The sequence below is a fragment of the Seriola dumerili genome, unplaced genomic scaffold (assembly GCF_002260705.1).
Source record: "Seriola dumerili isolate Sdu_G_001 unplaced genomic scaffold, Sdu_1.0 BDQW01000226.1, whole genome shotgun sequence".
In the NCBI taxonomy this organism is placed as follows: domain Eukaryota; kingdom Metazoa; phylum Chordata; class Actinopteri; order Carangiformes; family Carangidae; genus Seriola; species Seriola dumerili.
The window spans coordinates 3,831,813-3,903,901 of NW_019174481.1; the positions used below are offsets into that span (position 1 = coordinate 3,831,813).

Consider the following 72,089-nt stretch of genomic DNA (forward strand, 5'->3'; position numbering starts at 1 on the left):
AGGGAGCTGAGTTTGTGGGTTTGTGTTCTACATGCAAATTAAACTGTAAATTAGTAGCAGAAAAATAATTAGATGAAGCAGAAGATACACCGTATACCCGGAACTTCAACATGTCTTAAAAGCTGATCCTTTGCTGATCAGTGCAGCGTCGCCTGGTCACCTCCTTTAGTCATATTACAAATCCAGACTCATATAATCCTCTTCTTCTTCTTGGGAGGAACAACATTTAATTGGCCTTGGTGGAAGAACTGATGGATTTCTGCAGCAAGCAGGATTACAAAATAAAAGTGATTGGATTACAGCAATTAAACTAGTGTAAACAACCCAGAATTTAAACTTATTTCATGCGCACACAACTGCCTGAAATTAGAAATAAGAAATAAGGCATCTCTTTTTGAGTAAATCCTTCATTCAAAGGGAAAATCATCAGTGAAATATTTTCCCAAACCATAAAACCTGAATTTAGCCTCACAGCAGCATGACTTTCGTGGAAACGGAGCCTCAGATTCTTTGCCAGAGTTCATACCCCTCCCTCCTCCCTACCTGTGTGTATTATGTTAAGCCTACAGTGACTGCTTACATTCAAAACCGTTGACCTGCAGCGGCTGCTGTCTAGAATAATGAGTCATGTTATGTGTCTAACCCATACGTCTGCCTCAGGTGATCCATAGCTGCCAGTGTGTGTTTGTACAGATCTGCACATTTCCCCTTTTCCAGCTCTTAGTCTGAATGAGGCCAATTGACCGGCTTGGACGTGTACACACTTTGTGTGTATGTGAACGTTTTTGCTGACTTGCCTGTTTTACTTAACTAAGCAAGTTGCACAGTGCACAAATAAATTTCAGTTTGAAGTAAAAGTTCAACATTTTTGGAAACACGCCTGTTTTCTTTCGTGCACTGAGCTCAATGAGAAAATCTAAGCCAAATTTCTTTTATTTCAAATTTTAATTTGAGGATAAACCCCTTGAGATGTATCCTCTCATTTTCAGTTTCCTCTTATGTCTGTTCATTGAATATAAGGCTACAGCCAGTAGACTGTTAGCTTAGCTTAGCACAAAGACTGTAAACAGCTAGCCTGGCTCTTTCAAATAACCAAATCCACTTACCTTGCCATCTAACATATCAATATATCTTGTCTGTTAAATTCATACAAAAACCGGCGCATAAAAACGTCAGTTTGCTGTTTTATTGGGTGTAATGTGTCGGGCTGTTTCTTGGCTTTGAGCAGTTGCCAAATTAAGCAGTCAGCCAGATAGCTAAGCTAAGCTAAGCATGTACATTTTTTAGCTTCATATTTAACGGCAAGATATCCTTACTGTGTGTGTGTGTGTGTGTGTGTGTGTGTGTGTGTGTTAGATGGGCGAGACAGCGTGTCCTCTGACTGCACCCTAAATGCATCCTCTTTGTTAATTGTAGACGTCTGAGAATGATAACGTACTGATAACGTGGGAGGGGAGGGGTGTTGTAGAGAGTTTGGTTCCCTGGTTGTTGCAGCAGTCCTGGGAAAAGGAAGTCCATACAGGAAGTGAGCTGGCTGAGCCTCAGTCCTGTGTGAATGCAAACACTTACGTCTGCCACTGTACGTGTATGTGTCTGTATGGTATTGTATGGCTGTAGTGACTGTAGTGAAAGAGAGAAAGAAAGCATGTGTTATTCCAAATGCTGTCCTCACTTCCCCTTACTTTGTGAATGATGTAGCTGCAGGAAAAGGCTGATAAATGAACTTAGTCATCACATCACCTCAGAGCCAAGTTATGCAGTAATGTGCAGATGTGGGCAGATATACTATATGACGACAGGAATGAACAGAGAGCAGCACAAAACAGTGCAGGTCATCGCCCAGACAGTGGTGGATGTCATGTGTTAATTGCAGAAATACAAAGTGGGGTAAAAGGGACGCTTTGTTCTCTGCGACAATAATCTAACATTGTGGAAAGAGCCATTTCTCACATCAGTATTTCATCTTTTGAGAGTTTCTACGTTTTACTGCAAAATCATGTAGCTTCTGACTTTTGACAGACTGTTATTCTTCTGTGATGTTTCTATTTTTCAACTTTAACCTTACAAACACCCCTGGCACACAAAGGACATGAGAGGCCTTTCTCACCTTGATGCCACATGCTCCACTCGTGCAGCATAAGCGGCACGTGTAGGTGTGTGTGTGTGTGTGTGTGTGTGTGTGTGTCTGTGTGTGTGTGTCTCTTATCCCCTCTCTGAGGGGGGAGCTTGGTTTGGTTGGCTCGGTGTGAGCTCTTTGTAAGTAAGAGGGAGTCAGGAACCGGGTGTTTCTCTCAGCTGCCTGCCGGTCTGGTTGCTGTTGGTAACTTTGCTTGATGAGATCAGAGGGGATCGGCTTTCAGCCCTTCATGTCTCTTTCTCTTTCTCTTCCCCTCTCTCCCTCTCTCTCTCTCCCCTCTCTGTTCGCCCTCGCTCTCTCGGAAAGACTGAAGGGGAACTGAAACGGGAGTGGAGCTGAAAGTCTGTTCGGAGCTGTAGTTGTCAGCGGCTGTGACGACACTGTCTTGGAAACACACATTAGAGTTGGAGTGTGTTGGGGGAAGGTGGGGAAGCGTGGAGGGGGGGGCGAGGAAGAAGTGATAGCCTCAGGACAGATAAGCTCCAGGGAGGGAAAAGAGGGAGGGAACAAGGGAGGAGTAAAGAGGAGGGAGAGGTGGGTAGCCCTCTGAGGAAAGAGGGAGTCTCTCTCTTTCTGTCTCAGACTGACTTGCGGGCTGCTGGTTTTCTCTTCCTCTTGTCCTCCTGTCCCTTTCCTCGGGCTCTCTCGCTGCCGGCGGCTGGTTGGAGGAGTTCAGCTGTGTTTTGGCTGCCGTCTGGATTTGAACATGGACTCAGGCTGATCAGCTTCACGCAGCGAGACAAGACAAGAGTCACTGGAGATTCACTGTAAGCAGCTTGATCTGTTGTGTAGTCTACAAGGTGTAGTGTGTCATTGCCGAAATATGTCTCATCTGAAAGGGATTGCTGCTATTTCAGGAGTGTGTGTGTGTGTGTGTTTGTGTGTGTACTTGTGGAAGAAACTGAGCTGTATGTGATACAGTGTGCTTTCTGACAGTTTATACAGTCCTATACAAAACATGTCTGAGGGTTAAAGTAGCTTTGAGTATGATTAGTTTTTCATTCTGTTTACATTAGACAAGATCAGCCCAAACACTGCTGCTGCTGTTAACCTTTTGACGACACACAGTCCTCTCCTGTGGATGCTACTGTGCACTCGGCCTCTCCTCTTCCCTCCCTCTCTCCCTCCTCTTGCCCATCTTCTGTCACCTTTAATTTTCCTAATGGTCTCGAAGCCCCAGCTGGCCAGCTGGGATACCCCTGTGTGTGTTTGTGTGTGTTTGTGTGTGTTTGTGTGTGTTTGTGTGTGTTTGTGTGTGTTTGTGTGTGTGTGTGTGTGTGTGTGTGTGTCTGCTTTTGTTCGGTAGATATAGAGAGAGAGAGTTCTGGGATAAGCTACCCTAGGATTTCCCCCGCTCACATACAATAATAGGATAGATCCTGCTTTCTATTTTTAAACACACTGTTTGTCTATATGTTACAAACACCCCTAAGCTGCCGTCTCGCGCCGCGCTGCCGGCAGTAGCTTTTCTCACTGTGTTGTGTTTAGTCTATGGATTGGGGTGGGGAGGGTGTGTTTGTGTGGTCCATCCTGGGATAGAGAGATAGCAGCTCTCCTTTCTGACTTTATCCTTTTGTTTTGTCAGCTGCTGACCTCTGTTTCTCTCTCTCTCTCCATCTCTTCCATTGTTTGTGTTCCCTCTCGCTCTCTTTATTTCACTCAAATCCACACAGCCCTCCTCCACCACAGCCGCTGCCTTTTTATAGTTAGTCCCTTTATTTAAGTAATTGCTCTATTTAGGCGCTCTTTCTAATTTCCTTCCTTCCTTTTTCTTCATTTTCTCCCTTTCTTTGGTTGTAATTTGAGAACACAAGGGAGGTTTCTCGATATCATGCTGTTTGTGTGTGTGCATGATTGTGTGGATGTACTTTTCCCTGTCCAATGTCCTGGCACAGCACCCTATGTTCCACTTTGCACAGAGCAATTTTGGAGAATCCTGTGGTGAGAGAGACAAGTGCTCCAATCAAAAAACATAAGAGTGCGTGTGTGTGTGTGTGTGTGTGTGTGTGTGTGTGTTCATGCGTGCGTGCGTGCGTGCGTGTGTGTGTGTGTGTGTGTGTGTGTCTGTGTGTGTGTGTGTGTGTGTCATAGAGCTAAGCCTGCAAGTATTTCCATCATCTCTTGATTATTGCTTGACTAATTGATGAATTGCTTAGTCAATAAAATGTAAGACAATGGAGAAAAATGCGCTTCTCAAGTCACCAGACCCCAAAGTGATGTCTTCAAATTGCTTTTTTTTCCCCCCACACCCCAAATATGTTCAATTTACAATTATATAAAACAGAGAAAAGCAGCAAATGCTCTTTAAGGTTTAGCATTTCTGGCAGCGTCTGTCTGTTGGTTGGTCCTCCGCTTTCGCACCAGATGGAAATAGCTCAACAAATATTGAGTAGATTGGTGTTAAATTTTGCAATACATTTAGTCTCATTTCTTGATAAATAAACAATCAGTTAACTTACTGGCAAATTAAGAGACCAGTAGTTTCACATCTGTAAATTCCTTAACCGCCCACTCTTAAACCATCCTCAAAAATTTTGTTTGAATTTCAGACGTCCTTACATAAAGCAGGAGTTTTAAGAAAAAAAAAATCATGGGTTGCATTTGAATCGTGTGAAACGTTTCATCACACTCTTGTGAAAACGGGTTGGATGTTAAATGAATGATGCAGCAGTGCGTCATATTCGGGCAAGCTTCGATTCAGTTTCATTACTGCTGGGGTTGTGAATCTGCCACCTAAATCTACTGCAACTCCAGAGAGCTTTATGGATGGCACTGCCAAGGCCTTCTATATATATGTGTGTGTGTGTGTGTGTGTGTGTGTGTGTGTATGTATCTATGTATGTGTGAGATTAATAGGTTTTCCGTTAGGCTGTGCTCAATCACTGCAGCACTAATGGTCTTCCCTTAGGGCACCATGGATTTTAAGGTGTCACAGCAGGCATGAGAGAAATATAAGAACTTAGGAGCAGACACCGTGCGAGTGTGCATGCGTATATCTTGTGATTTTCAATCTGTCTAAATATAGTGCATTTCATTTTTTAGGCAATTATCAAGTTTCTGTTCCTACAGATGACCAAGGAGTACAGTTCTGGGGAATTTTACACTGGAATTGAGGGGCAGACAGAAGATGTGGAGGAAGGAACATGATTCATTAGAGGGGGGGAGGGCCGGTGATGACTGGAGTTATTTTGTAAAGAGTTCAGACTGAGTACATGAAAGTGGTGCATCAGGGAAATCTCACCAAAGGCAACCATCAACCTGTGTATAAAGGTAATTTCTTCCACAAGTACACAGTCAATGTCATCTCTGTGAGCGCGAGGGAGGGGGGTTTGGGGACGTCAGTGAGCACGTATACTAGGATGCAGCTGCGTGTGAATTTGCTCGTGTTCCGTGTTTTGCAGACTTTGCTCTTCCTGCATGCTGAGCTCGCATTGATTGCCGCATGGTAGACGCTGGGGCATTTGGTGTGGCATTTGATGGCAGGCCTGAGAGACCAATTGATAGAATGTCAGCTCTGCTGTAGTCTCCATGGATTTACTGGTACTGTAAGGCAGAGAGACGTGCAGAGAGACGGGGACAGAGACAAATGGATAGGGGAATAGGAAAGAAAGTAGAGGAAAAATGAGGGAGAAGAAGGATAGAAAGCTGGTGAAGACGGAGGAGAAAGATGTATGAGGAAACAGTCAAACCTACAAAGAGAGACGGTGATGAAAGTGGTGATGTCTCCTTCCACAACTGCCTAATAAGTCCAGAGATGTCCATATGAGAGCACCACTCCTTCTCATCAGCTGCAAGATAAGTTTGGAGTCTCTGTCTGTATTTTGACATCCTCTTAGGAGCCAGACGGTACAGTTTATGTCTAACGCTGGCATCCTCAGCTACCCAGGGATTCCCTCAGTAGGAATGAATGTCAGCAATGTAGAGAGGATGGTAGTTTGTTTAATCTAGTGGCTACAGCTGCCTGCTATGAAGAGATATAACATAAATGTGTGTATGTGTGTTTGTTGGTGTGCGTGATTGTGATTGCATGTCAGCTCTGTTTTTTATACACTGTGGTGCCCAAATGCCCCCCACCCCACCCCACCCCAGCCCCCCGCTCCCCCCTGAAGTGGAAAGTGGAAGAAGTGGCCACTTTGTGATTCATTTTTTCGGATGTCATAGGAATGAGGCCAAGCTGCTGTAATTTATCATGACAGCTAAGGTTCAAATAAGGTCAGAGTTGTTTGAAATCAGTTATGCAATGGTGGGGATTTACTGGCGGTGCAAAAAGGCAAAAACCAAAACAAAACACAGATGAGCAAAACTTTAATCTGTCAGTTATAATGAGACACATGGAATTAGTTTGGCATTTGCCTGTTCTCAAACTTCAAATTTATTTCCTTGTTATTAGAGTTCTATGACTTTTCATGTTGAATTTCAAGCTTGACCAACATATCAGCCAGTGAGCAATTTTTAAATGAACACAAGTGCCTAACTCTGCACTTACATCAGAATTCAAAACGACTGGAATTATTCGAGTTCAGCGACCCTTGACAGGTGAGGCAAAAATTAAATTTTGCACACTGCTGACATATTTTAATGCAGACCCATAGTCATTCCCCAAGAAAAAGACAGATTGCTCAATATTTCAGGAGTAAGCTGCTGAATCTCTTATGTGATAGCCAAAACAGACACGTAAGATGTTTTAGTTGCAGCTTATTAAATATTTCATAGTTCATGGTGTCTTTGCAAATAACTGTTCCTTGTGTCTCAGATGTTTCGGGGGCAAATCATGAAGTGTGGCTGAAACTGAGATCAGCTTTGTTGCAGGTCATAAACTTTTTGTTCTCAGAGGAATTGAAATATTTTAAAGGAATACTTTGACATTTTGGTAAATATACTTATTAGCTTTCTTGAGTTAGATGAGAAGAACGACATCAGTCTTGCATAAAGACCAGACAATGAAGGAAACACATATAGCCTGGCAATACACAACTAAAGTTCACTAATTAACATGTTTTTTCTAATTTGTTTAACACGTACAAAAATGAAAGTGAAAAAAAGCTTTTCTTGCCAGGGCTTCCTGAGGGTCTCTGTTGGTTGTCTGGCAACCTTACAGTAACAAGAAAAAGCTAGTCTAGCCAAGAAATCGTCCACCTTAAAACCACATTTTGTACTTCAGTTCTTGTTTGGATTATACAAATGAGATATAACGTGTTAAATAGTAAGCTTTAGAGGTGCTGGTAGGCAAATTTTGTTTCCAGTCTTTATGCTAAGCTAAGGAACTGCTAGCTGGAACCTTTTTTAAAACAGACAGATATGAGCGTGCTATCGATCTTCTTATCTTACTCTTTGCCAGAAAGTGAATAATATGTCTTAACTATTCCTTTGAAATATCTTTGACAGCATTTAACTTTTACATCAACATTTGACTCACTAAACAAAGCCTATTGTCTCCACATACATTATTATTGGTGCAAGACAACAGCTGTTTCTGCTGCTGTCACTGTGTCTGCAGGTGGCTGGGATGATAACTTGCAGACCAGCTGATCTGGGATGAAAGATGAGCACGCACTCAGACCAGACCAGACATTCATGCATGAACACAGAAACAGGAAGGCTGAATGACTGTGTAGCTATTAGTCCTGACTCTCTGGGGCCTTGTGGGTCTCTGGTTGTCCTTGATCGACCCTCTCAGACACAAACAAGCAATCACACATATACAGTAAATACTACTGTATTCGACAATAGGTGGAAAACTTGACTAACTTCTGTTACTCAGAAGTTCATATTTAGACGTTTAGTGCTTTGGGTCCTTTGAGGAACTTGACTGGATTCTTGTGGAAAAGCCCACAGACATCTCTGGTCTGTTCTCTGAGGGTGGTGCAGTATGAGTGAGAGGTTCCTCTGCAGTTTCCTACCCCTGTGTTTGAGTCTGTGTTTGTGTGTGACTTCAAAGCCTGTCTGCCCAGTCAGAGCTCGTTGGAGAGTTTAAAATGAAACACAGTCTGAGGGCAGACACACACACGCACACGCACTGTGTCCTCCTCTTGTACAATGTTACACACACACACATGCACACAAGCCCTTACAAGCCTTTTAGTGACTGGAGCTTGTTAGTAGTTCAGCATGAGAAGCCAGATGAATCCAGCCCACACACCAGGTGCACGCTGCTGTCCGTCTGTCTTCTGTCTGCCTTCTTATCTCATCCTCTTCGACTTTTTGAAAAGGCTTCTAGAATAGTTTCTATTTTAATGTAACTCGTTGGAAATTCGCAGTACAGCTGAAACAATTATTCTTTTATGGTAACCGGATAATTACAAACATTCCCCCGTTTCAGCTTTTAAAAGTTGAGGAATTCCTGCTTTCCTTTATCTTGTGTGATACAAAGGCTGGTGGTTGCATAAATGAAGTGATCTGAAGAATGTGAAATGTCATTGGGAAAAATTGTGATTTTTTTTTTCTACTATTTTCTTACATTCTCTAAACCAAATGATTAATCAGTTAATCAAGAAAATAATGATCAGATTGATTACTAATGAAAATAAACATTAGTTGCAGCTCTAAATCATAGCAACGTCTGCATTTTGTATTTATGTAAGTGTGCGTCTTTGCACATGTGTCTCCATACCTGTCTAACCCCGCTGAAAGTGCAGATGAAGGGAGGGGGAACAAGTGCAGTCGGTCCTCACTGAGTTGGCTGCAGAAGAAGAGAGAGATGGAGGGAGGGGGAGGTGGAGGGAGGGAGAGTAAACAACAGATGGTGAAAGCATGTTGCCGCTATTCACAGAAGCAAACGCCGCGCCAGCCCACCACCAGCCTCCTGAGAGGTTACTACGCAACGGTGACCGTAGCGACACGGGGTCAGAGGTCAAGTGCCTCCTTGATGACAGCCTGTGTAATGCCAGATTGTCATCCTCATGCGGTGCTAGACTGTGCCAGCTGAGAGAGACACACATACACCCACACATACACACACACATACACACACACAAACACACTGAGTTTGTACAGTGTTAAATAGTGTTTTCTTTGGCTGAAGTTTGGCAGTGATGACTCTGGAATCTTCCATGCAGGGTCCACCCTTAACCCACCTGCCAGCCGTGATGACACACACTGAGACAGCTGTCTCTGTGTGTGTGTGTGTGTGTGTGTGTGTGTGTGTGTGTGTGTGTGTGTCCGAGCACTGAACCCTCTCATGCTGAGGAGTGAACTGAGTGGTGGCACACATTGGCTGCCAGCTGCCATGACCTCATTCACAGCAAAAGAAAAAGAGAGGGATAATGGAGAAAATGTGAACAGTCAAAATGAGACAGAGGTGTGTGTGTGTGTGTGTTTGTGTTTGTGTTGCAGGGCACAGAAATTTTACACAAAATTACACCATGACCTACTCTGTGGTGTGGTGGCTGACCGGTTTGGTGGGAATATTTGTGCTTGTGTCATCAGTATCTGGTTAAAAATAAAAACACTGTACATATTTTTATATTAACTTTACATTTTAGAGAAGGACAAACAGTGGCCTTTGTTTAAGATGCACTTTTTGAAGTGTCTTTTCAGCTCAATATTATTGGCTTTCCAGGCTTAAGTAACTAGTTCATGTGTAGATAGAGACAAGAGGTTTGAACAACCATCTGCTTGACTTTTTTACATGTAGGAAGTGCAGTGTTGACACATAAATAAGCTGTGCATCACTCTTATCGAGGTGTGAGACAGTCTTACCAGAAGAAGCGTCAGTTCAGTGAAGACGCATAAAAATAAAGTTTTGTGGCTTGCGGCAGAAGAGGCAGCAGATAAATGAGACATGTAGAGAGTTTCGTCATCCACTTCCCTATCTGCCCGCGGTGTGACTGACTCTTTTCCCGTGAACAGGAAGCACCAGCTGCTGTTCCTGGAAGAGATCACTACGTCATTTAAACCCTCTCAGAACTGTCTGTGTGAGATCATCTTTTTATATGATTATGTAGCTTCATATGGTGTTAACTAAAATAACAGTAAATATTAGATTATGAGAGCAAATTAAATGAAACTGTATTTTTGAACTTATGAAACTTAAAACAAAAATAGGCAAAATTAGTATTTTTGCCTATATAATTTTCGTTGTGTATGTGTAAACTAAAGGAGATAAAAGAAATATTAAAAGACATTTGTTTGAACATGAACTTACATTTTCATCTGTTGTTTTCAACACACTGCCCCCTAAAACTCAAGAAACCAAAACTGGAAACGAATCACACCACACAGAAACTGACCAAAAATGAAACTAAAACTTAGGTTCCTGAGTGAGTGTTTAAGGTGTTACACTGAAAATGACATAACAATGGAAATTACATTCTCAAAATTAAACCACAATATTAACCATGGTTGTTGCTTACTAGAAATCAGGTTCTTGCGAATCAACATGAGCAGTTTTGTAGGTGGCAGAACAAAAACTGTCTGCTACTGTTAGTCATACTAACACATGTTATCTGTTTATAAAGTCTGATGATAAGCTCAAGCTGACTTTTTCAACTCTGTCACACAAATGACTGGAGCTAAATAATTACCTGATGTTTTTGTTTTCCTCCTGTTGTGTTTATATTTGTGCAAACTCAGGCAACACTCATTAAAATTACATTAGCTAAATGAGGGAGCGCCAGCTTCAAATCTGGGCAACGTTGCACAACTGGGGAATGTTCTGAGGCTGCGTGCAAGTGTTGGTATAGGCGCATGAGCTTGTTGGGAGGATGCAGGATGAGTCAGAGGAAATGTGTGTGTGTGTCTGTGTGTCTATTTGTGCTAGTGTGTGTGTGTCTGTATCATCCTGTTAATTGTTTACTCCCATCAAAGCAAAGCCCCACAAAATCTGTGAAACAAGGAGTTTTGCCAACACTTGCCATCAGTCTCCTCTCTCGCTAACTTCTTTCTTTCTCTTTCAGTCATCATCTCGCCCTTGTTCTTTTTCAAGTTTATTCCTGAGACTGTATTTTGCTGAAAACAAACAATTAGAGGGGTTAATACTTATTTGTTCTTTTCTCTGGACCTTCTCTCTACAGGAGTGGCACCCACTCTGTCTTTCTGAGGACATTTGTGGCATGAAACCAGATCGCAGACATCTTCCATTCATCACCTCCTCCTTCATCTCCCACCACCACTCTCCAATTAGGAACTCTCTCTCAGCTCCACCGCATTGATGAGGTAACGTCAAGCTTCACGCAGCGCAGCACACACCTGCACTATCACCACCCTCCCCACTTCCTCCCCCTTTTCCTTCTGACAACCCTTCCATCGCAGCCATGGGCCAGAAGATTTCTGGCAGCATTAAATCGGTAGACGGTCGCGGGGAAAGCGGTGGCTCCCCGTCCTACCGGCCCTTGGCTCATCGCCGGCAGCACCCAGAGCTTAGGGGCCCAGATTTCTCCAAACCCCCCAGGCTGGATCTCCTACTGGACATGCCGTGCGCTGGACCCGAGACCCAGCTCCGTCACGCATGGAACCCTGACGACCGCTCACTCAACATCTTCATCAAAGAGGAAGATAAGTTGACATTTCACCGCCACCCGGTCGCTCAGAGCACGGACTGCATCCGGGGGCGGGTTGGATACACCAGAGGTCTCCATGTGTGGAAGATCCACTGGCCCGCCCGGCAACGAGGCACCCACGCTGTAGTTGGGGTGGCAACCTCAGAGGCTCCGTTACATTCTGTTGGGTACACGGCGTTGGTGGGGTCGGACTGTGAGTCCTGGGGCTGGGATCTGGGACGTAACCGGCTCTACCATGACAGTAAGAACCGGGCCCACAGCTCGCTGCCATCTTACCCTTGTTTCCTGGAGCCGGAGGAGTCATTCACACTGCCGGACTCTCTGCTAGTGATTCTGGACATGGACGAAGGAACTCTGAGCTTCATGGTGGACGGACAGTATCTTGGAGTGGCGTTTAGAGGGCTGAAAGGCAAGAAGCTGTATCCCATTGTCAGCGCTGTGTGGGGACATTGTGAGATATCCATGAAGTACATCAACGGCTTGGATCGTAAGTAACATTTACTACACTAAGAAGATACAGGCATGGTTAAGCACAGAAGGAGAGTACTCAATACTGATATTTCTTTAATTTTATGTTGAGGAAAAGCCAATATTTTCTTAGTAAAAGAAAAAATTAAACGTATCTGCTGAATGATTTCCAACATGTCAGAGCCACAGTTAGGTGGAGGAGTTAATACCAGACCAGGAAACCAACTGTGGAAGTCCAGTCTTATTGTGACATGTCACCACACGTCCAAAGTTGTGGTAAGATTAGAAATTTATTACGCAATTCTGTAAACTCAGAGATTGTATATTTGACGCCCTCTCTTTGGTAGCAGGATGAGTGAAAGTTAGTGTGACAACAGAACATCCTCATGTTTTCCGATATCGAAGGTAGTGATCAAAATAGGATGAACGGCAAAGTTGATGTGGGAGTTAAACTGCTCACCGGGTGTCGACATCTTTTAGCGTGTGGCCAGTTATTTATGGAAATATTCTCTTTGCCGTTGTGTTCTTTCAAGCCGACCAGCAAAGATGTGGAAAAAAGTCCTTCGTCATTGTGAAGCCATTGAGACTTTTCTTCTTAGTTCATTTGTAAAGGGAAGTTGATTATAACACTAATACTTTGGAGCTACAGGACTCATTACTGAGTCTGATTTTACTGTTATTACTGGGGAGTTCTTGAGCTAGGCACCTGAGGTAATTATTTTCTCATATGGCCCTTACAGGTATCAACACTGTAATTTGAGCTGTTTCAATTACAGGCTTTCTGTTCTGTTGAGTTTGTTCGGCACTACATAGTCAGAGATTGAACTGTCTCGCTGTGGAACTGTATCCAGAGGTTGTTGTGTCTACGTAAACCAGCTGTGCATTACAGTGGATATGAGAGGGAGAGGAGTTCAGAGAGAGCAGTTTGGATATTATTCTGCATGCTTTGGGTTTAGGTATTTGAATATGGCTTGCCTTGTTCTCAGGAGACTCTGGATTATGTTCCGATACTCCCACTGTCTGGTTACGTGAGTGCGTTGTGAGAGAAGAGACAGGCTTCTCCTCCCCTCTCAGTCTAAACAGTGACTCTTTGAAGAGCTTGTTAGAAGATATCTTAGACACACATCACGGACACCTACACACATGGACACACACCTGCCAGGAAGGGAAAGTGTGTGTTATGAAAACATGGCTTATGATCTGACTCGGGCCATCTCCCTCCCCCTCTGTTTGCAGAACCCCATGGGTGTTATTTGATATCACAACAGGGTGTGTTTTTGTCTGTTATCCGGCAGAAAGCTGCGAGGAAACCCATCTCTCTCTGTGTGTTGCGTCTGATTTCTCCCTTTACCAAATCGCCTCAAACTTATCTTTTGTTTCTTAAAATTTCTTAAAAAGTTCTCAGCTCTCATGAGTCAGCGTGACATTAAGAGCCTGTTTTTTTTAACCATAAGAGGAGGTCATGTGCCTCATCCCAGGTCAGCTACAAAATTAATCAGACTGAAAACCAAAAAAACACTTGGCTGCATTTTAAAACTTGAATTTCTTAACCTCTGGTTAAGTCCTGCCTGCCTGCATGTGAGATGTTTGGTGATCTCCACACTCAGGCTTAGTTCAAAGTACATACTTGGGCTGTTGAAAGCACCTCACTTCAGCCATTTTCCATTTATAGAGCCATGCGCTGGATTTCACGGTGAGTGATGGGCCACCTTGGAGAATATGGAGAATATTGAGTCTCCTCAATGCCCCCGTTTCTACAAGCATATAGACTTCATGCTGTGAAATGAGGTTTGACGGTTGAAAATGTGCAAAGCTTAATGCAGGGGGGAGAGTGAAGGTTGAAAGGCTCATCCTAATAGGTGTATCTGAAGGGGAAACGATGGAGTGTGTGGAGAAAAGGAAGCAACCAGGGATATCTGTGTATGTATGAGAAACAGACAGACACAGAGGCAGCAAGAAAAATAAAAAAATGATCAAAATACCAAACCTGGTCACACAAGAAAGTGGCACAGTGACATTAATCTGCGTGTCTATTTGGTCCTTGGAGTTTGATGTCATAGGAATTAATTGCAAGGCTGCTAGGTGATTTCCTGTTGCTGCTGAGCTAACCGCTAACACATTTGCAAACCAGAAACTTTCCAGCACCTGCCAATCACAGTAACTTTACATAGTTTACTTAAAAACATATTTTTATCATCATTTCCTGTCTAACCTACTGCTCACAAACAGCTCTTCTGCTGTGGAACAGCTTATACTCTATATTACACTCTACTATAAATAAAAAGTGGATGGTGAAATGCAGCTAATAAGCCACGATAGCTTCCTCTCTTTTGGAATCCTCTGGCTTTCTGTTCCCCGTCAAAGGTCAACACTGTCGAGACCGGCTGCTGTTGGTCCACCAGAGTAAATTCACACTTTTTCACTTACTTCACCTGAATGAACTGATTTCACAGCGCAATGTTGCAGTCTTAAACAGTGATGTTACGAGACTTTAAAACTGTTGTCTCCTGTTAGAAATTACTGTCTAAGCACACTTTATTATGCAACTAAGCTTTCCAAAACTCATAAACAGAATAAATAAAATCATGTGTGTGTGCAAGCAGATGGAGACAAAGGCTTTATTTGGAGGCGGGCCTCTTGTAGGGGAAATCCACGTGGACCACCAAATCTAAAACAATGCTTTTGCTTTCTCGTTCCATTTACACATAAGCACATTCATAACTGAGAGGTCTTTTGGGGTTATTAGTGCTCCAGTCGTTGCTCTGAGTCTGACACAATGACTGCGGTGAGAGTAATTTCTCAAGATTTCATTCAGAGGTGAGGTAAACAGCCTGGAGCGTGTTCTCTTTGTTGCAGAGTAGGCAAACAGGGTATGATTACAGTCTGTGTGGCGGCTTCGTTCAATATCAGTTTTGAATTGAATCGGCTTGTCTGCCCCGCAGATGACTCGGATAGTGGGAATGAAGTCATAATTGCTGCCTGCCTGTGAGTGTGTGAATGGGTGTGAGTGGTAAATCAGATATATGTGGTCAGCTGGTTTACAGACGCTGTATCATATAGCTGTCTTTTGCTGCTTTTTTTTTCTCCCCCCACTGTAATTGCTTAGTGTATCATTTGTGAAATGTGTGTGAGCCTCAATAAGTATAATGTGTAAATCTGTTCTGTGTGTTTGTGAGCGTGTGCGTGTCTGGTCGGGAAAAATCCTCGGGGTAGTTCGGTAATGATTTTATCTAATATGCCTTCCTATGAGAAGCAACTATTGGATTGTTTGTGAATTATTGTTGTGAGGGGAAACAACACGACTGCGGGGTATTAAAAAGAGATTTATAGGCGCGGCTTCTCCTCGCCACAAACTGTTTGTTTTTCTCATCACTCCGGGCTCAGGCCTCGCTGCACCACGGGCAGTTGATCATCACTTTGCTCCACCTTAGATCATCGCTCCCATTCCTGCAGTTAACACAGCACACACCAGTGAGACATAAACCCAACCGCACTCCAGGCCCGTGGTAGTTTTGGGAAGATCACACAAAGCAATCAGGGTCAGATAAGTAGGTGTAATAAGCACTAATGCAAATAAATGCTGAGCGAGGTTCAGACTGCATTACACTGTAAATGTGATGTAAATTATTCATCCTTCCAGTGCTGTGACTTCAAAGAATTTCTCCTCTTCCATCTTGGAGTGAACAGATCCCTGTTCGCCAGATAGAGGATTGCTCACTTAGTTGTTGTTACACGTGTAACAAATTTATTTTGATATCTGGAAGCACGGTCTCATCTGCTTCTGTCTAATGTATATTCTCTCTCTCTCTCTCTCTCTCTCTCTCTCTCTCTCTCTCTCTCTCTCTCTTTCTCTGTCAAACACACACACACACACACACACACTCAGCTCTGTATTCTCTCTTGTCCTGTCTCTGTAATTGTACCAATTAGCGGTGCTTTGATTTGCTACAATGGGAGCTGTCCTAGCTTCAGCCCTGATGTGTGCCACTTCCTCTCTTTCTCTTTCTCTTGCTCTCTCGTCTCTTTGTACTTGAGCGCACATCACACCAAACTCCACTGCACAATCTGGCAGTTTAATGTTGCCTTCCTTATCAGCTACTATACAAGCCACCCAGAACTTAATTTCAGACCTTTTTCTGAATCATTACAACTCACTGTTGGCCACATATCACTGTTATCATGTGAAAACCTTATAAATCCAATTTAGGGGGCTGGTTTTAACTTGAGTTGAAGAATTACAAAGTAGTTTTTTTCTAAACTCTGGCGGTGAAGCAAATGTCAGCACTGTTTTTCCCAGTTGCTGAAAAGGTTACATTAAATGTTCTTTATCCAACAGCTGTGAAATGATTCACCAGTACAAATCAGTTTCAGCCCCCGACAGTTCAGCTGACCAGATGACAGGACCAATCAATGCTGTCTCAGAGACGGTTAAAGCAGCAAAGAGAGGAGAAAACAATGTGGAAGAGGGAAGTTGGGTTGAAAAGAGGGGGAAGACGAGTAAGAGGGATGACAGGGAGAGTGACAGAATGGAAGAAAAACAGGCAGAGAGAGTTGCAGCAGTGAGAATAAGTAGAAGCAGGGTAAGATCTAAAAGTGGCAGTGAACATACTGAAGTTTTATGAGGAGAGGGATGGAGCCAGAATACAAAGGCGGTAAGAGGGAGTGTTTGAACAATAAGGACAGAAAGTAGAGAGCTAGCAGAGTTTCACAGTTGTGTGGGACGATGTGAATGAGGCAGCGTGACACTGACACTCAGCTGATCAGCTTCCTGAGTTGACTTAGGGAGGGGAATTGTCATATTTTCAACAACAACAAAAAAAAAAAAAGTTTCAAAACTGCACTGCAGCACACCCACATCTCCGCACCATCACTTTATGGCTTTTATGTTTCAACTGCGCTGTGTGAAAAATGACAATCACACATAAAGTTGCCGGACTTCCAAGTGTGCCGACAGAAACGTGACATATGCAACGTGACATGCAGACACAAATACTAACAGAGTTTTCACAGGCAGGGATTAATTCATACTCCATAGTTAAAATCACAACTACCGGCTCGTTCGGGCGTCACATTCCAGCAGTTCTGTCAACGAGAAGTGACCCACTTTTTTGTTTTTTCTCCTGTAAGCCAGCCTCTGACCTCCCTCCCTCTTCCCTACTGTTTAGTCTGCATCACATGAGCTTACACACTCCAGGTCAGACCTAAACCAGCTGCTGCTGCTGCTGCTGCCGCCGCCGCTGCATGCACCCACCCATTCACCAAAACTACAGAACACTGACATCCATTCATGACCAGCTTGTTTACATGAAAGCCATGGCACCCGGAGGCACTTTGCTTTAGTTCACTTCAGTATAGAGTCTTTCCCTCTAGAACATATACAATTGTACCTGTACAGGTAAGGTCTGGTAACATGCTGTCACAACAAGTTATGTTGTTATCATTAAGATTTCAGTCCTGGTTTATTTAGTGGGTTAAGACAACAGAAAAGCAACTGGTATTTGTTTACAGCCAAACAGAAGTAGGGAGTTTGAACCCAGGGCAGGAATGGCACTATTGATGAAACCCATGAAACCTTCTAAATAGAAAGATAATGACAAAAGTAGATGCATTGAACGGATATTTCAGAGAATAATGACCATGAATAGTATCAAAAATAGGATGTTTGAGAATGCCCTGACCAGTGGTCCATTTTATTACTGCAGACCTTATTTTGAATTTAGCATATTTTTGTTCTTACAGACGTGTCAGAATAAAAGTTTGGTCAAGTTTATGTTGTTGGGTTGTTGGTTATTTGATATTGAAATATCTGAGGTTAGTTCTTTCTGGGTTTGTTGTTCTTGCTGACCCGATATATTAGCTTACCAATGCATTACAAATATTCATCTTTTCTACAATTTCTATAATGATTAGTGTAGTTTTTCTTCTCAATAGGAATTTGGGGATAAATCTCAAGCAAACATTTGCTCAGTTGCCCCATTGACATGTTAAGTCATGTAAATATTTTTGGTTTTATCTGTGGAGGCTTTGAGATATTCATCTCTCAGACCTCTGCCGCCGCTGTGCTACAACGAAGGTGAAAAAATTAAATTTGTGCTGCTCAAAGCACTGAAAAATGACATTAGGAAAACTCCACAGCAACATGTCCTTCCAGAAACAACTCTGTTACTGCTTTCTACAGAAGAAATAGTTCCAAATAAAACTGTCTACAGGGAAGTCAGTAAATTATCCTGTATTACTGTTTCTGGGAAAATGCTTTGCTGTTGAGATTTTCAAAGTAATTTTTCAGTTTATGAAATTCCTGTACCGCAGCGCATAATATCGAAAACATGTATGTTTAGGCGCCACTTGTGGTGAGAGAAAAGATGTTTTAATTTGGTCAAAATGATCCTTTAATAGCGGTTTTGTCCTCAAGGTTAGGTCCAGTTCAGCTCTGCTTGGTTTTTGCCATTGAGTTTCACTTTGTTCCATTACAGGCTGGTCAGTGTTTGAATTATAAATCTTCCTGCTGGACGCTGTGACTCAGCTTTCTAGTGGCAGCCTGGCAGTTAGCAAGCTAGAGTTTCACACTAACTGCTGGCTGTTTGATATGTGGGTCAGTGGGGTAGTCCTTTAGCTTAACTTAGCTGCTAGCCTCAGGCGTAATGGCTTGCACTCTGCTTTTTTATGCTCCTCTGATTTGTCTCCCTCTGCTTTTCACTGTCACATGTGCATGCTCGCCTCTCTTTGGGCTGCTTTTTTACTCTTTCATGTTCATTCCCTTGAAGTGTTGCGCATTTAGACAAGCGGCTCCTCATGAGAGCCCACGCACACAAAGAAAGATATGTACTGTGTGATTTTCTTACATTACCCAGCCCTGATCTTGAATGCCTTGAACACACACGTCTAATTCATTTGAGTTCAGGTTGCATTGATGATTTTGAAAAACACAAACTCACGCCAATTTCTTCCCCTAAATTGAGAGAGCACTTGATGTTTGCACCTGCACTATAAACCTCACCAAGCACTTTACAGATGCTAATTGTGCTAATGTTTATAGTGGCTATTTTACGGTGCCTCTGCAGTTATTTAACAGCTTCAGTAAAATGTCTGAGTGGAATCTACATCAACAAATATTCCCCTCAAATTTAATGCCCTTGTTGGATGGAAGCCTCTTTCTTTGCAACCGTTTTCTACAGCATTGCTCTTGACACAGTGTTAAAAAAAAAATGTCTGTGACTGGCTGTTCTGAACCTGCACTACAACATTATGTGTCACAGAAAAGACTCCTCAGATGTATGTTTCGAAAGTGCCGCATGTTTCCTTCATCATCCTCTGCTTTGAGATCTAAACACCCTCAGCTCCAGCCGGCAACAGTGGTGTCATGTCAGTGCACTCAAAATCAAATATTTAACAGCAGAGACGAACAGAGAAGAGGGGAAAAGAGGCAAAAAAGAGCTTAAGAAATAAAACAAGACAGAAAGGAAAGAGTAGGAGACGATTGGAAAGCTGGTGACACGCGAGAGGAGAAAGACAGAGTAGCATGTGAAACAGAAAGCCTGAAAAGTCAAGAGAGTGCTTTTCATACACTGTCTAGTGTAAGAGGTTTCAGAAAATCAGAGAGATGTCTACTGCAAAAAGTGGGGTTGAATAAAGGAACAAGAGTGAGCAAAGAAAAAAAGCGGCCACAATGGAGAGACTGTGAAAAGATGATTCAACCAAAATATACGGACAATGAGTCAGAGGTAGCAGTGAGATGTGAGATCGTGATCACAGAGTGGCAGCCAGGATGGAGAGTGACAGAGACGGGATGACAAAAGACAAATAAAAGAAAGACGAGGTGTAAAGAGTGAGCAAGGGACAAATTGAAAATCGTGTGAAGCGACTGGTGTCACTGCTGTGGGAGATCACCTGAAGTGATAGGTGATGGAGGACTGAAGGAGGAGGGGGCTGCTCAGAGAGGAGTGAGGCAGGGGAGAAACTGGGTGCTCATGAGGGGCTGCAGAGCAAAACATAGACTGATTGGTGAAGGTTAGAGTGCTGGAATATGATTTATTGTTTTAGATACACATTCACACACTAATAGAGTGTAATTCCTGCAACGCACTACTATGAGTACAATGTTAACAGTATGAATGGAGGTAGTGGATTATTGCTATCGTAATGTCAGAGGATTATTTTGACGCTGATATTTAATTCAAAGGCTTTGGAGAAAGTTTGGAGTACCCTCTCCTGAAAGTCCCCTTAAAATAGAAATAGCTGATGACCTTGCCAGAACAAGCAGTTCTTATTCTGCCAGACCTGCCGTTAAGTGGTGCCTCAGCCAGAGTTGACATTTCACTTTAATTGATCATCCTCAGCCCTGAGTGTGTATTACAGGTGCAACACTGACCTGCTTCAGCTCCCAAACCTCAGACTGATTCCCAGATTGTGATTAAGTGAAGTTTGAAGAGACATGGTTTGAGATTGATTTTGCTCTTGGATGAACTAAACCACTTTCCTAAAGGAAGGTTAGAAATACTTTGGGAATCTGCTGTTTATTGCCAGTGATTTCGTGGCTGGATGCTACTGCCTTTTTTTTTTTTTTTTTTCGGTTATCGCTCTTTTTTTCTTTTTTTTTTCTGCTTCTATTGTTTTATCTGTTCTCTACTCTTTGATTCCATCACTTTAATGGCCTTTTATTGATCCATGAGCACCCTGAGGCCAGAGCTGCATGTGCACCTGCTCTCACTAATGAGCACTAACACAGGTGTCTGGCATTAATCTTCTTTAATTTACTGCAGGACATAATGCCAATAACAAATGAATGAAAAATTTTTTTAAATTAATCTCCGAAAACCACTTTTTAAACCACGATGATTTATTTCTTGATTCACTCCTGATTTAATTTACATCAGGCACAGGAAACCAGTGGCATTGTAACAATAGTGATTCGCTGTCTCTATAGCAACCTGACTGCCAACACCTTCACCTGAGCACCTCGCAGATATTAAAAGCTCGGTGCTGGAGGCTTTTGTACAACACAAAGACAATATATTTAGAAATGTGTTATTTGGTCCCTCTTCCCTCACTACTAATGAACTCGGCAACCTTTCTCCAATGTAAAGGGAGGGGTCAGTGATGAGTTATGGAATAAGCAGCCTCGAGTTTGATGAGCAGTTAACCAGGGTTCTTGTACCGACTTGCTCATTGCACACATTCTTAGGAAAGTGCTCAGTGATGTGTTCCACTAATATTCTCATGTAGTTGTTTTGTACATTACTTGGTGTAATGAAATATTTTTGTTTTAGTGTGTTTGTCTTTTACATACTTTTGATGCAGTTAGTTATAATAGCTATTTCACTCTCCATTGGAGTCACTCAAATCTCAGAACAAGTGCATATCATTATCTCTATTTTTGTGTTTGCGGTTCAGTAGTTCATCTTCAACTGAAAATGCTAAATTGTCTCTCAAACATTGCTGCTCTTTAAATTGAATGCAGACTAACCAGTGTGTCATTCTACTGCACACATAAGCACATATGCAAGATTCTGGTCTCTGTTATTCTTTCTGATGAAAATCAAGTTTTTTACCTTGTTAAAATGTTTGAATTATGTTTTTTTTTAAATAAAATATAGTCAATGCCATGACTGCTTATTTTCACTTTGGAAATGCAGTGACCAAAGACAGTCTCCTAAAAACGGATTCGGACAGCCAGGGATTCATACATCACATACCTAAGGAACCAATCCTGTCAACTTGTGGGTACTGGGGGGGCGGGCAGAATACACCCAAAACCTTGTCATTACAGAGGGCGAGAGTTTGCATTAGCACAACCACTAACATTGTGTCAGCCACAGCCAGTTGCGAGCTGACAAACATAATAAACAAATTAAAGATGCTAACAATACGCTAACCATTCCTATATGTCTGCTAGTCGCCGATTTCGGTCACAACAGACTCCTCATCTGAGCCTCGGTCTGACTTACACTCAAACTTGTGGATGAATCTCTTCCATGTTTCCTCTAATGCTAACCTTCTTGATGGTTCTGCTCTTTCAACTTTCAGCCTAACGCGAGCAGTGGTGGTGGGCGGGGCACAAGGCCTGATCCAGGTTTCTCCATGAGGAAATAAGCGTAGATGTGCTTCCGACCCCAGTTTTCCATTTCTTTTCACTTTTAATGTGGGAAAACTATGTTAAACAAAATATTAATCGTAGCATAGAGTATTTAGTTTTAGTTTAAAACATGTCTGGAGAGGAACTTTAAATAAGCACAGTAACGTAGGTTTGTAGAACAATAATTGTGTTCTGTTACAGCAGCTGTTTTTTAGGCTCATCTTTCTCCGACAATATTCAGTGTGAAATATGATGCAATAAACATTTTAACTTTAGACAACATTTATATATTCCTTTGCAACCACAGAGCTCATTAGATGGGCTTTTGTGTATAGTATATGCATTTGTTTCTCCATGCCAAACCTGCTATAACTCTCCGAGGAGTCCATGTGCAACACCAAATCTACTGTTTGCTTTCTTGCCAGGCTGTATAGTGCCAGGCCTGCTAGCTTAGTTACCAACTGTCAAGTGAATATTTTTACCCCAAATTATTTATTGTTGAGTAAAAAAAACATGAAAACTTGAGAGACAGGCCTTCAGGGCAAAATCTGAAGTATTTCTACACTGCATAATTTTTTCAGTTGATGTAAGCAGTAATTGCATAATTTCCATTTATCCTCTCTATTTATTATTCATATTAACATAATAGTATGAAAATATTGCTACAAAGACAGGAGAAAAGGAGGGATGGATGGAAATGGAGGATAGTGTGGGATAAACAAGTAGAGATTTAGAGGAAATGACTGATCAGCTCAGGTTAAGAGTATGAATGGATAAAAATGGACTAAAAGGCCTCTGTGGGAGACGAAGACAGAGAGAAAGCATAAAATCCTGAATTCTGGTGCTTTCTTGGGGGTAGTCACATACCTGAGAGACCTGACAGTTTAACAATTCCCTACCGTGCTGCCTGTACAGTATGAGTGTTAAAAGCTCTATTAGTTGTATTTTGTGTAAAGCAGTAATGGCCCTGTGCCTTGGGAGAGACAGAGAGAAAATGAGGGACAGAGTGAACTACCGCAGAAAGAAACCCAGAGTGATTTCACACCTGATTATCGTCCCATTTACCCCGCCTCTCTGTCAGGACCGATCCATTTCCTCTAATCTGTTCCACCCAGTGTGTGGATGTGTCTGTGTGTCATACATAGGTGCTGGTGGAGAAATATTGCATTTACTGTATTGGGACATTACCTCTGCCAGTCTGTTGGAGACTCATTTTAATGCAATTAATTTCCAAAAATACACTGAACACATCAGTAAAAACCTTTTTTGATGGATCCGTTTTGCTTCACAGTCTGTTACGCATCACAGCACCAGCCACTTTAGATTCAAAGAAATTTATGCGAGGAAGGAAAGCCGCGCAGCTGAAATCAGTTTTGAAAGCAGTCGCTTTTTACAAACCCATAAATCCCACGTTTAGCGCCGCCACAGACTAGACTATGAGTGTGAGCCATGCTTTTCCCAGACATAAGTACCCTCTTTGGATGAAGGTTGTTACAAACATAGAAGAGGGAAAAAAGCTATCACCTTTACCTGTTTTATATGCACTGAAAAAAAGAAACATGGTGGCGTGTGACGTTTTTTCACTGCGGAATAAATTAATTTGAAGAGGAAAATGTTTTTGATTCTGTGTTTGGGGAACACTGACTCAGAGCGCCATTGTTTTCATTTATTAAATCGGCCACCAGCGCACACAGGTCCAGTATTATGACCGGGGCGATCCAATCACTCTCCATCTCTGTAATGAATGAGAACAGTAATGAATGAAAGCAAGATAATCCTCCCCCGTCTTCTTCTCCTTCGCTCTTTGTTCAGGAAGCTGTAACATCGGCCTCTAATCAACACTTCAATTTGGCCTCCTGACATTACCAATTGGCTGACAGGCTGGATTCCTTTGTGTCCTCTGATAGATTCAGTTCTATTTAAAGGTCTCCCGGCTCTCTCTCTTTGTCTCTGTGGCCTTCTTCTCCCGAGTGAATGAAACTCACCCGATTTATTCAACTTCTACTTCATTCACTTCACTTATTTTTCTGGCTCTAGTGTGTGCTCTCACTGTGAACACTGAGTTATTTTCACTACAAGCCAGTAGTTCCGTTACCTGGCGGCACTGAGAGCCTGCCGTCCGTCACTATCTGTCTGTTTGAGTTAGCTGTTTTCTGACTGTTGCTTCTCTTGCGACACACGAAGGGGAACTAAAGTCTGTCTGTGAACCCGCTCTGAATTGCATCCATCTGTTCCCACTGAAGACACGTTGCACCGTTTCCATGACAACACTTCTTTTAACGTTTCCTGTTTGCACATCTTGTGAGGATGATGTCATGACTTCAGTCAGGTGAAGGGGTTTGCATTAGCGCTCAGGAATCCTGTCCCTCGAAACAGAGAGCAGACACATGATGTAATGGATTTTGTTTATGTCCTTGAAAACCCCCTAAATTCAACATTGCTAATCATGGAAAGTTGACAGATCAGGCTTAGTCTTTTCCAGAAACTCCCTTTTTCCCACCTTCACACATGGGCAGTGTGTGCCATCAAGCAGCTTTACTGGAGGGTGGAGTGTGTTGCTCAAAGTCGTGTCATCACTCTAATCTTTCTCTGCCTAATAAGTGGCATTACTCACTCACTTTTTCATATTTTCCCTGTCAGTCATTCAGTGTATTTACGTGCACACAAGACACCAGAGAAATCAGATTACACAGGTAATCAGATACATTCGCACTGTAATGACCTGGTTATTGTATATCTGCGTATACATGTCGTAGGTCAGTACCTGATCTTATTTTGAAAGCATTAGCTACTTATTTTTAATCTTATAGTGAAAAGAAGATGCTCTTCTTTCAACCTGCTGCACTGTGGTCAAAACAAGTTTTTAAGTTTTTACCATGGAAACATAAAAAAGCTGATTAGAAACCCGGTTATGTGTATACATGGCCAAGAAACTGGGGCTGGAAAAATCCATTTTCTCAGTTCCCTAAATCAGTTACATAAACTTTATGAAATCAGGTTTGCAGCAGAAATTTGACTGTCACCTGATTTCTTAAGTGCTTATAAACACACCCTGATCTGTAAACCAGTACCTGGCCACACAATACACACAACAGTTGTCAGACTGATGTTTTTCTTCTTTTTTATTCTCAGAAAGTAATGACCTGTGATGAATCATTGTAAACCTAATTAACCAGGCTGTGTGCATTGTGCACTGTTACCTTCACTATTCTGCTTGTAATATAAAGTTAATCAAGAAACGTGATTAAAAACAAACCGTCTGTGGCTCAGTGTGCAGCTGCCCAACATTTTCCACTTGTTTTTTTCTTTTTTGTCTTTGAAAGCTCAGTGAACAAGCATTGTGTACACAAGACTACTCTCTACTGATGTCTGCAATTAGTGTCGATTTTAGTGAGAAAACTCCGTCAACTGTTTTGCACATTGTAACTTTGGAGACCAGCGACCCAAAGTAGCTGTGCAGGGCTGAATCTGGCCTCTGTCACATTTCTCTTTTATGAGCAGAAGCGACAGCCTGTTCTCTCATGTCCATCCTCTTTCAAAACAAAATGAGGCAAGAAAACCGATGAAGACATTCTTTTCAAGGCAAGACGTGACCTACAGTTTTCCCAAAGCTTTCACAATATGTGATGTGTGATATTGTGTAATTGTGTTTTGAGGTGACAAACTTTCTAACTTCCTGACCTGTGATGAACTCCCTTATTACTCATTTAATCTTGTTACATGGAAATATGTGATAGATAAGATGTTAAAGTGAGTGTTGAACAGCAGAGGGCAACTTTTTTCTCGTTGACCTTAACCCTGGTCATCTCTTGCACACCTCTAAGACTGCTTTCTGTTGTGTCTGTTCCTGTGATGTGACTGTAGGATCATTTAGGGATTCATACCATGGCTGCCTAAATGGTGGATTTTACACTTACCGGGTTTGCCATTTTGTTTAATATCCCAGAAATCAAATTGCACTCACACATTTCAGTCTGAGTCTTTTTAATGTACATGTCCTGTCTGACCTAAGACTGAATAAAGCATCGCAGGAATCCACTGAAAGGGGAGCCTGCACCTTTTATTTGCTGCGTGACTTTTTCCTACTGTATCTTGCAGTGAAACAGTAGAGAGAACGCGTTGCCTCAGTGGCTTTGTGAAAATGTCATACCTACAGCAATAACCTCACAATGTGTTTTGTGCTTTGCCTGGGAGTGTTGTGGAAATCCTGCTGGGTCTTGAACAGGCAAATTGGCGGAGTGTCTCTTCCAGAAAAGTGACTCTGATTTCTATTCCTGCATGATGCTGACTCAGAAAAATGAAGGTGCATTTGGGGAAGTGGCTTTTGAGAGATGTTCATTTACCTCGCCTAAATATCAACTCATCTCTCATCTTTGACAGCAAGGACTGTACTCTTAAATATAGTCATGAACAAGTAATACTAGGGCCTTGTACCATAAATAAATAACCCTACATGTTCTCCTTATATCTTACTATAATAGTCAACACTGAATTTGTCCAAATTTATTCATCTCTGTTTTTATTTGTGCTTTCATGATCTCATAACCTCAAAACTTTACATTGGCCTAACACTTTTATTTGATACACGAGGCTCTCATCTCCCCGCACAGCTGAGTGTGCAGGGTGAAAGGGGATAATATAAGTAATGTGAATCATTTCTTTGAGGATATTGTTTTACTAGCCGGCGCCAGTCCCTTGAGTGGTCTATCTCCCTCTAGAATCCAACCCCGCCTGTGTTTCCTGTGTACAGCGTCCCTCTCATGTGTTGTTCACGGTTTCTCAGGCATCTAAACACGTCTTTTATCTGTTGTTATCTCTGACCACTGTGTCCTTTCGCTCCCTCCGCTGCCCTCCATGTCCCTCCCTGCCACTGTGCGTCCTCTGTTTTAACAGCCACTCACTGCCTCAAGTTAGCCGCCGCTTTATCTCAATCTCTCTGTTTAATTCACATCGCCCCTTTGTCCCCTCACTCTCCTCTGGGCTCTGTGCCCAGGCAACTGCTGTAGCTCGCTCTGTTGGTTGCTAGTGCGGCAGTGTAGTCCTACCCCACACTGCTGCCCCGTCCTCTGTTGTACACTCCGACTGCTGAAGTTACTCAGAACAAAAGAAACTTAAAAATCAAAAAGTTAAACTTGAGACTGTTGTCAGAGATTTGTATTCCAGGTTGAATCTTCATTACAGTGAATGAAGTCTTTTTTTACATAGATGTTTCGGCAGTAAAATAGACTAGATGGTTGCTATGATCGGTCTATAGCTCCGTCTCCTTCTGTGTTCTGCAACGCACACTGAAGAACCTAAAACTGATCTCACCGTCCAACACGATTTTCCTCCTTTCCCCCGCTGATATTGTGTAATCAGTAATTCTTTTAACTGTTGATGTTTTCATGTGAACTTTCATGTGAATAAGGGCGCGTCCTCGCACCTAGTTAAAGTTTAAGTTGGTGGGCCACAGATGTGGTTTACTAGGTCACTGGGTCATGCAGTCATGCAAAACTGAGTTTCACAATAACTGTGTTACGTGTCTTGTGACTACGCCTCATGCTCGGAAACAGGCCTGCAACATAAAAACAACCACATTTTCATATGTTCACCTGAAAAAAACTGTGAGACCCTGTGCTGGAAGAGTGTGAATGAACTAGAATTCAGTGTTTTCTGATCGTAACGTAATCATTGTGAGCTGAGCACCAGCCACTAGCTCACCTGAAGCGTGTGATTTTCCATTGACAGTTGATGTTGTACAGACATATGCAAACTTGTGGGTAAATGTGTTGCTAGGTTACCTAAAGTTTGGAAAGTCTTTATCTTGTGCTCTGAAAGGGAAAGACATGCTTATGTGCGTCCCGCTGCTGCTGCTATCTGAGCAGAGAGCATTTCTTGCACTCAGAAAACGCTCAGCGGTGAAAGTTAAAAATATTTCAGCTTTTAGCCAAAGAATACTGCAAATCAAATGGGTCGTCAGTTGTCTCATAGCAACAGCAGTAGCCATGACAAGTGCTTCCCCCAAGCAGCTGTTGCATTGCCAGATAGATAAAAGGTGCCGCTGAATCCAAGTTGATGTTTTTAGCTCCATGTCATACAGTGTTTGGTGAGCTCTCTATTACTATTAACTCGCTGTGTGAAGGGTAAAGCCATTGCAATGCAAGACGGGTATTCCCTCTGTTTAATAACATTATTTCTACTATCTCACAATACACATTTTACAGTGTGTAAAGTGTGTATGAGACAGATTACCCATAAAAATTTCACCCAACTAGCCCTCATATAACCCTGTGGATGACATCTACCCATACTGTGTAGTACATGAAACAGCTTGTACCCAGTGTGTGTCATAAGATCGGACAGGTGTTTAACTGCTGATATAAAACTGATAATAATAGAGACGCTACAGTATTACCTGACCATGTCCTAAGATTTCATCTTGCCCAATGAACCGCAATAAAAATGATAATAGGATATCAAGTTCCAGCAGATTCATAGTTATGTCAGATGTGTCAATACAAAGACCTTGAAGAAGAGGGAAGCATGTTTACTGCACTGCCGTCAGTTCTTGTCAGCTCTTTGAAATTTCATCTGTAGAGTCAAATCTATAGACAAAAGGTTGACTCATGATTAGCTGGTTAGCTCATAAAAGAAATCCAACTCTTTGAAATCACAGAAATGTTAAAGTCCCTGAAACATAGATATTTCTTTAAAACGTATTATTGATGACTAAATAGCAAAATCGGGTATTATCTATAAAGACTTCTTCACGGATTTAGCATTGCACTTGTATAACATTGTCAGACTCATGGACAGTTCTCTGAAGAAAAAAAAAGTCAAAAGTTATTGTAGCAAAATCAGATCCAGAGATATCATCTTTTTTTATTCCAAATATTCTCCTTTTTTGCCAAACCCTGATGCCTACATTACCCACAAGGCAACACAACTACCACCAAAGCGATATCACTTCAGGCAATTTATCCGATTTCAGGCAGCTCCCTGTGATATATAAAATCATGGAGTTTTTCTTTCACTGTCAAAACACTCAGTTAATCTGCTCCATCTCTTCAAACTGGTGAAAAATGTACACACAGAGCACTAATACAGAAATCTTTCATGTAAAATAACCAAAACTGTGCTGACACTGGCAGATAGCTGTGTGTTCATGTGGAACTCATCGCTCATAGAGAGAAGCAGACTGATAAAATTTGTTTTCAGAACCATTAACATTTTAGGGGTTTAAGGGTGTAGAATAATAAATGATTTCTTTTCATAACATTTTGCTACCAGTCTTAATCATGTGCCATCCGGAGACATGCATGTAGGCTTTGATCCCAACCAAACACATTTGCAAATAAATTCACTGATAGCTTGCACTGTCTAAACCCGAGAGGACCTGACAGCTGAAAGCATCTGTTGTAGTGTTTGGTTGCAATAAAGCCCTGTAAACACACTGTATCTCTCAGAGGCTCGTGTGTGGAGACGCACAGAAGACTACTCAAATCAAATTAGTGTCACAGCGGCTTTCCATATCTAATTACAAGTAGGTGTTGAGAAAAAAATGCTATATCTGCACACTTTCTTCACTCTGATGCCCTGCTGTACCTTGTAAATTAATAGCATTGGAAAACTTTGCATTGCTCCAAAAGAAACCGGACATTTTGGTAGCTATTTATAATTACTGCACAGTTAGAAAGAACTGGATCTATTCCAGTTTTATTTATTTATTTATTTTATCTGATTATTGTGCATTTGAAATCTGGCCTCTGCCTGATGTCCTGGGCTGATACTGACCTCTTTGGTTACAACACAACTGACCTTGCATGGCATCATAACTGTGAGCCAAAAATGAGGATTAACTGTCTGTGTCAGCCGAGGAGAGACGGCAGCTCCCAGAGGCCAACTGACAATTTGTTCAGATGTAATGAAATGGGTGGTGGACCACATGTCCCTCATCTCTGCCATAAAATCTTGCATGCAGTGTCAGTGATTGCCTCATTTATACAAAATGAAAACACAAAAAAATTATAAAAGAATTATAATGACATACTCAATGTGCACCATCCCTTTCTTCTTTATCACATTTTATTTTCTAACTTTTCTTGGATAATTACGGTATTCTCTTTTTCTTTTTTTTTTTTTTATACATCTGCCTTTTCCTAAGAAAGAAAATTTGATTTTAATTACTTGAGTATGAGAGAATATTATATTCTCACGTTCCACAAGCATCCCCAGTGTTTAGGAACATACTGTTCATAATTAGGAAGAGAGCTGAGGTCTGGGATAACACAGTGTTTCACATTCCTGATGATTTTAGTGGCAAAACCAATCCAATTTAAGCACTCCTGCATGGGAGCTGAACATGCGACCAACAATAGATTCACCACAGAGCAGAGTAATAGCAATTCAAACCAGGCATTTAACAGAAAAGGATTTCATTTACTATGCAGCGTACATATATTATTTATAATTAGATGTTGCTTAATAGTAGTTTTAAACAAGTTGGCAGCACAGGACATACATGAAACATGAAAAAAAAATTTTTTTCACATTTTGGGAGATACACGTATTCACTTTCCTGCCATCAGCATGAGGTTGCCATATATCTCCTTTAGAGAGAGCCATCCTTGGTGTTCTCAGGCTAAGCTAAGCTAACTGGCTGTAGCGTCATATTTACAGTGCAGACATGATGTCCCAAAAATGTGAAACTATCCCTTTAACTCTGGGTAAGTGCAGTGGTCTCTAAGGACCAGCAGACAGCTGTAACATCCACAAGAATATTGTAAGTTTGGCCTCTGAAGCTTCCACAGTATCCACAGTTGTTCTGAGGTTTATTGCTGGTGGGTAATCACATGACAAGTGTTTTCAGTGTTGCCGCATGAAAGGTTTAATGTGTCACTGGTGACTGCAGATGTTGCAGAACCTCTGGTTCAAAGTCAAGCCCTCCAGTTGGACTAAATGAGTGACTGAGTTCATTGTTACTTCAGGCAAGTCTTCTGACTGGACTGAAGGTTAACCTTTGACCTACATTTGGCCAACATGGGGCCCTCACTCCAGTTTTCACTTCAAGGCTCTCTTTCTTCTCCCGCTCCATTATCACTCTCCTCTCTTCCTCTTTCTCCCCTGCGCTGTCACAGCCTGCATCCTCCCCGTCCTCCTCACTGCTCTGTCTCTGAAGCTCCATCTTCACCCTCTGCTCTTTATCTTCCTCTCTATTTATCTTCCTCTCCACACAGTCCTCCTTGTTCTCTTGCTCTTTCCTCAGGCTACCTTCCTGCTCTTCTTCCTCTGTCTCTAACCCCTGCTCCTCCTCTGGTTCCCTGTTTATCTTCGTCTCTGTTGTCTTTTCTTTTCTCCTCTCTCTTCCCATATCGATCTCTGCCTCCAGACGAGCTCTCAGCTGCTGCTCTCTGTGGCTCCATTCCTCCTCCAGCCTTTGGTACATGTGAAGGGAAAAGTGCCATGCCCCGTTCTCCTGCAACATGTCCTCCACTTTACTCAGCAGTTCTCTCACCTGCTGCTGCTCTCCTTCCTTCTTCCCATCTGCCTCACCTACTCTGCTCTTCCTTCCCGCCCCTATATGATCTTTCCTCTGCCAAGTCCCTTCCTGTTTCCTCTTTCTTCCGTTGACCTCCTGCTTTAGTCTTTTGTTCTGGGCAATGACGGATGTCTTATTATCCAACACGTGGTATCGATAGCGACACTTGTCCATTAACCAGTGCAAGGCAGGGCCTCCTGATTGGATGTGCTCCTGCACGCTGCGCCCTTGTCTCCTCAGCCAGTCTCCTAGGGTGAACAACACCAATGTGTGTCTCCAGACCGCAGAGGTCAAGATCTCCATCCTCCTCTCCACTGCTCTCCTCTCAGGCTCAGTGAAGTCCAGCAGAGGGATCACTAACAGAACAACATGAGGTCCCTCAGGTCCACACAGATCCAGTGCTCTCATTAGTTCAATTTTCTCATCTTGGGGCACAAACTCCTCAGACGAACCCCAGCCTTGTGCATCCACCACGGTCACGTGATATCCAGCGGTGATGGAGCTGGCAGCTGTGCTGGTTCCACCTCCTCTGGGGTCAAAAACCCGCCCCCGGCCCAGCACAGTGTTACCAGTGGAGCTCTTCCCTGTCCGCCTGGGACCGACCAGCAAAATGTTAAGTTCTTTGAAGGCTGGTGGAAAGAGAAGAGCAAGAGAGGGGAAATTGATCTGCCTCTGACGGCCTGAACCATCTTTGATTTTAAAGATTTATTAACATGACATTTAGTGTGGTCTAGTATGCTTACTATAGAATGATCAGTTACTGAAGTCATGAATGGAAGAAAAAGATAATATGACTGGGCTGAGTGGAAGAAGTGAATCTAAACCACTCACTAATAATCATATGTTCCACTGGAAATGAATCATACCCAGATATACTATAATTTTTAGACTTATTTCTCATTTTTCTTCTTTCTGTAGTTTGCACAAGAAGTGATTGAGCAAAGGTTTTCATAAGCATTACTTCAGTGAGAAAACATCGCTAACATATCCCTGCTGTGTTCCAGTGTTTGACTGCAGAACTGGTCTCAAACACTGGAGCGGATTGTTGGGTGACAAAGTCATTGTACTTATGCTTCAAAGTCATGCTGAAAATTGTTTGTGACTTCGGGCTTTGTGAAATGTTTCAACAAATTTGTATCTGAGGTTTAGAAATTCACTCACGAACACGTCCAGCTGGGCTCCAGCTTCCCATTGTGATAGTCTCCACTTCAGATTATTCCTAGAGGATGATGGTTGTAATATCCCTTCACAGTAATGGCAGCACTACATCAGAGATCCCTGAATCCTATTGTCTGCACTTTTCCTCTTCACTCACGTACTATCTGATGGCTTGCCTGAAACACTTTCCTCTTATCAACACTTTAACTTAAGCACCTCCTATAGTTTTTATTGCTGACCTTGCGTTCCCGAGAAACATAAAACTATCAAACGCTTTATGATTCCTATCAAGTAGTTTTGTCTCTTTCAGGAAGGCTGCGATTGAAGTCTGAGCCTTCATTGTTTTATAGTTATTTGAGCTTTTTCGTCAACATCTCTCATTGTTTAACTGGAGTCGCTCACTGTTGAGTGGCTTTTGATGAGCAATGTGGAGTTTATTTACTGCAGAGGGACTAAAGTCTTAGGGAGACTGTATAAATGATTGTGTTGCATTACAGCAGACTTGATCTTGTAGAGTTGAATCAGTGACACGAGAAAATGTTCCCAGTACATCCTGATTCTACAATAGATATGCTGATATTCAATGCTTGGTTACTAGGAAGAGTCTCATGATGCAGGGGCAATAAGTTAATTGCTTGAATGAGCGACACTAATAACTACATGGAGCAATTTATGTGTTAATTACTAGATGCTGCGTCTTATACGCTCTTACATGCTCATGTGACCTGTGTATACTGTATACGTATGTACTGTATGTATGTTTGTGACCTGTGTAAAGACACTGTTGCTAGTGTATGTTATGCTTCTACTGCGTACATCTATAGCCATTCTCTACACGGCAGGGTTGGGTACATTACAGCAGTACAACATTTTTTATGTAATACCACACAGTGTACAAATGAAGAGATGCAGAATAAACACACTCATCCTCTGATTTATTGAATTCCAGTCACCTGCAGCTGCCACGTGCTACTTGTTTACTTCCATCGTCATTGTTTTACAGCCGTCATAACAGCATAACAGTTTAGCTTTTTTAAAGCTGCTCCTCACATTCTACAGCTATCAAGGCTCTTCCACATGATCTGTTTCTGTGAATATACTGGTATCCCTCTTCCTCCCCCTTTCTCTGTCTCTCTCTGTCTCTCTCTCTCTCTCTCTCTCTCTCTCTCTCTCTCTCTCTCTCTCTCTCGCTCAGTACCATGGCTCACATGTTTGGTCCGTCTGCAGCCTTAATCTAAGCCCGTGCACCTCACAGATTATTGTTTACTCTGACTCTGGATGTGTGTGTTTGTGCATGTGCTGGGTGTCATGGTCAGCATTTTGGCATCCGAGTGCAGATGACAAGGTGTGTGTTGTGTTGTGTCTGTTTGCATATGCAGTACGCCATTTAGAAACTATTTCAAGTCATTTATTTTTCATGTCTTTTGGAGTTGAAAGAAGCTTTAAGGGACACTCCACCAACCTACGCATAGATGAGCTTGCACATGAAGCTGTATAACGTCTTCATGCTCAAGCTTAGGATGTCAGATGAATACTTATGAGAAGTCAAGAAATCTCAGCCTCTGCAACACCAATTTTGACTGCTCTTTTTTTAAAAGTCCATGTTCTGATGCCTATGTTGAAGTGTTTAGTACATTGATTACATCAAGGAGGTTATGTGTGATTTGTTTTATGGAAATAATGCATGGATCTTGATGAAGAAAATCATAATTATGGTGTTGAGTTCTATGAGTTTCTACAATTTAGTGCAGATCCAGATACCAGTGCAGATAGAGATAATCTTTATTGAAAATCCTGAATCAGTATTACATGCAGAGTTGTTTTTAAGTATCAGTGCATATGGCACCAGCAGCATTTAGGAATGCTTACTTCAGTATTTCATTCAACACGTAAGTAATAAAATCACACAATAACAATAAAGGTTGCGACATAGCAGTAAAACAATTAACTCAGCTGTAGAACTGAGTGAATTACATTGCTGATGTCATTATTTCACACAACAGGTAATAAAACCAGACAGCTGTTTTGCGTAAGGATTAAATAAAGCTACTTGAGAACAAAAGGCATTTAGGATTGTTTGGCCTTGGCGGAGGTGTATGGCAAAGTGCCATTCTAGTTTGTTTGTTTATTTGTCAGCAGGATTACGCAAAAAGTACTGAGCTGAGTTGCACAAACTTGGTGGTGGTGGTGGAGTGATGGGGCATAGGTCAGGGAAGAACCATTACATTTTTTATATCACTTTCCTTAACATTGCAACATAGGACACTTTCTGATCTTGATGTAAAAAAATCAGACATATTAATGGTGTTGGCATCTGTGACTTTGTACAGTTTGGTGCAGATCCAGGTAATAATCCGGATCTCACAGAGAAGGTTTGGCCTTGGGAGAGGTATTCGCTTTACTGAGTGCCATTGTAGTTTGTGATGAAATGCTGTAATTTACCTCTTTGTATCCACCTTCTCATCGAAGTAGCTCACTTTGTGATTTCTAACATTACTCAGAATGACTTTGGGCAATTTCCTCACTGCAGGTTTAAACTTGCAATCAGCTGCAGTGCTTGTACTTCAGGTGGAAGTGGAGGTGAGCATTAGTGGTAATGACACATAACGTACAGCTGTATTATGCTCTACAGTGAAGGTCTTTTACGTCTTCCTGGTAAATCAGCTGATTTGTAATTTAAAGCATTACACTCCAGTGTTGAGTCACACCTTTCTGTCTCTATCCCTCCAGCCTCGTGTACCCCCCCCCCCTCTCTGTTCTTGTCCTCTGATCTTCTTTTTCTGCTGCTTCAGTGTGTGTGAGTGAGCATCCATGCACCCACATAAACACACTCTGACCTGACAGGTAAAGCCAGTGAGGGATCAGCCGCTTTTATCTCAGTCTGTATCCGTCAGGCTGAGGTTGGTGGTGAGAGCCTGCCTGCTGCGCGTGCGCACGTGTGAGAGCTTATGCTTGTATGCGTGTTAATGCACGTGCAGTTTTCCCACCTTCATTTAGACTCAATCCACTGAAGCTGCGGCAGCAGGAGCAAAGTTTCACCATGTCTTTCCTCTCTGCCACCTTTAACTTCTCTCTCCTTCCTTTGTGTGTTATACACTGCTCTGTTTTGATCTTTACTCTGTGATCCTTTCTGTTTCGTCCCTGTGTCAGTTTTTAACTTTTATGTCACACACGCCCACGCACACAGACACAGACACAGACACGCACACAGACACAGACACAGACACGCACACAGACACACAGTAAGCTTTCCTAATCACAAATAGTAGGTGACCTTCTCTAATGAGGCTGCCTCACATCTGTTTCCATTGTTTATATAAAATATTGATTTCAGATTTTCTTTTTCACCTCATCTTACGAAGGTTTGCCATTTAACTATTCTCTGTTATCTTCACTCATGTCAGTATGTTCTTTTTTCCAAATACACATTAACAAAATGCCACAGTGGATCAACATCAGCAGTTTCCCTGCAGATTACCCACAGGGATGAAGGATTATTTATCATGTTTTCAAAACTGCATGTAAGCAGGAATATTAATTGAAGCCTGTGCTTAGTAAATTATACCAACAGATTTCCTCTATTATTGACATTTTTATGAGTGAGGTCCACCTCCCTGCAGTTTGTAACAGTCAAGGATATCTGAGGGTCAGACGAGCCGGCTGTGCACTCTCCTCTTTTCTATTTATCACCCTCTCTCCTCTTTGTATCCATTCTCCCCTCTCTCATCTCATGACCTCTTCCTGTCTTTCTCTGCTTTGTCTCCTGTGCTCTTTTCTCCTCTTCCTAACCTCAGTCCTCCTCCTCCTCCCCCACTCTATATTTTTCTACCTCTCCTTCACATCTTTCCTCCCCCTGGTTCTCTTATCTCTCTGCTTCTCATCCCAGAGGAGACAGTGAACGGTGGATTTACAGTAATGCAGGATGGTAAAGAGAGAACAGGGCTTTAAAAAGAAACAGCACCATGGCTTGCATTACCACCAACTCCTCTCTACTAGCCAGCTCTGCCCACAGTGCCCATCTTTCTGTGTGACACTAATGTGGCCGGTAAGATATGACTCATACCACCGGACCTGCACAAACAGTGTAAGCACCACAGTTAGCTTTAGCCAAATATCTTATGATGAACTTTGCTCAGGGATGACTTCAGAAAAAAGGATTTCCACGCTCTCCTCTCCTAAATCTACGTGGGATGGACTTACAGTACAACTATGTTTGTAGCCATTAGACCTCCCACACTGTGGCTGCATCCTTTTTTAGTACAAAAGGGTTTTTCTAACAAATCCTCCAAGGATTCTAACAACATTATTGCCTCGCTTCCACCCAACGGCTGCTTCAATGCGTCTTTAAGTGTGATTGTGCTAAAAACTGGTGGTGTTACACAATGTGCTGGGGAAGAAGATACAGGACACCACCGGAGGTACATTAGTTATGGATAACGCCGACTTCCTTTTGCTTGTGAAGGACGTTGGTGTTTGGCAGAGTTCAGCGTCTCGCCTCTGCGCTCGGAGAGTAAAGATACACCTCCTGCTAATCCGTCCTTTGTTGTGTTGTTTTTGGTTTGTGTGAGGTTTGAAAATCTTCTGTCTCTCGCTTTGTTGTGGCATGAGGAGCGACTTAAACTCACTTTCTCAATGCGACTGTTTATGTTTAGAATTAACCTTATTGTAATTTGGAACATTATTAAGCTGTTTCTACCGCGCTGCTGCCCTCTGTCAGTAGGTCTGATACCCAGGCCTCATATTTAACACATTGTAGAATGACATGGTCCTAGAGAAAAAAGTGTGTTTCTTTGCATTTCTGATCTACCACTTATTTATTCAAATCATGCCAGCTGCTTTCATGCTTTCAGAACTAATCCTTTTTCCATTTGTTGTGTTGAAACAACTTCTCATCCAATGAAATTTCTGGATTTGTTTTGCTAAATGTTACTAGCATAATGTTTCGTAGGTTAAGGCACGCTGTGTTAGTTCTGTTAAATGTCATTTAAAATCTTAATTATTTACATTATTATTAAACATCTTTTATCAATAGTCAGGTCAAATATGTTGAGCCTATTCCATATTTACTCTTCATTGTAAACAGGTCACGTATTAGCAAGCTAACGATAGCTTTGTCAGTTTGTTCAGTTAGCTATACAGCAGTTAATGGTGTAACAACTAATGGAATTGTTTTTTACGTGCAACTTTGTTTTAATTAATCATGCGAACATCTCCCCTTCATAAAACACTTGACATTAGACCTAGGCTAAGTTTGAAGCTGGTGCCACCAGCTCCTGAACCCCTCACATTTTCCAGCCGGTGTTATGAGCGAGCAAGGAGCTTCTGCACAATATTGATCTTTATTTATGTCATGCACAGGCAACCATGAACTGCCAGGAACATGCTTCCACCTGAAGATGCTAAAAGTCAAAGATGTTTAAATGTCTACTTTAGTTCATCTACCGATTCCACTGTTTTGAATCAGATATGAACTTGTCTCCTCACTGCTAGAAAAGCATGAAACATCTGTAGCAATCTGCTGAGCTGTAGAAATAAGTTGGCGAATATGCTTTTACATTAGTTTTCACTCATGTTGCTTTACTCTTGTGAGCTAGCGGGCGGATATTAGTAGCTCACATGCTAAAGATGGGTAAGCTGGTTGTGTTTTTATAGCTCAGAACTGCTCTGATGGTTACACAGGCAAAAACAGAAGATCTTGAGATTCACCTCTAAATCTCTTTTTTTAACATCTGCCATGCAGCTGTCAACGTTTGTTCTCATGAGCGTGTGAGCTGTAGCAATATTTTCGGCTTAAAGACTGACAAATGTTACTTAATCCATGCGACTAAGGCTGGACAGCATTTAAAATTGTTTGATACATGCAGGTTTTAGTATCAATGCCAGACCTTATTCTGAGGAAGAAAAAGTTTGCATAAACAAATTGTGTAAAATGGCAAGAATGTAACTTCAATCAGAAACTGTTGAAATTTAAATAGCTCAAATCGTTTAAAGTCAGCTTTTGGCTCTTGGTGGTTTTGAATATTTGGTGACACAGACAAATTTGATTGGTACCAGAGAGTAGTGAAGTGAAAGACCCAGCCCTATGTGTGACTGTTTTGGGCTTATTTGCCCTTGACTGAGCTGAAAGCCTCTGTACATCCGTAACAAGCAAGCAAGAGTGAATTTTTTCCTTATTTACTTCACACACTTTGAGGTTTTTTTTCTGATTGCTCTTGATTTGGATATGTGTGTGTGTTTGTCAGTTTGATTTCCTGTGTTCGTGACCTTGCATATGCGTGTGCTCTTTGTGTCTGTTTTTCTACCTGTCAACATCTTTGCAAGACAGGTTTGTGGATTTCCTTTATGTCAATGTTTGTTCTTTGTCCACGGTAACGGGAAAACACGGTGCAGTGGGCTGAAAGTGTTACATTAGATTCGGAGAGAGGAAGCGCATCATCGGTTAGAAATATGCCATAGGTCACATTACTGAGCCACGGGTAACTTTAAAGTTGAACTGATTGATCACATCATGTGTATGCATTGGAGTCGTGCCTTAGTCCCAATTTTGACTGCTGTTGTCATGTGAAAGCCTTGTAATTACAGTTTTATTCATTTTCATATTATATGGACTTTAATTAAAGGATTAAAGGATTACATGCTCCTCTAAATTCTTTAACCTCTCGGGCTTTGAAGCACTTCCAAAACCACGCAGATAATGATAGAAACCGCATTGTCATCAAACTAAACACACACCTGTTTTTCTATCTCTTGTTGACATTTTGAGATAATGCGGTTTTTCACCCAACAGCGATGGTTTCTTATGTGCCAGGAAAGATCAAACACCCTGACCTTGGAGAGTATAAAGAGGTAAAAGGATGAAAAGAGTGTGAACGAGGGGCAGAGGAGAAAGCAGACGGAGGGGGGTGTCTTCTTTGCAGGTGGAAGAGCGCTGCAGGAGGAAAGAGGAAAGAGGTGTATTGTTACAGACGAGATGGAGCTGTGGCAAAAGGAGGGAGGAAGACTTGGGAGAAAGAGGAGAGGATCATGTTTTCCTGAACCGTGTGCGTTTGTCATCTCCAGCCTTTCCAGTCAATGCCGTTTAAGACATTGCACCACATTGTATTTTTTATTTAAACTTTTGCTTATTTGGTCAAAACTGTATTTGCCAAAACAAAGTAATTGAAGTTTTATTTATTTTTCTGCAGTGACAGTGCCCCCTACATTAATGTTTTCCAAGCAGCATGAAGTTTTGTTTCTGACTGGCTGTAATCTTTGTGAATAGGCACTAACAAGAGTTTGTTATATCACCTTCAGTTCCGTCAGACATGTAGGTAGATAACCAGCTGTGGGGCCAACATTGTTAGCTTAGTCCCATCTGTGATTTCAGCTCAACATTTCTCATGTTGCTTGTGGTTGAAAAAAGGCGAGGGGAGGAGTCGTCCAATCACCTTTACTAGGCTAGCAATGGTGTCTCTCAGATGTCAATCAGTCGCTGCCATGGGAACCACTCTCCCAGAGGATTTAGTCGTAGACTCCGTTTCCACAAGTGTGTCTAAAAAACAAGTTAATCCTCTTTTTGAAAAATGGTCAATAGCTGCAGTGTCATCATAGTTCATCATTTCCTAATACAAAAAGTAAGAGCTTCGACTTTGAGCATTGCTTCTTTTTCTCTGACTCGAGTTTTTCTCTAAAGCTCACTGATCATCTGTCAGGCTTTATTTAGCTCCCGGCCCTCCCCTCAGGTCAGTTTTTACATCCATCATAAAAGTGATGCTGCCGTTGCCATTTTCACCTTCTCTCCCATTATCATTGTCTACAGACAATAAATCCTGTTCTGCACAGGCTGTGCGCTGCATCTCATTACAGGCGTCGTGTCACATTGTGTGCCCCTATTACTTCTCGTTCCCATCGCAGCAGACCCGGGGTCGCAATTCATATCCATATAAAATGTCTCATCAGGGAAGCGGTTCTTCACTTGCTGAGATCACTCCACACATGGTGTCAATCATATTGCCAGGTTGTCTTCTTCAGTAAACCCTTGCAAAGAAATTATAGCGGCTTGCCACTTTTGTGTAAATAGATCAATCAGCAGAAAACAACTAGTTGCTGGTTTGATTCCCAGTGAGTGCTGCCAACATTTGCCTGAACAAGAGCTCAGAAACAACAAAGAGAGAACGTTCTTCACGTAAGTCTTGTTAATAACTTTTTTTTTTTTTTTTTTAAATGCAGTAATAGGCCAGTATTCCCACAGGGGCCGTTCTGGATTCATTTTACAATTTAACTAACAAATTTTAATTCAGCTCTACGGAGATCAGTGAAGGATAATGCTATAGAAACAGATCTTATCTGACCTGAGAAAACTCTGTTCTAATGCAAGTGTTAACAGCCACTTAGATCTGACTCACACTCTAAGATCATTTAGACAACCCAAAGCTCAAATAGAAATTCAATTTTTGCCTGATAAGATTGATTTCACTATTATCTGAAGACACGGTGATCTCAAATGACACATTAAGTTCGCTCTCTATTGTTGGAGCATCTTATTCATCCTTTTAAAGACTGTACAAATGTAATGGGAAGTAATATGTCTTTTGTGAACAGGTAGATCTTTGTACCCATAGTGATGATGTTCAGTCCTGCAGCATTTTGAGGCGTAATTCTCTTAACGCACAGAATGTGTAATGATGCAGAGGTAAATGACCAAGCGCCGATCATCCACAGTAAATCTCCTCATTAGCTTGAGGGGATGCTTATGGGAAAAAACATGACAGAAAATGTGTCATTAAGAATGAAATCCTATCGTTAATGCACTGGGATTTCCAATAGAAGTCATTAAAGCCAGCTAATTGCTTGTATAATGCAATAAAAGGCCATTATATAAATCTGGAGGGCAGTCGATGATAAATGTGGAGATGATTCCAACTTATAACAACTAGCAGCTACAGGATCACCTAAAGCTAGAATAATATTATCAACACAGACCTGGGTTATACTTCTTCCCTAGGCCCACACCTTTGATCTATAATACTGCACATACCCACATAACACACTGTAACACAAGATGGTGTAAGATGATTCATAATGTACAAGGTTCAAATTAACAAATGCTTATAATCCGTTGTGCCGGGGTTCAAGTGTGAAGGCAGTTAATGCTGCTAAAATCAATTAGTTATATATCAGCAACAACTCAAGTGACTACTTGTGTGTGAAAGGAGCATCTCTATAACGAACCCACTGCTACTTTACACTTTATGCTCAATGGCTCTTTGTGGCTGTTGTCATATGTAAGACATCAATAAGATATCTTAATGCACAGCATGATAATGGCTTATAGAGGCTATTATAATACATTCGGTAATCATTAGAATTCATTGTGAAGGTATTGATAATGCATTATGAATATGGTATTCTCAATATTATCTGGCAGATGAAACAGGGCTGCTCTGGTTCCTTTACTTCACTCTGACATAGAAATTACTTCTGGAGTTTTCAGTGTATTTTCATTTCTTCCTTTTTCTGTCAGTACCACAGGCTAATTAAGACTATTTTGTCTGCAGAGACATTGCAGTAAAACTAATGTTTTTAACTATTTCAGCTTTATTATTCATCTTATTTCATATCATGTATTATTTGAAGTCACCCAGGTGTTTTCTCCAGAGGGGAAGACAGAAAGAAAGAAAGAGAGAGAGAGAGAGAGTTGACAGTTGCACTCTCCTCTTAGCAACCACAGTGTTGTCTGCGGAAACTGTCTCCACATAACTAGGCACTAAAGAGCCTATGAGCGTGCTCAAATTAATTGGATTTGGTACAAAATTGCTCCCCTTGACAAGGCACATGCACGCATCATCCACACCACACACACAAACACTTACTTGCTAGGATTCAAAAATAGTTGTAACCATAATAACCTCAAATTGACATTTTCATATCCAGTCTGTGGTTTCAGTTCACTCACATTGTGGCTTTTCTCTGTTACTCAGCAGAACAAACAACAATTTTTCTGCAGAGGAGCTAATGAGCCAAATGTCTGTGAAGGGAAATGAGGCTTGTGCCTATAAAAACATACGTTTGTGTGTCGCCATACAGAGATTTAATGGTCTTTCGACACCATGTTGTGTTTTCGCTGACTTTTTCTCAAGTTGAGTTCTGATTCTACCTATAATTAAGATTTCAAGTATACAAATACTCTTTTCCAGAGCAGCTTTAGCTTTATATTCTGTTGTTGTAACAAAGAGGGCAATGAAAAGCAGGTGTCAGAAACACTTTGTTGGTCTCTGGTCATCAGCCAGGGAGGCAATAAAGCCATCTTACCATCACATGTTTATTTCTGTTGGCTCTATATTTAGAGCTGTTAACGAGAGGCTGCTCTGTTTACGAGCTTTCACACTGTAACTACATTAAAGTCTAACAATAATCTGAACCACCGTGAGCTGCTCTTCATTAGTCATTCTGTATGTGTGGATAGACATGAGGGTTGAAACGATAAGTTGATGAATTGATCGGTCAGTCTCCAGAAGATTATTAATTTTGGTCGTCCTCTGGCCCATGCATAGTTTTCTGACTGAAGTTTCAAGCAACTTTAAAGGGAAATGACAATTTATTTTATGATCCAACTGGTCTTAGCACAGTTTGTGGATTGTGTCTGTATAATTATCTTTATTAGTTTTTTATTGGTCATTATGTTTTATTATGCATATTATAGCTGGTTAACACTGTGGGTATGTGCGCTGTCATGTTGTGTCATTTTTTAAACAGAATTTTTTTTATTCATTCATAAATGCCAAACATTAGCTTGTTCCAGCTGCTCAGATTGATACTCAGATCAAAGCATTTTCTCAGTTTAATGTTGCTGTAAATCAAATACCCTTGAATTTGAGACTGTTGGATGTACAAAACAAGTAATTTGAGGACATTACTTGTTGCATTACTTGAAATTGCATTTTAACTATTTTCTGACATTTTATAGATTACACGAATAATCGGTCAAAAAAATATAATGAGAGTAATCATCAATTGCAGCCTTAATATACATGCTTCACCTTGTGTGAGTCACTGACTGTACCTGATGCTGATGTAAGCATTCAACAGCATTCATCTACAGTATTTCATATTAATGTGATGAGAGCAGCTCTCATAATGGCAGCGTAATTGAGAGTCAAAGAGAGGTCAAAGTAAAACTCAACACTGCCGTCGTGCTGTTGTAACTGTGCAGAAGTGAAGAGCTGTTTCTGTGGCGAGCGTGGATGAGCATTAATGTGACAGTCACACCGCAAGGACACACGCGTAGAGATGAAGTGGACGTGTGTGTGTGTGTGTGTGTGTGTGTGTGTGTGTGTGTGTGTGTGTGTGTGTGTGTGTGTGTGTGTGTGTGGGGTTGGGCTGTGCTTGCTCCTGTTGGTTTAACCTTGAACAAACACACGCACAGCGGTGCAGGTAGTAGAGGACGTCCAGAATTACAACAGGTGATGGCAGCATGTGTTTTTTACTCAACAAGAACAGCAGGGAGAAACTGATTTTATGTTGCTCAGGATCTGCACAAAGCACTTCACACCTCGAAATTATGATGTGTACCACTAATTACAGCCCGTTCCAAGATAAAGACATTGTCACAGAGGGTACGTCTACTGACATTCTTTTTTCTGCAACTTTACACAATTACACTTCAACTTTTCTTCTTCTTTTCTCTCTTCCTGTTTGAATTTGAATCTTTTTCAGCCCCCCTCCTTCAATTCCCACTGTTTCTGACTCCCCTCTTTCCATCTGAATGGCTTCCATTGTTGCTGTTCTGCTCCATTTCTCCATTTCCCTGCATTTTCTTCCACTGATGATGGTTGGGTGGCATTGTGTTGTTGTGGGGGTCACTTAGTCCAAAGGCTGTTGTGTGTACAGTGCAGTGCAGTAATCCGTGCGTGCAAGCAGTACAGTATGTGCCGGACTGTGTGAGTGTTTCCTCAGGTGGAAGAATTTTAGGAGGGGTTGGTTGGTTGTTGGATCATGGAGTTCATCTTTGGTAATGATGTGTAATTAAACCAATCACACGTGGTCATTACTATTGAATGAAACTGATGATGCTATCAAATCCAAGTGGAGGAAGCTACGGAGCAAGGCTCCTAACACTGGCAGAAGTCTGAATTAGCATGAACTGAAAAAATAATCCCACTCATCTTTTCTACTTCTGATAAGTTTTGAGATACAGAGAAGCCAAGATTTATTATTATCCAACTAGTTCACAAGAACTCCTCAGATCCTGTCTGAGCTAATGACATCAGTGACAGTCAGTGTCGGTCATCATCAGTCACACTTATCTGGAATTAGTGTCACCACATGCCCTGTTTGACTGTTTAAAACAACAATTTTGATACGGATATTGGTTTCTCAAGAATTGTGGCTAAGATATGCACTGAGCATATAAAGAGGTTGGAAAAACAGACATGTCAGTGCTCTCTGGTGGATGAACTACCTGCCTGCCAACATGTGCCGATAGGGTTGGGCTACGAAAACATTTGATTGAACTGAGTTTAGCTAAAATGAGACGAGCGTCAAAAGAAAATGCTCATTAAAAATGTTAATTAAATATGACACATTCAAATAACAGCTGTAGCATGCTTACTTCTCACACCTCTTGTATTTTATTTATTTTGTTCAGGCAGGTACCGGAGGTCCCACTGCAGAGCTGTGAAGTAGATCAGGTCAAAATACTGATGTGATCCACATAAAAAACAATCTGCTGAAAGTGACCTGAAGGGATCAGTGAGATCATTTCTCTAGAAAGGACTCACCACTCTGTCGATCCTGTTGAACTACAGAACACTCACACCATCTTCAGACACATTTACCAGATAACTGTTCCATTACAGAATTAACATCACTTAACTACAGCTAATATAATCCAGCCAGCGGTGATGTCTGTCATTTTAAATGGAAGAAGAAACAATTAGCACTTAGAAGCTGCTGCCTGAATGTTTTCTACATTGCTCGTGTGTAACAATAAGAGAAAAGAAAAGTGCTGCTAGGAAACTTTTTAGTGTCAGATACATCTACATTATGAAACTTCCAATGGAAACCCAACCATACATCCTGCCGAGCAAAAATCAGCCAATATATTGTCCATGCAAATGCATGTAGTAAATAGTTTTTGGGTTGGGTTGATATTTTGGGAGTTGTGTAGATAGAAGTTAGGACAAGATCAGCAGAGACAATAACACCAAGACATTTCAGACTCAGGTTTCTTCTAAAGCACCTTAGTCTTTCCTCCTCTTTGTCCTCCTCCTGCTCCTCTCTGTGGTCTGTGTGTCCTGCAGCTCAGACCGCAGCCTCCAGCATCTGTTACCTCCTTAACCCTCATGTGAAGATGAAGGTCAGTGAAGGGGCTGAGCAGGAGCTCACAGTACGGAGGAAAAAGTGACCCTCAAAAGCACTGAGCTTCCACACAAAAGCCCGAAAATTCTTGAGCAAATTGTAATATTTATTTTTTCAATCCAACAGTTTGATGAAAAGAAGCTTTTCAGCAGGATAGAAAGTCAGAGTGACAGATGGTTTCCTGGTTTCAGTGAGTTCAAAGTGATGTGTCTGTATAAGCTATCAGAAACAGGTGATTGGTGGTGTGTGTGTGTGGGGAGGAGGAAGAGGTTTGAATATTTAAAGGTGTGCATCATCACTCTGTCTGCCCCTCTACTTCTGGCTCTCCTTTATTCATGCATAACAAATATAAAGATGGATTATGCATATATAAAAGGCAGAGGTGCCAGTATAAACACAAACATGAAGGCAAATCCATTTATAACATACTACATGCGCTCATTAATCGCACTTTTAAATGATATATTAGACATTTTCTGAAGTGTTTCTTTCTCTCCTTCCCTCTTTCCAGCCGAGCCTCTTCCTCTGATGGACCTGTGCCGGCGTGCGGCCCGTCTGGCTTTGGGTCGGGAGCGGCTTCAGGAGATCGAGAGCCTCCCCCTGCCCCAGTCCCTCAAAAATTACCTCCAATACCAGTGACTGACACCAGCAGAGTACAAGGACACAAACCAGACCACCAGAGAGTCTACAGCTGGATGGAGGAAAGACATGAATTAAAAGGTGCAAAGAGGGGATGATGGATGGAAGAATGTCCACACTGAGAGTGCCGAGGCTCAACAAAAGATGGATTTATACGAAGATGGAATGAAAGATGGTGGATGAACTCACAGTGGAGGTCCAGGCTTTCACACAAAGGACAGGACAGCACCAGCTTCTTTTGGATTTTCGAGCTGCTCTATCATTTGTTTTGGACTTGAAATAAATTATTGATGATGGTATCCCATCAGTGTCTCACTCATCCAGAAAGAAAGCCCATCCCCTGATGGCACGGTGTGGTTAAGTGGTGAAAGAGACGGTGGTAAAAACAAAGACCGCCACCTAGTGATGAGAATAAAAACTGCGCCGAGAAAGCACACTAATCCTATCCCTGGAGGCCTTTCTGACGAACAGTCAGTGACCATATCATTGATTTGGATACCATAGTGTGTATTCATGGTTTCCACTGGTACAGGTGACAGGCTGCAGAGTCTTAGACGTCTAAGAGGATTCTAGCTCTAATGTCCTTTTTATGTGATGACTCAGGCCCGACCAAAAGCTCACACTGCATACAGAGTAGATCAAAACATGGCTGCAGGGTGTATGCAAAGTTTAGCACAAGAGACTTAACTTATCTCCTGGCTTTATGCAGACATTCGGTGATAGTTAAGCCCTTTTCAGACATGGAATAAGTAACGTCTATCAGTTAAAGCACCTGTCAGCACCTGGTGCTGGAGGAGGAACAGTGGAGTTAAAGAATAATGAAGGAAGCAAATTATGGATTTTAAAATTCATTTTGCCATTAATGTCTTAAGGATTGTCAGCTTGAAATCCCACACATCAGTTTAATCATTTATTTTTTTTTTTTCTGAGATTTATTTTATTGTGTGGCATGTTTTATACTGGAACTGCTTATTTTTGTTTGTTTTTTTGTTTTTACCTGTTTGTTTCCCTGTGCTGCAAAGGGAAATAAAATAGTTTTTATAATCTGATCTGAAATAAGATTAATCTTGACAAAATGTGGAAAAAAGACCTTCAGATCTTGAAATATTTCTCTGTAACTTTCACAAGCTAATAATCAGAGTGGAAAAAAAACATGTTATTTCCAGGTTATTTATTAAGAGTTTGACACTCAAAAACTCAACTAATCTACTTTATCAAGACTGTGCATGTGAGGTTTGATCAGATTTGATTGACAGTCACCAAACAACCCATCAACTGTAAGATTTTAACACAAATGTTGCTAAATTCTGATTGGCTGGATGGAAGTATCAGCTTTTTTTTAGATGAGTCCTGCAAACCTCAAACCACGTCGGAAGAACACACTGAAGAAGAAAAACACAAATGTCTAATGTGAAATAACCAGAATTGTCTTGTGGGTCCCCATCGCACATAGTAAGAAGCTTAATGAGAAAATATTTTAATCTCTTCATGTGCACACTTTGTGCTCCTGCAGCCTTTTTACATTAATGTGAGCATATTCAATTAAGACTCGCACTGTGTGGGAGGTGATGCAGCAGTGGCACGTGGTCCAGCTTATTAAGAACGTGGTCATGGCTTTTACACGCGGAGCTGCATGTCTGAAAGGGGCTTTATCACCGAAACAAATGGGACAAAACCGCTCGCTGTTTAAACAAGTGTTAAGTTGCACTGAGAAACATTCCTCACAGGACACTAAACCATGTATTATGATGTCAATCATGACCAAAGTATTTCATACTAAGCCATGGAGTGAATGAATGTGTCTGTAGGAGCTGTGGGTCGTGGCCTGCCGCAGTGTAACCTAAGAGGAGCCTCACCTGCTGTTGTTTGTAGCACCCTGCTGTAGCTCACTGGTACCAGACAGTATCTGTCTGCTCTCTGCACAACTGTCTTAATGACCACAAACAAGGAAACAAACAAACAAACAAGCAAACAGGACCAGGGCAGATCTAGACTCTCTGGATCTATTGTAAAGGCTGGAGCAGGACGAAGGAACATTACTGCTACTGCAGTGGCTCAGAACAGGATGCACATGACCAACGCCCAACCACACACACACACACACACACACAAACAAACTCACACATACATATTCACACACCTACCATGTTTTCTTTCCTAAAAAAGGCTTGAGTCACTTTTTTTTTACTTCTGAGTTTGTATCCAACATTATTATTATTATTATTATTATTGTTAATATTATTGTGAGTGTGGAGTCTGATTCTGATGATGGTAGGATGATGATGATGATGATGATGATGATGATGGTGGTGATGGTGATGATATTTATTTATCACAAGCTGGTTCTATGTTTTTTTTTTTGACTGATCAGTGATGGTTACTTTCAGGTAAATGTAATACAAAGATGCTGGTGACGAAGGGAGAGAAATCAAAACTAGTTTCTTCAATGCTGCTTTTATTATTATTATTATTATTATTATTATTATTATTATTATTACTATTATAATTATTATTGTTATTATTTGTGATGGTGGTGGTCTTACCTCTGTTTCCATCAGTTAGGATGGGGAGAAAAGGACCATTTCAGAGAAGTAGTAGAATGTATGGACTGGCAGTGCAGTTGAGATGTCAACAGAAATGAAATGTGAATAAAAGCCAAGTGAATTTGAAAAATCTCTCCAAAATATTCTTCGTGTTTCTTTCCCTTCACCTTTTCTAGGCTAATTCTGTTTCCCAAAAAATCACAGCTGATGATTTCTAGGAATGTTTACTAAAATGAGCATATTGAATTCATCCAAAAATACATCTGAAACATAAAAAACTGAGAGAGCTGCAGTAAGATGCAAAAGAGCCTGATGGTTCAACTGGGGCTGACACACTTTCAGCATCTTTAATTGTGTCTGAGGGAGCGTTTAATCTGCCGAGGGAGGCCTTGGCAAGGAAAATTGGGCCATAAACTATTTGGCCGTAAGTTCTCCCAATTGTCAAGTGTGCAGTTTCCACTTCAGAAGGTAAACAGCTAATGCTCGGCTCATCAGCTCCTGCAGCTGTGAATACAGCTCAACTCTGAGTCTAAAAGTAAGATCTGCAGCTGCAGGGCACCACAGAGTGAGAGCGCAGGCATTAGTGATAGCTGGTGTGGCTACAGGCTTCATATTTCTGCTGCACAATGTGGGATCAGACTTGCACTAAGGCATCATCAGGTCTGGCTCACAATATCTAAACACACAGGGGATGGGTGTTTGGAAAATCAATAGCGGACAGACGGTGTAATGATGCTCCTGCATCACCATCATGACACTATAGATCAATCACTCACAATTTAACAGGACCAGAAACACAGCCTGGTCACAAACAGCGAGTCACTCGCTGACATGAATACTCGAGAGGAAAGTGTGTTGCAGAACACAGGAGCTAAACTTTGATGAGGCTGCACAACAGAGCACCAAGTGATTTATAACAGAGTTTTTAAGTGTGACAACAGTGGGCAATAAACCAACACCAGCTTACTGACAGTGCAGTCTAAAGTCATATTTAAACAATATGTCTGCTCGAAGATACCCAACTTCTCTGATTTTTTTTTTTTTTCTATAACCCGGCCAAACATGTATTGGAACACAGCCTGTCAAGGGAAAACTGCAGCACACAGCTTTTTCTCTTAACTTATTCAATTTCAGGTGCACTAGTGGAAAATCCCTCAGTTAGTAAAGTACTAGTACCGTAACATAAAATAGCACTTTAATCAAAGTACTTAAAGTTCTGTATTCAAAAGTTCCCTTATGCAAAAGCTCCAGGTTTTTCCAGTTTATATTATTTGCTAAATGATTAGATTTTTTTTTTACTTTTATACTTTGAGTATGTATGAGCCATTTTAGACTGTTGTAATATTATATATTATAGTATTATTGGATTATTATCAAAGGTGCATTTACACACACAATTTTAATATTGAGGTAAAGCTAATATTAACTACTTTTTTCATTGCTGGTATACTCTACAAGAATGCATTTTACATTTTCAGAATATATGGTGTTTCATATGAAAAATCTGTAAATAAACAGTAACAGCAGACAGGTGTCAGATAAATGTAGTGGAGTAAAAATTTGAACTGCCAGTAAATGGAAATACTCAAGTTAAGTACAGGTAAGTCTACAGTAGTTGAAGAATGTAGTCAGTTATGTTTCCACCACTAACAAGAACCAGTGTTTTATATACAATGTGCACATTTAGACAATATTTACACTGTGAGGACACGTGTATAAAATACTTCAAAACACAATAAAATATCTGAACATAACAGTGAAGGAAAACACACCATGTAGCGTATCTGTGTCTGCCCAAATGCTGCACACACACACACACACACACACACAGAGACACTGTTGCTCAATTTGTTTCATTATAAACATTTAACCCTGATGCTCGCAGAAGGAAGCAAAGCTGCACTTTCTATTCTGGAACTTTGACAGGAAGCTGAGGTGTGAAAAGGGGTCCACAACACAACACAGGGAGGTGAGTTTGCCTTCAGAGTGGGAATAAAGACAATGAAAAACATGATAATTTTCCAAGTGTTTCTGATTAACCAATGATTTAGAGAAATGTCAAAATAAACATGGGCGATGTTCTTTAATATTGTACCTCTCAGTCATTAGTTTTGACATAAAAAGTGACTCACTGAACTAATATGCTGAGAGAAATAAACATTATGAGCTGCCAACGTGGTCGTTTGAGCCAATGCACTTGTCAGATAAAACTGTTATGACTGTGACCATCTGGGACTGCAGAGGCCGGTTTGGCTTGAGCTGCTTTCACATCTTCAGTACTTTCAGTGACCAATAGAAATGTTGAATAAATAGATACATTGAGGGAAGAAGAAAATCCCACTTTGCCTTAAGATCCTGAAAAATGTCACGTTGTTGTGGAGGTGATGATGTAAAATGAGGCACAGAATTCTTATTCTGAGAATTAGTCATTTGTAGCCTACACACACACACACACACACACACACACACACACACACACACACACACACACACACACAAACACACACTACAACGTCTGAACTCCTATAATTAATCAACAAAGAGCTCCCTCAAATACAATCATGAGGAGGGGTGTAGGTGGTTCCAACACAGAAAGAGATGAGTTGAAACAACAAAATAAACAGGAATGACAAGGAAACAAGGTCCTAATAGCAAAGTTCATGTCACTGTTAATGTAAATATCTTTAAACTCCCTTACATTTCAGAGGGAAATATTGTAGATTTTACTCCACATTTAGCTGACAGTGTTAATCAATTAAAAAAACAAACAATTATTAAACTATAACATTTTTATGCTTTACAATACTATGACTTTTTATGTGTTACTATACTATGAGGTTTTTCTGCCTTGCTGTACTATGAAATTCTTATGCCATACTAGTATGACTATTTTATGCGTTACTGTAATATGACTTTTTATATCTTACTATACTATGACAATTTTACTTTGACGTTTCATGCCTTACTATACAATGACATTTTTTTCACGTTTTATAACTAACTATACTATAACCATTTTTTTGACATTTTATGCCTTGCTATACTATGACGATTTTTTGACGGTTAAGGCATTACTATACTATAACGTTTCATGCCATGCTATACAATGATGTTTCTGTCAAGTTTTATGTCTAACTATACTATGACATTTTATGGACATTTTACGCCTTTCTATAATATGACTATGTCTTATGCCTTACCATACTATAACTTTTCATGCCTTACTATACGATGACATTTTTTTGACGTTTTATGCCTTACTATACTATGAAAATTTTTTTTTAGCTTCCATGCCCTACTGTACTGTAACATTTCATGCCTTACTATGCTATGATGTATGCTATATATTAATAAACTAGAATTTTTTTTTTTTTTATGTTTTATGCCTTACTATGCAATGATGTTTCATGCCATGCTATACTATGATGTTTTTTTCACGGTTTATGTCAAATTATACTATGACTTTTTATGCCTTACTATACCGTAAAACTTTTTTATCGTTTTATTCCTTAATATACCATGAGGTTTCTTTTTATGACATTTTATGCCTTACTATAATATGACATTTCTTTCACGTTACATTATTTGATGTTTTATGCCTTACCATACTATGATGTTTTTTTTATGTTTTATGCCTTACTATAAATTGATGTTTCATGCCTTGAAATACTATGATGTTTCAATCAAGGTTTATGCCTTACTATACTATGACCTTTTTTTCTGGGTGTATGCCTCATTATTTTATGATGTTTTTTTTATGTGTTATGACTTACTATACTATGACGTTTTTTTGACGTTTTATGCCTTACTATACTATCACGTTTTTTTTTTAATGTTTTATGACTTACCATGCTATGACGTTTCATGTCTTACTATACTATGACATTTTTTCGACATTTTAAGCCTTAATAAATTATGATGTTTTTTGACGTTTTATGCCTCATTATTTTATGATGTTTTTTTAATGTTTTATGACTTACCATGCTATGACGTTTCATGTCTTACTATACTATGACATTTTTTCGACATTTTAAGCCTTAATAAATTATGATGTTTTTTGACGTTTTATGCCTCATTATTTTATGATGTTTTTTTGATGTTTTATGACTTACCATGCTATGACGTTTCATGTCTTACTATACTATGACATTTTTTCGACATTTTAAGCCTTAATAAACTGTGATGTTTTTTTTGACATTTTATGCCTTGCTATACTATGACGTTTCATGCCTCACTATACTATGACATTTTTTGGACATTTTAAGCCTTATTAAACTATGATGTTTTCTTGACGTTTTATGCCTTACTATACTATGACGTTTTTTCACATTTTATGCCTCATTATTTTATGATGTTTTTTTGATGTTTTATGACTTACCATGCTATGATGTTTCATACCTTACTATACTATGACATTTTTTCGACATTTTAAGCCTTAATAAATTATGATGTTTTTTTGACGTTTTATGCCTTACTATACTATGACGTTTTTTCACATTTTATGCCTCATTATTTTATGATGTTTTTTTGATGTTTTATGACTTACCATGCTATGATGTTTCATACCTTACTATACTATGACATTTTTTCGACATTTTAAGCCTTAATAAATTATGATGTTTTTTTGACGTTTTATGCCTTACTATACTATGACGTTTTTTTCACATTTTATGCCTCATTATTTTATGATGTTTTTTAAATGTTTTATGACTTACCATGCTATGACGTTTCATGCCTTACTCTATTATGACATTTTTTTGACATTTTAAGCATTAATAAACTATGATGTTTTTTTGACATTTTATGCCTTACTATACTATGACGTTTTTTTCACATTTTATGCCTCATTATTTTATGATGTTTTTTTGATGTTTTATGACTTACCATGCTATGACGTTTCATGCCTTACTATACTATGACATTTTTTCGACATTTTAAGCCTTAATAAACTATGATGTTTTTTTTGACGTTTTATGCCTTGCTATACTATGACGTTTCATGCCTCACTATACTATGACATTTTTTGGACATTTTAAGCCTTATTAAACTATGATATTTTTTTTGACGTTTTATGCCTTACTATACTATGACGTTTTTTCACATTTTATGCCTCATTATTTTATGATGTTTTTTAAATGTTTTATGACTTACCATGCTATGACGTTTCATGCCTTACTATACTATGACATTTTTTCGACATTTTAAGCCTTAATAAACTATGATGTTTTTTTTGACGTTTTATGCCTTGCTATACTATGACGTTTCATGCCTCACTATACTATGACATTTTTTGGACATTTTAAGCCTTATTAAACTATGATGTTTTTTTGACGTTTTATGCCTTACTATACTATGACGTTTTTTCACATTTTATGCCTCATTATTTTATGATGTTTTTTTAATGTTTTATGACTTACCATGCTATGACGTTTCATGCCTTACTATACTATGACATTTTTTGGACATTTTAAGCCTTAATAAACTATGATGTTTTTTTTGACGTTTTATGCCTTACTATACTATGACGTTTTTTCACATTTTATGCCTCATTATTTTATGATGTTTTTTTAATGTTTTATGACTTACCATGCTATGACGTTTCATGCCTTACTATACTATGACATTTTTTCGACATTTTAAGCCTTAATAAACTATGATGTTTTTTTTGACGTTTTATGCCTTGCTATACTATGACGTTTCATGCCTCACTATACTATGACATTTTTTGGACATTTTAAGCCTTATTAAACTATGATATTTTTTTTGACGTTTTATGCCTTACTATACTATGACGTTTTTTCACATTTTATGCCTCATTATTTTATGATGTTTTTTAAATGTTTTATGACTTACCATGCTATGACGTTTCATGCCTTACTATATTATGACATTTTTTCGACATTTTAAGCCTTAATAAACTATGATGTTTTTTTGACGTTTTATGCCTTACTATACTATGACGTTTTTTCACATTTTATGCCTCATTATTTTATGATGTTTTTTTAATGTTTTATGACTTACCATGCTATGACGTTTCATGCCTTACTATACTATGACATTTTTTCGACATTTTAAGCCTTAATAAACTATGATGTTTTTTTTGATGTTTTATGCCTTACTATACTATGACGTTTTTTTCACATTTTATGCCTCATTATTTTATGATGTTTTTTTGATGTTTTATGACTTACCATGCTATGACGTTTCATGCCTTACTATACTATGACATTTTTTCGACATTTTAAGCCTTAATAAACTATGATGTTTTTTTTGACGTTTTATGCCTTGCTATACTATGACGTTTCATGCCTCACTATACTATGACATTTTTTGGACATTTTAAGCCTTATTAAACTATGATATTTTTTTTGACGTTTTATGCCTTACTATACTATGACGTTTTTTCACATTTTATGCCTCATTATTTTATGATGTTTTTTAAATGTTTTATGACTTACCATGCTATGACGTTTCATGCCTTACTCTATTATGACATTTTTTCGACATTTTAAGCATTAATAAACTATGATGTTTTTTTTGACATTTTATGCCTTACTATACTATGACGTTTTTTTCACATTTTATGCCTCATTGTTTTATGATGTTTTTTTAAATGTTTTATGACTTACCATGCTATGATGTTTCATACCTTACTATACTATGACATTTTTTGGACATTTTAAGCCTTAATAAATTATGATGTTTTTTTGACGTTTTATGCCTTACTATACTATGACGTTTTTTCACATTTTATGCCTCATTATTTTATGATGTTTTTTTAATGTTTTATGACTTACCATGCTATGACGTTTCATGCCTTACTATACTATGACATTTTTTCGACATTTTAAGCCTTAATAAACTATGATGTTTTTTTTGATGTTTTATGCCTTACTATACTATGACGTTTTTTTCACATTTTATGCCTCATTATTTTATGATGTTTTTTTGATGTTTTATGACTTACCATGCTATGACGTTTCATGCCTTACTATACTATGACATTTTTTCGACATTTTAAGCCTTAATAAACTATGATGTTTTTTTTGACGTTTTATGCCTTACTATACTATGACGTTTTTTTCACATTTTATGCCTCATTATTTTATGATGTTTTTTAAAATGTTTTATGACTTACCATGCTATGATGTTTCATACCTTACTATACTATGACATTTTTTGGACATTTTAAGCCTTAATAAATTATGATGTTTTTTTGACGTTTTATGCCTTACTATACTATGACGTTTTTTCACATTTTATGCCTCATTATTTTATGATGTTTTTTAAATGTTTTATGACTTACCATGCTATGACGTTTCATGCCTTACTCTATTATGACATTTTTTCGACATTTTAAGCCTTAATAAACTATGATGTTTTTTTGACGTTTTATGCCTTACTATACTATGACGTTTTTTCACATTTTATGCCTCATTATTTTATGATGTTTTTTTAATGTTTTATGACTTACCATGCTATGACGTTTCATGCCTTACTATACTATGACATTTTTTCGACATTTTAAGCCTTAATAAACTATGATGTTTTTTTTGATGTTTTATGCCTTACTATACTATGACGTTTTTTTCACATTTTATGCCTCATTGTTTTATGATGTTTTTTTTGATGTTTTATGACTTACCATGCTATGACGTTTCATGCCTTACTATACTATGACATTTTTTCGACATTTTAAGCCTTAATAAACTATGATGTTTTTTTTGACGTTTTATGCCTTGCTATACTATGACGTTTCATGCCTCACTATACTATGACATTTTTTGGACATTTTAAGCCTTATTAAACTATGATATTTTTTTTGACGTTTTATGCCTTACTATACTATGACGTTTTTTCACATTTTATGCCTCATTATTTTATGATGTTTTTTAAATGTTTTATGACTTACCATGCTATGACGTTTCATGCCTTACTATATTATGACATTTTTTCGACATTTTAAGCATTAATAAACTATGATGTTTTATTTGACATTTTATGCCTTACTATACTATGACGTTTTTTTCACATTTTATGCCTCATTATTTTATGATGTTTTTTTGATATTTTATGACTTACCATGCTATGATGTTTCATACCTTACTATACTATGACATTTTTTCGACATTTTAAGCCTTAATAAATTATGATGTTTTTTTGACGTTTTATGCCTTACTATACTATGACGTTTTTTCACATTTTATGCCTCATTATTTTATGATGTTTTTTTGATGTTTTTGACTTACCATGCTATGACGTTTCATGCCTTACTATACCTATGACGTTTTTTCACATTTTATGCCTCATTATTTTATGATGTTTTTTTGATTTTTTATGACTTACCATGCTATGACATTTCATGCCTTACTATACTATAACAATTTTTGGACATTTTAAGCCTAAATAAATTATGATGTTTTTTTGACGTTTTATGTCTTACTATACTATTACGTTTTTTCACATTTTATGCCTCATTATTTTATGATGTTTTTTTGATGTTTTATGACTTACCATGCTATGATGTTTCATACCTTACTATACTATGACATTTTTTCGACATTTTAAGCTTTAATGAATTATGATGTTTTTTTGACGTTTTATGCCTTACTATACTATGACGTTTTTTCACATTTTATGCCTCATTATTTCATGATGTTTTTTTTATGTTTTATGACTTACCATGCTATGACGTTTCATACCTTACTATACTATGACATTTTTTCGACATTTTAAGCCTTAATAAGCTATGACGTTTTTTCACATTTTATGCCTCATTATTTTATGATGTTTTTTTGATTTTTTATGACTTACCATGCTATGACATTTCATGCCTTACTATACTATAACAATTTTTGGACATTTTAAGCCTAAATAAATTATGATGTTTTTTTGACGTTTTATGTCTTACTATACTATTACGTTTTTTCACATTTTNATGACCTTTTTTTGACATTTTATGCCTTATTGTTTTATGATGTTTTTTTGATGTTTTATGACTTACCATGCTATGATGTTTCATACCTTACTATACTATGACATTTTTTCGACATTTTAAGCCTTAATAAATTATGATGTTTTTTTGACATATTATGCCTTGCTATACTATGACGTTTCATGCCTTACTATACTATGACATTTTTTAGACATTTTAAGCCTAAATAAATTATGATGGTTTTTTGACGTTTTATGTCTTACTATACTATGACGTTTCATGCCTTACTATACTTTGACATTTTTTTGACATTTTAAGCATTAATAAATTATGATGTTTTTTGACGTTTTATGCCTCACTATACTATGATGTTTTTTCACATTTTATGCCTCATTGTTTCATGATGTTTTTTTGATGTGTTATGACTTACCATGCTATGACGTTTCATGCTTTACTATACTATGACATTGTTTCGACATTTTAAGCCTTAATAAATTATGATGTTTTTTTGACGTTTTATGCCTTACTATACTATGACGTTTTTTCACATTTTATACCTCATTGTTTTATGATGTTTTTTTGATGTTTTATGACTTACCATGCTATGACGTTTCATGCCTTACTATACTATAACAATTTTCGACATTTTAAGCCTTAATAAATTATGATGTTTTTTTGACGTTTTATGCCCTTACTATACTATGACGTTTTTTCACATTTTATGCCTCATTATTTTATGATGTTTTTTTGATGTTTTTGACTTACCATGCTATGACGTTTCATGCCTTACTATACTATAACAATTTTTGGACATTTTAAGCCTTAATAAATTATGATGTTTTTTTGACGTTTTATGCCTTACTATACTATGACGTTTTTTCACATTTTATGCCTCATTATTTTATGATGTTTTTTTGATGTTTTATGACTTACCATGCTATGACGTTTTTTCACATTTTATGCCTCATTATTTTATCTTTTTTTTTTTATGTTTTATGACTTACCATGCTATGATGTCTTTTTTGACGTTTTTTGCCTTACAAGACAATCAAGTTTTTTTGACTTATTCTGACTGACTATACTATGACATTTTTATTACTTATGACTTACTATATTTTGATGTTTTTTATGTTTTATGCATCATTATAATTTGACGTTTCATGCCTTCCTAGAGTATGATGGTTTTTTGACGTTTTATGCCTTACAATACCACAACGTCTCTTGGATTTTTTTCATGCCTCACTATACTATGAAATATTTTTGAGGTTTCAAGCCTCACTATACTACAACATTTCATGCCTTCATATAAAATGACTTTCTTTTTTACGTTTTATACCTTAATATACTATGAATTTTCATGCCTTACTATACTGTGACGTGTGTTTTATGTTGTATGCCTTATACTATTATGTTTTTTTGATGTTTTATGCCTTACCATGCTATAATATTTCATATTATATCTTGATATTTAATATATATGATGTCATGTTACACATTTAATACTATAATACTAAGTTTTTATGACTTTTTATCCCTTATTGTACCATGACGTTTTTATGACTTTTCTTTCCTTATTGTACTATGACATTTTTATGACCTTTTATGTCTTATTTTACTATGATGTTTTAATCGCTTTTTATGACTTTTTAAACTATGATGTTTTTATGACTTTTTATGCCTTTCCATAGTATGACATTTTCATGTCTCACTATACTATGACCTTTCAATTCCTTACTATACTATCCCTTGTTGCCTCACTTTACTATGAGTAAAGCTATGAGTGTGGGGAGAAGTTCATTGCTGTCCCTCTGCCCAAAGTCTTTGATGAAGTATCTCACGAGGAACTAGTGTTTGTCATTGAATGCTGGAGGGAGAGAACACAGCCACAGATGCATATCGACTCTGGGAAAGTGACCAACATGTACAGTGACCTCACACCAATGCCAAAGAAAGTGGCAGCTATATTAAACTTTCCTGCAGGGATGACATGGAAGGAAGTAGAGGTGGTCCAGCACCTGAAAAGATACATCAGGCAATTTGATGATGAGCTTGGACTTGGATTTTTGCAATTCTACACTGGCTTTGAGGTGTCTGGTCTTATCATGGTGGAGTTTATAGTTCAGACCATTTTAGCGAGAGGTTCAAATTTGAAAGTTGATTTATTTTTTCAATTCACAGCAACCTGTAAGAGATATATTATATACAAGGAGAAAGAAAATAACAATAGGCGATTAAGAGATTCTAAAACAAAAGAACAACATTGTCAACTGAAAAGCTGAAGAAAGTCAATAGCAGTTAGTAGCATCAGGTCCACTGTGTTTATGCCTCATTATTTTATGATGACTGTGTTTCTTCATCCTCAGGGAGCTGCTGAGTGTAGAAATGAATAGTCAGCACTATGGTGAGCAGAACTTCATCTGCACAAACTCTGGGCATTTAACAAATGGACTGAAGTAGTCAGTTAAAAGGATTGTGGGATTGACCAAAGATCCAGGACTTGTGATGTCAGTAATGTGCTGCTGGCCAGATAGTAAAGTGCCAGTTCTAGTAGAAAAATATTGTTTACTGCAGCATGTTTGAATTAATTAAATATAGTAATTTAAAATTTAACCATTAGTGAACACTTACAACCTTACTTACTAAAAATTCATATCAAATATTATAAGGAGATAATTTCTTTATAACACAGACAGTTTACAAAGGTTTGATGGAAAAATAATATTTTATCTTATTTTCTCTACATTTATTTATTTTTCATTTGCTGTACTGATTTCTGAATGAACTGTCAATCAAGCTCATGTTAATCCTTCCTCCAGCAGAGGTCAGTGATGCTCTGCAGCAGCTGCAGTTGATATGGACCCTACTGAATGCACAGTGACATTAATATCAATTCAGAAAATAAGTGTTTCCCCAAATGTCACAATTACCTTCAAGGAATCTTGAATTCATATTATTTTTCTCTCTGTGTGACATCACCACCTTTGTTGTTTCCCTCAAAGCAGTGGTTATGAATTATTTTCTTTATGACTGGAATTTCAAAATGTTACATCATTAAATGCAACATGTCAGTGTGTATTTTACCCCCTGAAATTCAGTGTCTCTAAGCCAATGAAGAAATATAAATATTGCATGAGTTGATATTAACCTACTCTTTATTCTGTAATAGTTTTTTCCCCTTGGTTTTTGACTACCATCTGAAATGAACAGGGATATTATAAACTCTGAACTTGCGAAATTGATAATGTGTGAACATCTATATGTCCTTAAGTTTATTGTTTTACTTTTACTACACTTATTTTATGTTTTCCACTTAAAATGATTCATTATCTGTTCTGTGAATGAATGGATTTCCTAACATGGTGGATTCAGACCTTTTTTGCTTGTGATGCTTTAAAACAAATCAGTATTTAGTGAGAAAGGATCTATTATCACCCTCAATTCTTAAATTTAATTTTAATACTATAATTTATAAGTTGTGAGCGATTAACCCTTTGCTATGAACCTTCGAGGGATTTTTAGAGGCCTGCATGAAGAGACAGACATTGTTCCCAATTTCACAAGAAAATAGCAAAACCTTGAGAAAAGTCAGAAAAAACCTTAATAGCTTAGACTTAATAGACCTTTGCAGCTCTAATAAAGGTCATGAAGAGAGACCAAATGCTATGATGCCGCACTGACTGACCACACTACAATGTTTTTCTTCAGAGGCCTTTTTGTAAAATGGTTTAGAATTGACAAATAAAATCTCAGAAAATATCAGTTGTTCTATATCTGCTCTTTTGCTGTGACATTAAGTATCGAAACAATGGGGCTTCGAATATGAATTTCTAATATCCTGTAGAAGAAAACCAATTACATATCAGCTTTTTGACCCAGAAATACAAACACAGTGAACAAATGCAGAGATGACGTTGAAATCATAGCCCTCTCTGTCTATGTTAAGGTTATTATGTAAACAAATGAAAAGTCAGTCAGGCAGCTCCAACATATAATGAATTCAGGCAGCTTGCCAACATCTACAATGACAGCTTATTAATTATGTAATCCATAAGTCCTTTTGTAAACACACAGCCATTTCAGATGTCTACTGGTGAAACAAAAAGGAGAGCTGTGTAGAGTCTAAAACAAGTCTTTATTGGTCAATATACAGAAAGCAGTGGGATGACCACTAAAGAGAGAGAGATCCCAACCATTTTGTTTACAAAAAGAAAAAGAAACGGATATACAGTATAAAATAACTGTCTTGAACATTTTTACAGGGTTTGTTTTTATATGTAAAAGAATCTTTTTTCTCTTTAATCTTTCAGAAGCACAATATGACAAAGGGGGACAAGGGAAACAAGGCAGTTGTTTCACAATGATGACATCACAATCACAGGTGCTTCAAGGCCAACAGAGGGAGGGAAAGGTGAACAGGAGACGTATCATTTAGAGAGCTCAGAGGGAGGAATAGTCACCCATACTGGATCAGGTGAGAGGTGATTTCTCTGAGTGGAGAAGCGAATGTCAAAGGGATATGGAGTTTCTTTTAGATTGTTTGAATAAAGATAAACTCGTGAGATCAAACTGGGATTTTGTCTGAGCTGATTTACTTCATCTGTTTTAATGATGGTACAAGATGGAGTCGATATTAGTGAAGTTTCCATGTTTTGAAGTAAAATAAACAATTATTCTGCTTTGCTTATTTTCTCCAGCAAAGTTTATCAAAGTTTCTGTGTGGGATTTTACACATGAAGATCTGTACGACTCAGTGAAAACAGTGGTATAATGTCCTCTGTGGCTCTGGAGGGGGTTTGTCAAGTCAGAGAATATAACCCAGATGATGTAATCAGGGTTATCGTTGCTTCAACATAAGACTTTTTTTTTTTAAACATAAAGCCTGTGTTACAATCCGGAGGTGTTGAGACTGATCTGTAGTGTTAGGTCAGTCTAAAATTTCCTTAAATTAAATTACATTAATGCAATTTAGATGTTTCACAAAAATAAAGACTGATTAAAGACAGAAATAACAGAAATAAAGACTTATTTAAAGCCCAAAATGTTAAACACCACTAAGAGCCATGTTTCCATGGTAACAATGGGTGACACCTGCAAATCAGCGACACCAAGTGACAAAAGGACAGAAACGTGGCTCATGATCTGTGGTTTTCTAAGAATGCTGTGGAGAGAAATGAGAGGGGGAAGAGTTTTTAGAGACCACAGTAATGTGTTGGAAATAGTGAGGACATCGTCAGTGGTTTTGGTGTGCTCAGGAAACTGTCCTGAGTCTGATGGGCGCACTAGCAGAGGTGCTGAGCCATGTCACATTAAGAAGCCACAGCACCTCAGCTCTGCTGCAGGTCTGCACTGCACAGAGATTGTAAGCTATTGCTGCTATGTTACACTTAGTCCTACTTAAGAACTACAGGTTTGTGCCACAGATGAATTTAAATGTTCAGCAGGTTCTATAAGAAGAGATGCAATTGAGTTGCATTACGGGTAGAGCAGGATCAGGCATTTTTGGAGATTGAACCATACTAGGCACTAAAAGTCAGGTCAGGACATCTCAGCCTCTGCAACACTAAATTGCTGGAGTATCCCAGTTTCTGAGTACTGGACTTTTTACTGGGCCCATAATTGCATAGAGGGCTAACAGGATTTCAATAGCATATACTAACATCTCTGTATCATTTCATATGCTGAAAAAAGAAAGATAAGTCATCTAACCCTAAACAGCAAAGGCTATATTAGGCCACAGTTTGGATAGATATGTTGACAAAGATGCAAACGCTTTGAACGCCATCAACCTTTTTGTTTCTACAAGTAGTTTAACCCCGATCAACTTTTTCACTTGGCTTTAAGATGACAGATAAGAGATCATTTTAGTTTAAAATCCTCCTAAGAAACCGAAAGTGAAAGATATTAACAGTTAATAATTCTGCTTTGTATTGTACGTTAAACAGGACAAATGAGGAGCGTTTATGTGAGAGAGCAACAGAGAGAGAGAATGTGTTTCTCTTTCCAGGCCACAGAACCACAGCACTGCGATGCGTTTAGAGACACTCAGAACGGATCACACAGATTTTAAGGACAGAAAAGTGTCTGGTTTGAGTTAAAGATGAGAACAGAGGATTTACACTCAGTGACAACACAGCTATGTTATACCTACTATATAGGCTGAAGGAATTATATTAAAAAGGTTTATGGATACATTTATTAATGGATATGTATATGGATACATCTCGCTTTTAAATTTGTTATTAATTCACCATCTTTCAGATAACCTGTTTAAAAAGTAAACAATAAAAAAGTAATCTGAGGACACATATAATTGCACATATTAAATAATAAAAGCTCACATCATCCTTGTGTTTATATTTGTGTCGCCATATTTAAGATTTCATTCTTGAGATTCAGTATTAGCTGCAAAACTCTGGTTAATTCTGCACACATAATGAGAAAGCTGTGTTTGTTTGATATATTTTGCTCTGCTTCACTGACTGTGATGTGAATAATAATGTGAGTACAGACCCTGTTCCAGCACTGTGGGACTGCGGCTGATTCTGTAGTTCTGACTTTGTCCAGCAGAGGGAGATGTTTCATTAACAATGACAATGTGGGCCGATTTAAAGTGTTGCTTCCTGCAGCGGACTGCAAATAATTTTATCAGAGATTTTGTTCGAGTGTGTGTATGTACCTGTAGCGAGCATGAAGGAATGTCTGCACGATGTGTGTGTTTTGTGTGTGTGTGTGTGTGTGTGTGTGTGTGTGTGTGTGTGGTTGATAGAGAGTGGGAGGGAGTGAGAGAGACAAACTTGCAGAGTGTTGTGTATATGTATGTATATGTTTATATGTGTGTCATCAGTATGTTATGGAGGAACTGTCCCACTCAAGTTTTCCCCTCTGCTTCCTCTTCTTCACCTCTTCTCTCTCCTCTTCTTCTTCCTCATCTTCATCACTGTTGTCTGACTCAGCACTTGTCATTCCTCCCACCTGTTCTTCATCCTCTTCGTCTTCCTCCTCCTCCCGGTTCTCTTCTTTTACCCCTCCATCCAGCGCCTGAGCTCCTTTTATGTTCTACAGAACAGTGTGTTTTAGTGAAAGTCCAAAATCCACTTTACATTCTTTCAACAAATTCAAGTAAGTTAAGATAAATCAGGAGAAAACACAAGAAAAGACTAAAACATCCACAAATCTAAGCATGTTACGAGTTACCTCCATGGGGTTGACGGTAATGGTGAGAGCAGAGTTGTCCCAGTCCACCTCAGGGTCCTTCACCTCGTCCTCATCCTCTCTGGACCCCTCCTGATGTGTGGTGTGGATCCTGTACACACCGATCACCACAATCACAACCAGGGCGGCAATACAAACCACGATAACTACTGTGGCTGCTGGAGGTGCTGTGCCTAAAGGAGAAGGAGAGAAGCAAAACATCTCTAGAGAAACTGAAAAAGCTAAAATTTTTTTTTTAAAAATTTTCACTTGTGTCTTATTTTAAATTTCATTTCCTTAAAGGTTTAAGCCTTGAATAAAGTTTTATTTTACAACCGTGGTTATACATATTGTTGTCTTGGTGATCTTTCTCTTCAGTAATGATACAATTTTACTCTCAAATTTCATTGCTAAGATCAACAGCGAGCCCATTAGAGGAACCATCATGAGCGATCTCTGATCTGACAGGTTGCAAACAAATCTGCAATTTAATCATCTTGTCCAAGCTGCTTATTTTAACCAGAAAATGAAGGCGAATGAATCTAAATGTCTGTTATAATCATAGACTGCAAGTGAAAGTGGATTCAAATCCGTAAAGTAAGAACAGCAGTTCTGAGCATATGTTTACATGTTTACATATGTGGACTTGTGATGTGTGTGAAACAGCATGTAACAGAAAAGACAGTGGCACCTGGTTTCAGACATTTTTGGCATTTCAGTCACATTTGTAGCGTACCTGACATGTGCGAGTTGAAAGTGTGTATCATGAGTGGGTGATGGACAGGTCTCATGTACTGGGACTGGGCTGCCATATGATTGACATGCTCCACAGGCGCTGAGTGGTGAAGAACACTGACCTGCAGGGGCGGGACAATGAGCCATTATCCTCAGAGAAAAGAAGGTAGATGATCATTTGTGCAACCACAAAAATGATTAAATAAAATAAAAAGCCAAGGTGATATTAACGATGATCTAGGTGAGAATTAAAACGCTCGATCGTTATTGATCACTAGTTTTAGAAATAAAAGCTAAAGAAGAAGTAAGAAAAAAAAGGGTGGCGGATTCAAGGGAGAGGATTAAACAGTGCATGACCAGAAGAGAGGGGGGGGGGGTAGGAAGATGAAATATGAGGGATGAAAGATGACAAACTGACCTCCAAATTGAACTCGTTGCTTGTGTAACGTCCGTTAAGCTCAGAGCAGGTGAGTCTGAACCTTCTATCACTCAGGGTGGCGGGTCGCCAGTTCTTGTAGCGCACCTGTCTCAGTGCCTGCTCATAGTGGGCCATGGAGTCCACACCTTGTAACACACAGAGAAAATGTTATACAAACTGCATGTTGGTGTCATATGTCATGACAGCAGTCCACTGAGTGAATTTAAGGTGGGAATTCATGATGTCTGCCCACCACAGAGCATTAGTGCCACACACCACATGTAGCCTACAATCATGTGACAGCTCTGCCTACCATATATTGAAATTCCAGAGGTGGAGTTGGTGGCATCCAGGTGTTTTCCCAACAAAGCATTGTGATGAATCTCCAGACTCTCTCTCTCAGGATTCAGTTCCTCTCCAATTACCAGGATGTCACAGTAGTCCAGGTTATGCATCACCTCCATCACACCTGGCCTGTGGACTGTGTGCATGGAAACGTGCAAGATAAATTCAAAATGATGAAAAACTAAATATGCAGTACACGTAGCTGTAACACATTTACTGTAATGTTAATTGAAACATTACTACAAAGCCGGTATGACATAAGAGCATCCTAACAGCCCAGTGCAGCCTCTCCACTCACATCCACCGAAGCTGTCCCCCTTCATTACGGTGCTGGTGATGTGAAGCTCTTTGAAGGGTGCCACACCCAGCGGGCCCTGCAGGTCACTGGCAGGCCTGACGAGTCGATTAGATCCTGTAATTGTGATTCTCGGTTCACTGGGCGGCAGCACCATAACGACTGCCTTGATGTCTGGGATGGAAAGACACGTGTCCTCCCCGAAACACCTGACACACACAGAAGAGGAGAGGTTACAGGATGGGACAGTACCAGTGTTACTGCTTCACTGCTTATTTGTTTTAATTTAATTGCATCAGTGTTGCATTGGTGTATTCATGTTTTTGTATCATTTCTTGTCACAAATAATGATCATAAAATGTAAAAAGTACAGTTTTTGTTTGTGAGAAATACAGATTTTTAATATTCTAGATGAATAAATTTGGTTAAACCCACAGATTATAAGATCTAATAACAATATGTGTTAAAGCCCCTCAGAATTTTTCTCTACAGGATTAAATATTCAAGACTAAATGAGCAGCAACAGGTTAAGGTTTGTTAACATCCTTAGGTAATTTTTGTTTGGAGTTTAACACAAAACTGAGCTGAGCCGCTGCATCAGTGCAGATGTACTTTGATTCGATTTGATTGACAATAGCTTGGCAACATTAGAAACAAACACCGACCATCCTGAATGGTGCATGGAAATATGTGACATAACCTTTTTCTAACTGAACCTGACCACTAAAGAGCAGTAAGAAGAGCAAGGATAAAAACACAAAGTCATTTATGTCATGTAAAATAACCAAAACCTTCGGTGGTAAATGTTGTCATGTAGGAGCTCATCGATCATATTAAGAGGTTGATTGAGAAAATAGGTATTTATGGTCTTTAATATATCCAGGGCTAAATAACAATTAAACTTAAATCAACATCTTTAGGTTTATTCATTAAGAGTTTAACTCTCAGAAACTCAGCTAGACACAGTATGTGTGGTTTGAGCAGATTGATTGATCAAATGACCCTCCAAATGTCATCAGACTCTTATTCAAATGTTAATCCTGATTGGTGTTTCACCCTTCTCTAACTGAGTCCCCCCCCCCCACAATAGATCAGTTCAAAACTACACAGATACATGCTAATTCAAAGTCTTTAGTTAATATTGTGGTTAATCTAAATATCACACTCTCTTTCACAAGCTAAATATCACATAACTGAGATGAAAAAATATCAACAGTTTGCAACAGGATTACATATTGTTTCTTTTTCAGTCACAGGCCGGAGATTCAACATATCTACGGAGAGTAAAGGCGGATCTATCTGTGTTTATCTCGAGGGGAGCTGTGAAGTGTTGAGAGTTAGACAGCCTCTGCCGCTGCTCCTTGAGCTCGTTTCACTTTATCGACCAGCGCACATCTAAGCTGATTTGACCTGCCTGTGTTTGCTGCTCAACAAAATGAACAGGTGGTGGATACGTGCGGAGACGGGAGCGGACACACTAAAGTGTACGCTGCGAGACATGAGAACAAGCACTCATGTACACCACACACACACACACACACACACACACACACACACACACACACACACACACACACATACAACTAAACACACGCAAACTTGAGGAGAGTGAGGAAGAGCAAATAGGCTACTTTAAGTGTGAGGAGAAGCAGAGAGGTGCGCGCGCACACACGCACTCACGCACTCAGTCACAGTAATCGAGCACTTTACAATAAGTGTGCAGCAGCTTATTGCTTCAAGGAGAAAATTCGGATAAAGACTGAGCTGTAAGTGTAATTAAAAAATCAAAGTGCTTGTTTTTTACAAACTAGCCATTTACTATGCAGATAAGAAATTAAAGAATTTATTAGTTAGTATATTTTTCAATCATAAATCAATCAGCAGTTAGCAATCAATCAAAGACACTGTTGCATAACGAGATACAACAGTATTCAAATATAATGGCTCGGACAGACTAAATTTAATATTCAATTTCTCTCTCACTCCCATGTTAAAGGGGCTGTGGGTGTTGTTTGATTACACAAATTCACGTCTGGTTAAATCATCATCAAGAGGAAAATAAATAATCCAATTATACCAGCAAAAGCATTTTATCTGGTCAGTTAGGTTATTATTGCATATCTATTAGATTTCCTGTGTGTAGATGGAAATTTTGGCTTGATGGTGGCATTAGAGAAAATGTCAGCGGGGCGACAAAAAGATTAGGATTAATCCTTTGAAAATCCACAGCAAACATCAAGGAAATATAGTTATTTTCAAGACATGTTTTTGTGGAGCAAAGTGTAGATTTTGTGAGGGTTTAGACAGGCAGTTGTTAAGACATATTTGGGCAAAAGATGGACAAACAGACCGACTGACATCAATGTCCCTGGGACCCTGCGGCTATTGGGCAAAGTGGGCAAAGTCAATTCAATCAAGTCAAAGCAAATCAAATTAAATCCAGAGATGAATGTACAGACACACACACAGAAAAAAAGACAGAAAACAAATGAAAGAAGACTAGCAATATGTTCTTTCCAATCACTAGAAAGTTTAATGTCCTTAATGGCCAGTTGGTCTGTTTAGTGGTTTAATAGTTTTTACACTAATGATCCATCCCCTGCCATCTCACTGGGAGTCCTGTGGTTTAAAGAAAAGACAGACACCACACATCTAACAGAGCCTTTCCTTTCATGCTTTCACCACCACTCCTCTGGCTGTTTCTATACCATATGTGACTGTCAAATAGACTTACAGTAAGTTGACCAATTTGTTTCATGTATTATGTATGCAACATTTCCCGTTCGTGTTCTAGTGATAGTTTAGAGACCTCACACTTTATTCAACAAGCAGACAGCTCCCCTCAGACTTTAATACTTGTTACAGGTGTTGCCGTAGTCCTTTACCAAGATGTGAGTCATAAATAGCTCACAGCAGTGGTCTGCATCTGTTACAAACACCACAGAGGTAGCAATCAAACAACACAGACCCTCATGACACGTTAATTGTACAATCCTTCTGTACATTAAACAGATCCCTGTACTTCCCAACTGCCCAATGAATGCATGAAACAAAGGCGATGAATTGTCTGCACAAACACAAATATCCTATTTACTTAACCACTGTACAGCCTGTGTAATGAAAAACCACAGAGACACAACTTGCACCGAGTCAAAGTAAATGTTCAAATCAAGCCACAAGCACAAACAAGCAATATGCAATAGTGCATTTTTCCCCTGGATAACAGTTAAAAATGTGTCGTCCAAATGTACAGCATGTGTACTCACTGCACTGTGGTGGTGATGTGTAGCCGTCGGAGGCCTGGTGTGGGGAACTGGCGAGAGTTGATGTAGGAGACCTTGGTCATGGCTGTGTTGATGCTGTCCACATCCTCTCCTTCAACCACCAGCACAGACTGGGCAGGGTTAAAATGGAACTGGACACACACACAAACACTATTTGTCCTCAAGGAAACAAAGAGATCTGGATTCATGTTGTTTATGTTGTAACTCAGTGACATAATGTGTCTCTTGCCTTGATGAGGATAAATGTGCCAATGTAACCATCAGCCTGTACGGCTTAAAAGATGAACGCTGAATAAAACATGCTGTCTTATTTCTTCTTCTACAGAATCACTATGGTTGTTAGCAGTTACAATACTACCAAACTAAGGCTGAAAGTGTTTAGTGTGTGTGTGTGTGTGTGTGTGTGTGTGTGTGTGTGTGTGTGTGTGTGTGTGTATTGGCTCCATTTTTTCCACTCACCTTGATGTCCTTAGCTAGGCTTTCAAGGGAGTTAATATCAAGGCCTTCTTTACAGGCCTGCAAACAGGAGATAACCTTCTGGGTTTCAATGCGGCCTGGTCGGATTGTCAGACCTGACAGGCTGCCATGGAAATACTGGGTGAACCTCGGGGTCGCTACCTCACCACCTAACAGGGAAGGCAAGAAGAGGAGAAGAGAAGAGAAAAGAGGAGAGAAGTGGGGTGAAAAAAGACAATGGGATAGAAACAGATTGCATAAGGAGACAACAACATGTATTATGAATTGTTCCATGAGTAAAGCCCGTGAATTTGCTTCAGGAAAGGCTTACGAGACCCAGTGGCCAGCAAGCTATGAAGAATTTACTATTTATTTTTCACCACGTTTAGATCTGAGGTAAGAAAAGAAGCGTGTGAAACAATTGTGACACTATGTCTGACATGAAATAAATGTAATTTAATTGCCTTGATAATGACCATGTGTTTTCACAGTTGTCTACACACGGTTCATATACAGATGGATTAACTCAGAGTTTTCATTGAACATATTTTAAGGTGTGAATGTTAAACTGATTCGTACAGATAACAAAAGCGCTTTTTTCAAATACGTGTGACTTTTAACTAAAAGCAGAAAAAAAATGTCACTTATAGTTTACCAGTATGCTATATAGCTTATAGTCACATCTGTGGATTTAGCTGTCTGTGTGCCTGCTGTACCCCCACATTAATATGCTGTGTGAGCAGGTGGTAACAACTGTGTAATTTTGTTGAATAAAGACAAAAAGCTACCTAAGAATAGGTGCAATATTATTGCAAATATCGTATGTACATTTCTATTTCTAACACCAACCACAACAGCAGATATTCTGACTCTTCTTGTCAGGATTTTAATTTGATACATGAGTTTGACAGGTGTAATGGTACTTGACCTGACATGCTCTGCAACTGCCACAGCAAGTGGGAAATACATCCTTTCATACAATATAAATGGAAGCTGTAATGCAGGCCAACACATTGGCACAGCCTCTACATTTGTGCCAGTATCCACAGCACTGCAGACTG

General features: G+C 39.5%; 2 protein-coding genes across 2 annotated transcripts in view; one reads left to right on the forward strand and one right to left on the reverse strand.

Moving 5' to 3' along the window:
- Positions 1-2,691: 2,691 nt before the first annotated feature.
- LOC111228941 (SPRY domain-containing SOCS box protein 4-like) lies at positions 2,692-49,092 on the forward strand. The gene is made up of 3 exons (XM_022755060.1): positions 2,692-2,904; positions 11,149-12,121; positions 46,699-49,092. Exons 2-3 carry the CDS (start codon positions 11,389-11,391, stop codon positions 46,824-46,826), a joined length of 861 nt encoding a protein of 286 aa, XP_022610781.1. The 5' UTR covers positions 2,692-2,904; positions 11,149-11,388; the 3' UTR covers positions 46,827-49,092.
- Positions 49,093-65,134: 16,042 nt separating this feature from the next.
- The window catches only part of LOC111228848 (calsyntenin-2-like), a 144,295-nt gene continuing 137,340 nt past the window's right edge, over positions 65,135-72,089 (reverse strand). Inside the window, exons 11-18 of the mRNA XM_022754938.1 lie at positions 71,032-71,198; positions 70,555-70,703; positions 67,292-67,497; positions 66,962-67,129; positions 66,649-66,794; positions 66,232-66,352; positions 65,499-65,689; positions 65,135-65,360 (exon numbers count right to left, since the gene is read on the reverse strand). Coding sequence (XP_022610659.1) covers positions 65,145-65,360; positions 65,499-65,689; positions 66,232-66,352; positions 66,649-66,794; positions 66,962-67,129; positions 67,292-67,497; positions 70,555-70,703; positions 71,032-71,198 — 1,364 coding nt within the window. The 3' untranslated portion in view covers positions 65,135-65,144. The remainder of the gene's footprint in view (positions 65,361-65,498; positions 65,690-66,231; positions 66,353-66,648; positions 66,795-66,961; positions 67,130-67,291; positions 67,498-70,554; positions 70,704-71,031; positions 71,199-72,089) is intronic.

What these genes read in the sequence shown, in the direction of transcription:
- LOC111228941 (XM_022755060.1), top strand. Translation starts at nt 11,389, where the DNA reads ATGGGCCAGAAGATTTCTGGCAGCATTAAATCGGTAGACGGTCGCGGG. An exon ending in GTACATCAACGGCTTGGATC is followed by an intron (nt 12,122 to 46,698) that starts GTAAGTAACATT and finishes CCCTCTTTCCAG; the next exon opens with CCGAGCCTCTTCCTCTGATG.